At 39.0% G+C, this 72,089-nt stretch overlaps 1 pseudogene; it reads left to right on the top strand.

The window, feature by feature from the left end:
* Positions 1-47,732: 47,732 nt before the first annotated feature.
* On the top strand, positions 47,733-48,320 carry LOC103548372 (large ribosomal subunit protein uL6 pseudogene; annotated as a pseudogene).
* Positions 48,321-72,089: the final 23,769 nt, after the last annotated feature.

Raw genomic sequence — 72,089 nt, 5'->3', positions numbered from 1 at the left:
CAACAGCTGCCACTATTCTTTGCTTACTCCTGCTGCTTAAATCCTGTCTGAATTGCATTCCCAGAAGTTTCATGTTCCATAATGCTGAGCTCACTCCTTTCTTACAGCATTTATCCCATTTTGTCTCACAAATTCTGTATTTGTGCGTCTCAGTTCCTCTGCTAGAATAAAAGTGGAGCAATTCGAGTGCTAGGTTCAGTGACTAAAGACCAGGCAGTCTGTGCAGCAGCTAAGAGAATAGGCTTTTGAATCACATCTCAGTCTGAATATCCACCTCTGCCAATTACTGGGTGCCCTTGGGCAAGCGACTGTCACTAAACTTAATTTTCTTCATCAGTTTAATGAGTGTAATAGTTGTTCTGCACTCATAGAATAGTTTTGAGGATTAAATGAGATACTGCTTTTGACGTGCTCACGCAATGCCAGACACACAATAAGGAGGAAGTGAGCGTCAGCTGTGATAATTCATCGTTGCCTCGCTTATGGTAATTTGCAAGGTGCCTTGCACAAAGCATCCAATAAAGCAAGCAACCACTGAACAAATGAATCTCAGATTTAACTCTGAAGTAATCCACGGCTCCACACAGTTCTCCTAATGTTCTCTCACTCTGCCCTGCCTTGCCCTCCATCCCAGTCCTCCAAGCCAACTGAGTTCCAATCTCCCCTGCGGACTGACAGCATCACCCCTCACGTTGCCCAGCTCCCACCCGTGAACCAAAGCCGTCATTCTTACAGCAGTCTGGTGGGGCTGCAGGCTGCTTTTCAGGCTGGCTCTCCTCCGGCTTGTCAGAGATCAGGTCAAGCAACAAAGGAAGAGATTAAATGCCAAGGACTTACTGCATTTTAATGCTTGGTTCCTGGCCCATATGTATGCTAAGGGACAATTACAACAATATGACCTTGCATAACAAATGGATCTGTCAAACCAGGCCTTGCAAAATGACTTGCATGAATTCAAGCTTAACTTGTGATCTTCCAAAACACAATTGTTATGTACACACTGGCCTACCATACTCATTTGTGAAGATTGAAAGGAAAGAGAAGCATTCATCATTCATTTACTCATTGATTTATTCCTGTATCTGTTCAATAATCGTTTGCTAAGGGCTAGGCTAAGACTGTTGAATAAGACCTAGTTTGCACTTTGAAGGAGCTTATAGTGAAGGTCACAAAAAAGTTGGTTTTCTCTATAGAATAGACTAAACCCAAAAATTTCCCATTCATTCTGGAAAGCTGAGCCAGTGTTTTGGCTTGGGTTGCTATAACAAAACACTACAAACTGGGTGGCTTATAAACAAAAGAAATTTATTCCCTATAATTCTGGAAGCTGGAAGTCCAAGATCGAAGTGTACACAGATTCAGCGTCTGCGAGAACCTGCTTCCTGGTTCATAGACTGCCATCTTCTCCCTATGTCCTCACACGGCAGAAGGGGAAAGAGAGCATTCTGGAGTCTAGTTTATAAGGACATTAATTCCATTCATGAGGACTTCACCCTCATGCCCTAATCACCTCCCAAAGGCCCCACCTCCTAATATCACATTGGGGGTTAGGAATTGGTAGGGGAGGAAAATAATTCCCCTACCCTCTAGGTCCTTCTGGCTAGTATAAGAATTAAATTGTTATGAGACAGAATAACAGGAGAAAATCAAACAAAGCTTTATAACACATGTGCATGGGAGAAACTCAGGAAACTGAGTACTCGCCAGACTGGCCAAACCCAGCCACCTTAAATACCATTTTCAGCTAATGACAAAGAAGGATTTGGGGGGTAGTGGTTTTAGACTTCAAAGGGGAGGAAAGCAATTCACATGGAGATTGAAAAGCAAATGTTTGGTAGACAGAACTTTGCTGAGAATGGGCTTAGCAAGGACCCTCACAGTCTACCAATACATACCCATAGTTATCTATGGTGATGGCCTGTCCTGGAGACAGGGCTTCTATGTTAAACTCTTTTAGGCAGTTAGAGGAAAGGTCAAAGTTCCTTTAAGAATCTCTTGTCCTTAACCAAAGAGACACATTTTGGGGTGGCCAATTCCAATCCCCCACAATTTCAGCATGTGTATTTTAGAGGGACACAAACATTTAGTCTAAAGCCACTGATAATTGAGGCAAGGATACAGAAAATTGGAAGAAATAGGGCATTTTATGTTCCCCTCAATCATCTGAGTAATGTCTCCTGCTCCCTCTGCTGGGGCAGATTTGAAGACTCCTCTGTGTAGAGGAGGACAAACGTGTTCTATCATTGATCTCCTCAGTGGAAGACGTCCAGTGGGTTTTATCCACTTCTACATTGGTCAGCATATTAATTTCCTACTGCTGCTATAACAAATTACCACAAACTTAATGGCTTAAAACCACACAAATTTAGTACCTTATAGTTATGGAGGCCAGGAGTCTGAAATGGGTCTTCCTGGGCTAAAATTAAGATGTCAGCAGGGCTGCTTTCCTTCCTGGAGCCCTTAGGGGAGAATCTATTTTCTTGTCTTTTCCAGCTACCAGGGTCTGTCTACATTCCTTAGGTCATAGCCGCCTTCCATCTCCAAAGCAGACTGAGTCTTTCTCCCACCATGACACTCTGGCACTGACTCATCTGCCTCTCTCTTCCACATTTAAAGGACCCTGGTGATTACACTAGACCCACTTAGATAATCCAGGAAAAATCTCCTTATGTTTAGATCAGCCTACTAGCAACCTTAATTCCATCTGCAACTTTAATTCCCCTTTGCCATATAACATAACATATGCACAGGTTCTGGGGGAGTGGGATGTGGACACCTGTGGGGACTATTAATCTGCCTACCACATCTATGGGGGCTTTGCCTTCACACTGTCATTACCACACTCTAAATATTCAGGATGAAGGAGAGGGAATACTTATGAGCATCCCAGGCCATTGAATGCAGTAGATAGTTGTTCATATGGGGTGGGTTGGATGCAGAGCTAAGTCTCAGAACTCAAGTCTCAGAAAATAGCAAATGCTTCACTACCTGCTATCAGTTGATAGTTCTCTTCAGAAAGTCACAGGACAACAAATGTGGCTCACTCTGATTCCATGCAGCTCCTTGGAGTTGGTCCCAGATGCTGAATAATCAGCATCTGTCTTAAGATCTTTCTTTTTCAAATGGCCATTCCTCCCTGTCTCTCCCCATTTCTTCTCCATTTCTTCCCCTTTTCTACTTGTGTCTCACCATTTCTACCACTCCAACTCTCCTTCAAGCCCCACCATTTTATGCTAATTTTCTTGTAATAGCCTCCTCCACCAGCTTTTCTATGAAGGAGTTCAGAGTATGCCACCTCAAAATATTTCACTTTGGCATAAGGATTAATTTGAACTGAAGGTAATTTTAAAAAAGCAGACATGAGAAAACTCTCTACACTCCCATCTCTACCAGGAAGGGCAGGATGATTCTTAATCACCAGAAACAACTCTAGACCCTCATCAGGCCGAGAGGGCACCAGAAGAATCTACATAACAAACCTTGCTAAAACAACCATTACCTTTCATCAACTTCCCCCCATATTTGCCTTGCCACACTTTGCTACCCCAAGAAGTTCCAAGTCTCTTTCCTTTGTCTTGTCACTTCTCTACAAATTTATTGTTCTTTTGTTAAGATGCTGTATAAGCCCAAGTTGTAACCATCCCTTTGAGTTACTCCTCACTAAGTACCCCCCTGTGTATGTGCAATGTGTACAATACGCTACTATTTGTTTTTCTCTTGTTAATCTTTCCTTTGTCAGTCTAATTTCTAGGGCCCCAGCTAATGAACTGGGCTAGAAGAAAAAACTTTTTCTCTCCCCTCCATCTGCTTCCTCTCTTACCTAAAGCCAAAGTAATGTTTTTAAAACAAAAAGCAGATAGTGTCACTCTTCTCCCCAGATGACTTCTTCAGTGGTTTTCCATCACAGTTAAAATCCAAAATCCATACCGTGACTCACCAGGCCCTACAGTCTGGTCTGAACACCCTCTCATCCCCATCCCCAAGCCTCCTCTCCTCTTTGTTTCTGATTTAGGGCATTTTACACATGCTAATCCTCTGCCCATGCATCTCTGTCTCCAGGTCTCGCCATAGTCTGTTTCTTCACATTATTCAAGATGCAATTTAAATGTGATGTTGCAAGATAAAACAGAAGACATCCAGTTAAATTTGAATTTCAGTTAACAACAAATAATGTTTTAGTATAAGTATGTCTCATGAAGATACATACTGGGCATCTTGTATTTTTATTTGCTAAACTTGGCAATACTACTTAAATCACACTTATTCAATGAATTATCTAAATATCCTCACCTACTTCACTTTCTATCTTTTAAACTTGATCTTATGATTAATATTATCCTATTGTTATAGCACTTATATTGATTACTTATTAGTTTCTGTTTATTATCTATCCACCCAAGTAGAATTTAAGCTTTGTGGGGACCTGGAAATGGCCACCCCAAGGTATGTCTCTTTAGCATCAGGATTATTTGAGGCTGATTGCTTTTGATAAACTGGGACAGGGAAGGAGGCTCTGAGGAATGGAACTTGCCCTTTGTTAGGACACATTTACATTTGTAAGGTAAATCTCTATCTGTAAAATGTGCCTCCCTCTCTGTACCAGGAAGAAGAAAGGAGATGACCTTCTCTCTAGAAACTCTTAATCAATGCCAAAGGCAAGGACTTAAATCTGCATTTTATTGTGCTTGTCTGGTAACCTCCTGTAACTAACTTCCCTCCCCCTCCCAACGTTGGCATTTCTTTAAGGATTAAGCATCTTTCCTTAGGCTAGGAACTGATTGCTGCACTCACCTGTGACCACCCAGCTCAAGACAATAGACTTGCCTCCTGCTACGCCCTCTGAGATAGCAGACCACTACCTGCTGTGTCCATCAAGTGCTGTGCCGACAGGGCAATCTTGTGACTATTGTGGGAGGGACATTTCAATCACATGTGAAACACCCTGTTTGGGGGTATATAACCACTCTGTGCACCCCACTTCTTCGGTGCCCTTTCTTCCTTCGGGAAGAAAGGCCCCAGGCCATGGTTCCTCATAAAGCTTTGTTTAATTGTCTCTTGCTGTTCTGTCTCATGTGAATTTAATTCGTTCTCCAGCCAGACGAACCCCACATTGGATAGAGGAAATGTCTTCCTCCCCTACAGCTTCATAAGGTAAGGACTGTATGCCTAGAATGAGACCTCCTCGTACAACTTAGGAATTGTACTAAATATTTGTTAAAGAAATAAGTGAATTAACAGCTAAGTTTCTTTAACCTGTGTGCTCTGATTATATGGTGACATCCCTCTTCCCCTCAAAGCAGTATACAGCTGTCTGGGCTGGAATAGAGAAGGCACCAGGATTAGAAGAAAAAGCTCCAATTGGTATTTCAAAATATGTTCCCATCACTTGCGTCTATTCAGCTTAGCACTGGCCACACACTCTAGGCCCTTTGTCAGTGTCAGACCCTCTGCCCTACAATTACACAGTGAATGGCATTTCCCTTCAGTTTGAGAGGAATGAGGGGCAGCGGGCCCAGGACCCTTGGGGAAGTGCATTTGCATTTAATCTTCTGGGCACTTAAGGAAGGGAGAAGGGTCACTTTTCCAGTTCTGATTTTCCTGTTAATTTAAATGCATACATTTAAATCAGGTCTTTCTTCCTGCCTAGCAGATAATTACTATATTTGACAGTTACTAGTCCTCAGCAACGCCTGAGACTTGCGAATAATTTAGGAATGCTGGGTTATTCCCTAATCAAGACAACTGAATTAAAGTGAGATCTGGACTTGTAGCGTCAGCAGCTCCTTGCTGAAAATGACAGCATTAAAATACATGAAGTGATAGGCACATTTAGAAGAAGCACTATCCCACAGCATTCTGCAAAGTGCTCATTACATGGATATAATCTCTTTCTGATATTCATAGCACATTAGCTACAAATACCAACTTGATACATAGCTGACAAGAATGAAGAGGAAATTCACCAGTCCTATACTCTGAATTTTACAGAAGAATCTCTACTCCAGATAGGCTGAGCCCTTGTCCCCCAAAATCACATGCAGTGGTGTTGGTTCAATTATCAAAATTGTATCGAGTGCCTACTATGTGTTAAATGTTGTGCTGAGCACCAGGATAAAACGATTTTTTTTAAAGATACAGTCCCAGGGCACACGGAAGTTATTGGAAATAAATATCAAGCAGACAATGCATAAGGGTATATATAATTATCCGTTGTATAAGTGCTCTGAAGGAAAACAAAAATGAGGTGAGGGTTCAGTATAGGGAAAACTGATTTGGATTAGTGAGAGAAGTAAGGGCTGGTATCAAGGAAATTCCCTTTGAGGAAATGACATGAAAGAAGAGATTCAAAAAATGCGTAAAATTTAGTCAGGTGAGGAGTAGAAGAAAGAACTGACAAATAAAAATGGCAAGTAATAGGATATATTGGAATATATGAGGAAGCCATTTTGTATAAACCTAATTCAGCCTGACCTTGTCTTTCCAAAAGGGCCGTTGAGCATGCATTGTATATCTGCTTTAGAGATTACCTATGGCAAGACCAAAAGGCCCTTGAGATAAAGGTGCAACTTCTCTCACCCTCCCAACATTGGCATCTCCTTAAAGATTAAGCATCTTTCTTTAAGGCTGGGAACCGATTGCAGCGCTCATCTGTGACCCCCCCCAGCCCGAGGCAACACACCTGCCACCCCGCAGGGTTCACTAAGACAGCAGACCTATCTGCTGCTTCCATCAATCGCTGTGCTGACAGAGCAGCCTCGTGACTATTGTAAAAGGGACATTTCAATCATATGTGAAACATACTCTTTGAGGGTATGTAACCACCCTGTATACCCCCACTTCTTTGGAGTGCTCTGTTCCTTTGTGGAAAGACTCTCCCGGGTTATAATCCTAAGATTTAAGCTCAGAATAAACTCACCCAAATTTTCATTTATAGATTGGTTATGGATTATTTTCATTGACAGAACCTTCAAAAACTAACCACATGACAACTCAGTGACAGGCACCAGCGGGCGGCATTTGAGAAACTGAATGGAAACCAATATGACGGTAGCCTAATGAGCCAAGCCAAAGTGGCAGTGAAGTGGGTGGAGGACATAGGGCAGTTTGGAACAGGGCAGGAGGGCTTGTGCGTCTCCAGAAACAGGATTTCATTCTCAGTGCAAAGGGAAGTCACTGTAGTCTTAAACAGGGGAGTTGATAGGATTAGTTTTGCATTTCAAAAAATTCATTCTGGTTCTTGAAAGAAGACTACCTTGGAGCAGGCTCTGCAGAGTAGGATGAGGGTTCAAAGATCCATTCGAGAGTTAGGAAAGAACTAACAGAACACTGGTATTTTTCCCCTAAATTTCTTGGGGCCAGCCAGTTGGCATAGTGGTTGGGTTGATGTGCTCCCCTTTGGAGGCGGGGCTCACAGATTCTGATCCCAGGCACAGACCTAGCACCACTCATCAAGCTACGCTATGGCAGCATCCCAGATAAAAGATTGGAAGATTGGCACAGATGTTAGCTCAGCTACAATCTTCCTCAAGCCAAAAAAGGAAGATTGGCAACAGATGTTAGCTCAGGGCCAATCTTCGTCACAAAAAAACCCCCAAAATTCTATTACTATGTATGTTTTATAATGCACCAAAATACTAGTGCAGCACTACAAGTATATTATTTATAAGTAAATAAACATATATTAGAGGTGTGTGCTTAGTACAGTTTAAAAAAAATACAAATCTCGTAACCAATGGCTTAAACAAGTTGGAAGTCCATAGAGAAAATGAGGGAGAAATGGATTTGAGATAGTGCTAGTAGGAGAGAAAAAAAAAACTTTCTTCTCTCTTCTCAGGTTTTGCAGTTAGAACCTGGGAACTAGACTGACAAAAATCAGATTAACAGAAGAAAAGGCATACAAATTTTATTTGATGTTAATATTTTAATTCTTACATGCATAGAGTCCTTCATAAAAAAGAACTGAAGAGCCAAAGAATCAGTTAGACCAAGGGGTTTGTATATCATTTTTGAAAAAGGGCAATAGATGTGTGGACAAGTGACAAGACAAAGGAAAAGGGGTTTGTGGTTTTAGGGGGTCAGTAATGGTGGGAAGGTAAATATATAGGGGAACAGAATGGAAGATAAGGGTTAGTTTGGTGAGATTTGTTTATGCAGACTCACCTGAGTGCCAAATTTCTATCTCCAGTGACAAGAGTTATTCTCCTTCTGGTACAGGAGATGGCAGGGGGTACACTTTTACAAAGAGAATATTTATGTCCTGCTTTTAGGCAGATGGGGGAGGGCAGAGAATTCTTTCTGCATCTGTTGCTTAATTGCCATCAGCTTAAAATAATCCTTTTGCCAAAGGGACATATTTGGGGGGGGGGCATTTTCTTGGTATCCATGCCACCCCTCACCTTGGAAGATGTTACATAGAGTTGTCCATATGGGAAGAAACTCCATCTTAAATCAGCGGCCACAATCAGAGTGTCCTTCCAGGTCTTTGGATCTTGGGCTCATATCACAGACACCATTTGCTTGCTCTGCCCTCCATGTTTCAACATGTATGGCATGTGTCTTCAGATATGACCTGATGTGGATCAGGGCTGCCCCAGGGAAAGAAGCCCAAGGCGTCCTGGCCTACACGCCAATCTATATGACTCAATTCATATCTAGAGTTATACAATCACACAGTAACCGGACCCCATCTGCACTGATACCATTTAATGATTTTTTACATCATCTTTCCTTTGTCTGGTAAAAATAAGTCATGTACCTATGCCTTATAAATTCAGCCCTAACCCTCAACACATTGCAGCTCTTCACTGCCCATGAGTCCTATTCCCATGCTATTCTCTGAACAAAGGAGCATTACTACCAGACCTTGAGAGTCCAAGAAATATTTCTTTTGACTCTTTGGCTCACCGAGCCTGCATCATGACGCACCACCATGGGACTCTAATAGTGACTCAGTTTCAGCTTGTCCAGGGAAGGACTATTTCTCTCTTTAAGGTGCTCCCATGGCCCCCAAAGTGAATTCTGCATACTTCACATAGGCTACATTTTGAGTTCTACTATCTAAATCTACCCTGTAAATATGATAATTCATCTGGATGTTTTCTTGCGTTGTGATAATGGTCAAATGAAATCTGAGTTGCTACTGTCTGTCTCTCTCCTGACCCCAGACCCTTATAAGGAAGACCCACAAAGAATGGTGGGCTGATAAAAGTCTTCCAGCTGTCAGGACTCATTTTGCGTTCTTTACTACGAAGCCATCCCCCAAAAGCCCAAGATGACAGTGGGCTCTACCACCATTCTCTCTGAGTTGAGATCAGCATCCACTGACCAGGAAATTAAAAAGAAAAAGTGAGGCATGACTTCCTTGTGTAATTGGGAAATTTGCTGGCGTTGTGTTGTGCCTGAATATGCGTAAGAAATTGCACTGTCTGTAACCTCAATCTGCATAACAAACCCAGTGTTAGCTCCTTAGCATAATGGGAAGGTATTCAGAATATCACACACACCTGGGACCCTCAACAAACTACAGGCAGGCACAGTTCTGAATCCTAGGACTCAGGATGAAGGAGGAATTCGCCTTCCCTTGCCTCCTCCCACTGTGTGGAGGGCAGCCAGCCAGGGACACAGGTGTGCAGCTCATTAAGAATAGAATTAAGCCCAACAGGATAGGTAACAGCCGCATGAAGAATGCTCTGCAAAGTGCAGGCACTCTCTTCCTGCTCTGACCTTGGGAAGGGAGTCAGGAGGAAAATGCTGCCTCTGTTATTTACTGTTCTCCACTCTGCTATCAACCCAGCAAGAAGAGCCACGGAACTCGTTTACCTCTTGATCTGCAGCAGAAGGCCCCAAGATACAGTTGTTTTTAATAATATATTGAAGGAAATACCTACTGAGAGTATATAGTATATCAAGAACTGTCCTGAGAGCTGAGGAAGCAAATGGAAACAGCAGAAAGCCCGCATTCCAAAGGAGTCTCAAAATATGTGGACGCAACTCAAGCATTATTTCTCTCTTAACATTGTTTCCAAATAATAAAGCCACAGTGAGGTTCAGATGGCTGAATTTCTCACTTCCACCCACCCCAGTCTCCCAGAACATGACCTTTAAATCAGGCCTTAACAAAATTAGAGCTCGCTTCACGCCACAGACCTCAGGGGTTGCCGTCAAATAATAGAAACTAGAAACAAATCCTCGGTGCCTAATGTCTATTCTACAGCCTTGTTTTCAAGAAGAGGTGGGCACAGAGAATTTTAGTCTAGAGTAGCGAACAAAATATGGGCTAGCTGGAGAGTTGGGTGTTTCTGAGTACAGCCTACAGGAGGAACTAGAGTTTTGGTAACTGCATCATATTATTTTATTCTAAAACATTGAAAATGGCTAGAAAAATTTCAGGTCTGATTTATTTTCCTGAAAGCTTTTATAAAGTTTTAAAATTTCTCTGAGGTCCTTTGGTGGTTTATAGTCAATAGAAATTTATTTCTCACAGTTCTGGAGGCTGAAAGTCCAAGATTCTTGTGCCAGCAGGGGTGGGTTCTGATGAGACCCTCCTCCTGTTTGGAGACAGCCATCTTCCCCATGTATCCTTACATGGCAGAAAGCAGAGGGATAAAGCCACTCTCTCATGACTCTTATAAGGGCGCCAATCCCATTCCTGAAGACTTCAACCTCATGACCTCATCTAATCATAATTACCTCCCAAAGACGCCCACCTCCTAATGCCATCATATTGAGGGGTAGGGTTTCAACATAGGAACTTTGGGGGGACACAAACATGCAGTCCATAACAGGCTGTTAAGGTGCAGTGTTTTGCAGGCTCAGGCTGAGAAATGGGCCAAAGTTCAGTGATCTCTGGGAAGGGGAGAGTCTGAACCAAAGTTTGGTTAACAGACATTTTGTTTCAATTGGTGAGTGGGGACAAAACAGTTCAGCTAATCATTTATAAAACGAAGGATGGGAATTTGGAAGGTCTGTGTCTGGCCTTGTCTTGGATAAACAAGAGGAGGTATCCTTGATTCTTATCTAAGTCGCCCGAGGAAAAGTGGTTCTTTGCGCTAAATTGTTTCCAGGAACTTAAAGGGGTGAGACGATTTCTTAATCTTCATTCTTTTTCAAGGGCCCAGGGTTGGGTAAAATTTAACATTGTCAGTAAAGATAATTATAAGATAATTACCAGTAAGAGGTAACAGGGCTGTTTGTTTAAAATCAGATCATCTCAGAACTATTCAGTTTGAATGGAATCTCTTTTAAGGTTGGGAAATGGTATTTTGGCTTTTAAGTAATTGGGCATTTGCTGTTTTTATAGAAACCCACAACACAACAGCCCTTCCAGGGTGCTATTAGAATACTGCACTAACCAGACAAAGCCTTCGATTTAAATACATTATAGTGTAAAAAGCAGTTGGCAACGTGAGGAAACCTCTTATTTGTGACCAATTTGGTAGATATCTATTAAGTGCCTCCAACGTGCATCCCGCATTTTTATGCAGACAAATTCCACCACCACTCAATCCCCTAAACCCAGCTTTTCAGTAAAATTTAGCTTAAACAGGTAGTTCAAGTAATCCTACAATAAATTTATAATTTACATAAAAAAGGAACTCTGTTAAGGAAAACGATCCATTTTTCCCCCTGTTGCCATATCTTCATCTGGGTTGGTTCTACATGAGTTGTATCGAGATATTTCTTAGCTGCTGCATAAAAATACTCAGGTATCTTTAGAAAATTCCTGTCAGAGAATATTGCAAACAAAGGGGCATAGGGAACAACATAAGAAATTCAAGTGATAAAAAATTAATTACAACTTAATCCCTAAAATGCTTTACAACCTATACACAAATGTACTGAGCCAACATAATGAGCAGTGTACATTTAGATAATCCATTTTTAAATATTACTTCTAAACTATAATCTCCTTCAATTACGGAACAAGAATAAAGCATCACTTAGCATGTAACAATGGAAGGGTGAACTGGCTGAGTTACATGTTAAAAAAGCAAGCTCCCCAAGTAAACACTTTGGAACGGCCCTCCTACCTCTCCATCTACCCCCTAATTATGCATCTCCTCCTGCTCTCTCCACCCACTACCCAGAATTATTTCAAAGGAACTGAAGTCCTTATTTACTGAGTTGCCGGAGTGTTAATCATGTCTAATGGTTTTAACACGAAAGCAGCCAACCTTTAAATGTGCTACTTAAAGGCTCTTAATACCTTGCTTCCTTTTGTCAATTTGGGCTTCTCCTCCTTGCCCTAAACTCTCATGATTCCAGGAAAGCCTCCCTCCCTCTCTTTTCAGTGAACCTGCTTTGGAGTGAGGGGACCGATATGAGAAAGGAACAGCCACTGTGCAGAGACCATCAGCTTCAGAAAGGCAGCCTAGTCATCTCTCTATCCCCTACACCACCACCACTGCAAAGGAGGCAAATTTTTCCTTCTACCCTCTTATGGATTTTCAGCTGGGCCTGAAAATTAAACTGACATAAAACAGATCAACAGGAAAAAAACCACATAGAGTTATATAAATTTTATGTGATATGGGAGCACTCATAAGGAAAGGAAGACCCAAAGAAGAGACAAAACCTGAACGCTTTCATACTGGGTTGAACAAAGAGAGGCAATTGTCAAGAAGTAACTGAAATGTACCTGGAGCTAAAACAAGATAAGAATTATTCGACCAGATCTGTTTGTACAGAATTCTCTCAACTCTGACTCCCCATTGAAGAATGTTTCTTTTCCCCTGGTATATGGGACTTTTTATCTCTCATTTTCAGGAAGCAAAGGAGAGCTTAAAATGCTCTTATTGCATCTGCTGCTTTTCAAGCCTTTAGCTCAAAATAATCCCTGTCCCAAGTTAGCATATTTTAGGGTGACATATTCTGCCACCCTTCACCACCTAACATGGTGCCTGACACACAGTAGATACTCGGTCAATATTTATGAGGTGAGTGGGATGGGAGGGAGGAAGGCAGGCAGGTGACGTTACTTCTCATTAGGAGGATGGAGAGCTCCCACCTTCTTGGAGAAGAATTTACCGAAGTAAAGTATATGCCAAACAGTAGAAAATAAAGACATGGAGCGAGAGGGGAGCTCATGCACATTTTCTCTCTTCCTCTTGCTCCATATGTACATGTTCACCCTTTCAGGGAGAAGCCAAGGGTAGATATGTGATGGTTAGTTCTAGTACACAAAGAAAAGTAGCTCTGGAAGCTTCTGCTGCCAAGCTGGCCTAAAAATTAATTGCTCTCTCTTAAACAAGTTCAGGGTCCATTAGCGCAGTGATGCGCTAAGGGCCTCAGGGCTCCCTTCTCTGGACTCAAGCACTGTCGTCCATCATTGCTGGCTGGGGAGAATGAAGCAACATGGACCTAAATGGAGCTGGGGTGCAGCATTTCTTAGCCACAAACACTAGAAAACACCTACAGGTCACTGTTTGGTTTTATTTCCCGTTCTGCATAATTTTCTGAGAAGGTATGGGGTAATCAGTAATTACTTAGAATACAATGGCCAGAGTTAATTGTTCCTCTTCCAACTGTGTCAAAGAAACAACAAGGGAATTGAGCCTGTAAATGGACTTTGTGTCACAGGAGGCATAAAATAACACTCAGTACTCTACTTAGGAGTCATTTTTGTCAAAACGCTTGACCGTTTACTAATGCATTATTCCCACTGAATGCCCTTAGGAGATTGGTCTGGTCATTTTACTAAACCTTCCAGTCTGTTAGGAAGGAAACAAAGAGGGCGAGGGCATATGGTGTCCCAAATTTGTCACTGTGAGTCAGTGAATGAGTGAACTGTGCCTGCCAGACTAACCTAACCTCCACTTCAATAAAGAAGCTGCATCAGAGGGAGCCGAGTGTGGCAAGATGCTCTCCACAGTTAAGCCTGTAAAGGCAGGGTATCATTACTGTAATTAGTAATCCATGTGTTAGTAATCCATGAATTTTTGAGAATAAAGCATTCAGCCCCCTCAATCATCCCCACAGCTTCAAAATGAACATATGCCATTGTTAGTACAGATTTGCCTATACACACTACAGTCGTGTACCACACAACAACATTTTGGTCAACAACAGATCGTATATATGATGTTGGTCCCATAAGATTAGTACCATATAGCCTAGGTGTGTAGTAGGCTATACCATCTAGGTTTGGGTAAGTACACTCTGTGATGTTTGCACAAGGGCGAAATTGCCTAACAACACATTTCTCAGAATGTATCCTTGTCATTAAGCAATGCATGACTGTATATGATGCTGTGTTTATATATATGTGAATACACATACACACACACACACACATACATCCCTTCTAAGTCATGACATGCTGGTCTAGCAACCTAGGCTACAAAGGCAAAGATGTGAATGGAAGCCATATCTTTTCAATATACCACTCGGTGTAAAAATCTTTCCAGTTCTAATTGTATCAGGGCCCCAATAAAGCATTAACTTCTCTTTATAACTATATGTGGCTCCAACTTATAAATAATTTATTTAAGAAATGTGTTCCTGTAGGAAGAATTAATTTCTTATAACCATCTTGTACTTTTCTAATTGAAGATATTTCTCTACTTAATCAGATGGCATCCAGTCCCTGAAACTTCAAGAACTCATCGCCTGCAAATTGAAAGAGTGATGGTTGGGATGCTTATAAGGGGAGTGTGATATGAGGAATGGGGATGCTGTAAAAAAGACAAAAATCTCTCTCTCTTCCTTTTAGCAAAATTTCAGCCATCTGTGCCTGGAATGGCTCTTACAGAGAGCCATGCTGAAGCTTAAAATTTTTGTTCTATGAAGTCTGAAGAAGAGCGGAAGGTAGAAATATCTACATACACCAAGAAAAGCAGATTTTAAATATCTCCATGAAAATATAGGAGTAATCCTATGATGAGAGAGGTATGTTAAAAATTTTTTAATCTGACAATATAATAATAAATTGTTCCAATACTAAAACAAAGATAAAAGGTTCTGAAGAAATATATATTGTTAATAAAAAGGTCCAGAATTCCAGAATTGTGCTGACCAATATGGTAGCTGTTAGCTACACATGACTATTTCAAGTTAGGTTAAATTAATCAAAATTTAAAATTCAGTCTCTTAGCCAAATTTCAAGTGCTCAATAGCCATATGTGACTAGTGACTACTGTTTTGGACAGTGCAGATATAGAACATTTCCAACATCACAGAAAGTTCTAATGGATTGCACTGTCTAGAACATGGGGATTTTTCTAGAACTACTTTGAAATCTCTATGGATCATAAAGGGTTAAATAAGTCAATTTCCAACTGACAAATAAGTCAAATCATTGTATTAAAAGAACCTTGAGTTGTGATCGTGAAGTCAGTGTCTTTGAGACATAATAAAATAAAATAAAATAAAAAGGCAAAATTACCAAATGAAAGTAAAAATTTGAAATGAAAAAGACTCTAGAAATTGCAGGCTAATAAAATTCATGTATTTCACTGGCATACCCATACCAATGGCTAAAGAGAATGTTGGTGTACACATAAAGAAGAATGTGGTGATTCTTAGGAACTAGCATCAGCTCAAGACAGATATACTCCCTTCTCTTTTTGACCAGGAGATTTGGTAAGATCATACCGTCTTACCAAAGATCAGCAAAGCTGTCACAAAGCTTTGAGGACACTCTTGTGGGCAGAATGAAGAAATGTTTCATGACTAATAATACTGCTATGAGTTTTCTTCACAAAAGGTAGGACATTGGAACCTAAATGATATTGATTAAAGTATCCATATGTGTCTCGAGGGAGGTCTCAAATGGCAGACCTGAGAGACTAGTTCTTGGTTCTATTCTATTCAATAACTTTATCTAAAGCTTAGATTAAGACATAAATATCATACTTATCAAATGAAAGATGACAGAAATTTTCACTGGAGGATGCAGTCAAGCCGTAAGAGATTTTTAAGACAATGAAAAAAAAAAGAGAGAGAGAGAGAGCAAGAGAGACGAAAAGTAACATGATAAAATTTAGCAGGAATGAAAGTCAGATACTCCATTTAGTATTTTGGGATAGTTCATCACTTTGTACCACTACTTAAAGTAAGGTTTAGAAGGTCAAGTCCAGAAGGCTCTAGTTGACCTTGTGGTTTCCAAAAGCCGTCAATATCTGCTTTGTTTTATTCATCAAATCGTAATTTGAGACTACCTTGATAGAACTACACTGACATGAACAAGAGAAGTCATAGTCAACCCAAATACTCTAGAGTTCAGGCAGAGGGAGAGCCAGAGTCTTACAGCCCAGCCAGGAGGGAGAGGCACAGCATTGGTGGGAGGATGCCTGGGCAAGCCCTCCTCAAAGGCTCCGTCCAGCCTTTTGTTTCATGCTCAGTCACGTATGGTCTCATCTCCACATTACTTCCTCTAAAATAATGTCATCATAGTCTTATATCAACATATTTCCCTTTAAAACCACTGGAAAGACATTCCTTTAAGAGAATGCATTGCTCCTCCTGTTCCTTTTCTCTTCGGAGAGTTATATTGAAAGGAAATACTGAAGACCTAGGGTGGATCTTAAGAAAGGTGACTAGAAGAATAAAAGATTCAGAAAAAGATGTCCTCAATTCAATTCAGCATAGGACAAACAGAAGGGAAGAGAGTAGAAATACACAAATTATTATGCTAATTGGCATGATATAAATTCCAAATGCAAGAAGCAAATAAAGTGCTTTGGAATTGTCATTTATGTAAGGAAAGGAGATTTTTATTTAGCCTCTAGAAAAGACTGATAGAGGACCTGATAGCGAGCTTCAGCTATTTGGAGGGCAATTATAAGAAAGATAAATTAAATCCATTATGTGTTACTCAAGAGGATAGAATGAGGGCCACTGGGTAAAAGTTATGGGAAGCATATTTCAACTCAATAGAAAGAAGGGTTTCCTAATAATTAGCTCTGTCCTAAAATGAAATGAGATCCCTCAATAGAGCAATCATCATTCTCAGTAGGATGTTCAACAGAAGCCATATGTCGGTGGCACGTGGGAAGGATTCTTACTACTGGCAGGAGATTGAATCAAACGACCTCTAAGAACCTTTCTACTTCTGAAAGTCTAGGCCTCTGTTTCCTACTTCCTCTCACCGGCACTGATCCTACTAGGTGGATAACTAGTGAGTGGCCAGTCTACTCAATAGGGGAGCATAAATCAGGCTTTCCACTGTTCTCTACCCCCTCACTGTCTCCAGGCAAGATAACGTAGCGACCCTCTCAAAGCCTGCAATGTGTGGGAGTGCTTGATGTATTAGACTATTTCTGTGCCTTAGATTTATTTGGCTTTTATATAAACAACTTAATTCGTCCCACTTTCCTTCCTCCCCTGGATACAACACACAGCATTCTTTAACCCTTTTCTGAACATGAAATGTATGTTCGAAAGCACAAAGAGAGCTTATAGTACAAAATGTAATGCAAACTAAGATAGATATAGCAATTAGGGACTTTAACTACCTGATTCAAACAAACATTTGTAGAGTCATTTCTTGGGTATGTATGCTCAGTTACTTATAAAATATCTTTATTTTCTTAAAAATGGCACCTAATTAGGGATTTAGCTGAAGCACCATGGTTCTTAACATGGTGCTTTGAGATTCTATTCCATTAAAAATAATCTTTAGCACCTACTATTTATAAGGCTTATGGCTAATCACTATAGAAAACATGAATATGAATAAGACAAAGGCTCTGCTGCAAAGAAGCATACAGTCTAATGGTATACAAACAATTGAAGCAAGACAGAATAAGAGTGCCTCCATGGAGTTACATGCTCTTTGGAGAGAAAGTCCATAACCGACCAGGGAAAACCAAAACAGACTTCATCCAAGAGAAGGGCAAAAAGCCATACCATGAAGGGCCATTAATTCTGAAATAATCTGTTTGTTCTTTACTCAGTGGATATAAAGAAGTCAGTGAAGGATTTGTACAGGAGAGCCTCACAATAGGGATTATAGTTAGGGAAGATTAATGTAGCAGCAACGTATATACTATTTAGAGAATAGGAGGGATAAGCTTGTTGGTCCTGGTCAAAGAGAAGCAACCAGACCTAGAAACTACATGACGGAAGTAAGAGTGGAAGGGAGGGGCTAAACTGAAGACATTATGTGGGCATTTGGAAATTGATAGAACATGGTGGAGAAGTCTATGAACTCAAAATGGCAAGGAAAGATTGAGAGAATTTCCAGGCATCATGGGTCTGAATGAACAGAAAGAAATTTGTTGAGTGAAGTAAACAAAGGGAGTTACAGGAAGACAAGGGGTGTGCAGATGGTAAGGAAAATTTCAGAGAACAAGATCCAGAGTGAATGTGAAGCATGGTTAATCTTAGTAGCTTAAGGAAAGGTGGCAATCGTTGGCACTGACTGAGTGTTGGTGGAAAGTCAAATTCCCAAGTATGAAAATAGAACATCAAGTAAACTGGGTGGAAAATGGGAAGGAGATAGTTAAGTGAGAAAGAAGACAGAAATCCAATCATTAATAGTTCTGCAGAGAATCTAGGAGACTCGATATATTAATCTTTCCTGTTTATTTTCCGTATTTTCTGATGCTTTGACATCTGGGGTCTTGCTGATCCTTGGGATATTGTGCCTCCCAGAGCTAGCCAATTCCTAGACATAGTAAAGGACTCTCCTGCAAGTGCTCCTTTCATATGCAACCCAACCAATCCAAAGCCCATATCCCCTACTAACTTCCCTTATCAGGCTGTTTACACTCAGGTCACTGTCCACCTGCTGTAATCATGCCAGGGCCAGGCACCAGACAACTCAGGACAGCCTCTACACTCCAGAGCATGCTGAAATTATTCAGACTAGCCAATCCTAAACTGTTTACTTTGTCTCATCCATCCCTTCCCATGGAAACCACAGTAAAGGCTCTTGTCCATATTTTCCCCTCTATCCGTCTGCCTCCTGACTGACCCCAGTGTTTCCCTGTGTGACCCTCTGTGGTGTGGCATGCCCCCTTCTCTTGGGAACTGTAACTTTATCTTTTCAATGGCAACTGTCTCCTGATCTGATGGCCTCGCCATACCTGAATGATAATAAAACCTACATTTTAAACCAGTAGAGATGACTAAAATGAGAAAAGAGAGATATAAGTGGATAGTAAGAATGTCAAAAAGGGGCATAATTTTGAATGAAGACATTAAACTAAAGACAGAGACCACAGCTTGTCAGGAGGATTGGGAAAGGCTTTAGAACATGAGCTGTCACTTGAGAAGTACAAAGAAGGTTGAAATGAATGTTGCAAGAAAACATCCCAAATCCTGACTTGGTCCCCAAAGTTCTGGAGAACACCAAGGTTTGTAAGAGAAAGAAGTTACCAGATATTTATCTGGCATTTATTTGCCATGTGGGAGTGATCTACAGTTTAAATTAAACCTCAGTAGAAGCTTCAATACTGTGCGTATAGATTAAGAGTTAATCCTAGAGAGAGTTACTAGCAACATTAATGTGAGAGGAAAATTCAGTTTCAGAGGTGATGACCATAGGGAAAGGGTGTTAAAAGTAGCTTTGTAAATGACACAGTAGCAGGGTGAAATAGGGTGGCAGATGCTGCTGCATTAGTAGGATGAGAGGATGGGAAGAGATAGGTATATGGAAGGAGATGGTGAGGAAGGGTCGGTACCTGTGGTTTAACTATTAGTAAGAGGGATGATAGAAGAAAGGAGTTCGCAGTGCTGCAGGGAGAACCAGTAAGCAGAGCTTCAACCCTAGAGAAATTTGGAGGACTATTCAGTAAGAAATGTGCCACTTAGAATCTCTGTGGTCCCAAACAGGCCTCCCCAAATGACAGACCAAGGGGAGTACTTGCTGACATCTTTAATCCAAATAGATCCCTGAGACTATTCATTTATGAGTATAAATATAACGTGGGTATAATCTGTGCTCAGTGGTGACCAGAGTTAGGATCAGAGGAGTTGAACTTGAAAACATAAAAGACATTACAAAGTCACCAGATATTTATCTGGTGTTTATTTGCCATGTGGGGGCGATTTGAAGTTTAAATTAAAGCTCAGTGGAAGCTTCAGCTCTGACGCCCTAGAGATGTATTTAGCTTAGAGGGTTTTTGTTTTTAATCTTTGAAAAAGAAAAACAAAATTTTCATGAAGGGTAGCCCTCTTCCCATCTCAGCTTCTAATCTACCTCCAAAACATAAACTATCTTAAAAAAATAAATGTAATGTATCAGAATATTTAGACAAAGGCTATAGAATGAAGAAAAACAAGGGCAAGGTAAACAGATCAGAAGTGCTGTTTGGATGGTGGCGGGAGCAGGTGGAGGCATGAAGTAGGATGCTCAGGGAAGCCTCACTGAGAAGTTGAGATCTGGACAAATGCTTAAAGCAGGTGAAGGTGTGAGCCAAATGGCACTAAGGAAGAAGCACTTTCTAGATGCCAGGCACTGTACAAAATGCTTTATAGGCATGATCTCATTTTCACCCCTATGAAACATTTACTACCATCATCAACACTTGACAGATGAGGAAATGGAGCAGAGAGAGGGTAACTAGCTTTGCCAAGCTCACACAGCTGGTAAGGGACAGCGTCTGTGTGCAGACCCAGGCAGTCTGACCATTAAAGCCCAGGCCTTTAAAATTTCCTTCTCTCCCATTAAGCTCAAACCTGAATTTTACCACACTCTGCCCTGCTATGTGGAAGGAAGAAACCCCAGAAAAGAGAGGACTGGAGAATAGATTACAGGAATGATGTTTCTGTGTCAGTTTACAACTTCTACCACAGGGAAGGAAAAGAAAGTCCTGAGCACCAGAAAGGGAGCCCCATGGCCATGGCTGTGACCTTCAGTGCACAGTGACATCACTCTTGTAAATGTGGCCCACAGGTGGTCCTGGGACCCAATGATCGAATTAGGGGCTCCTCCTTCCTGGGAAGAGGCAGAGAAGAGGTGAGCCTAAGTGAGAACTTCTCCTTAGTCTCTCAAAATATCCCATTTCCTTGATTCCAAGGTACTACCCATTCACTCTTTCATTCATTCATTCTGCAATGTCTGACTGCCCCCTGTGTTCACTGTATGGGCTCTAGGTGCACACAACAGACATGGCCCCTGCGCCCATCGTCCTTCCAGTCCAGGAAAGAAGAGGAGTGTGAGGAAATCATCATCGTTTGGAGGAACAGGGAATCAGGAGAGAAATTGTAAGCAACTTATTTACAGCTTTGGGGGGGGGGGGGGAATATTACCACCTAAATATATGCAAGGATTAGAGAATAAGTTTAAAAACTTTAAACTGAAAAACTATTCATCTTGGAAGAGGAAAATTATGGATATATCACTTTCAGAATATCCAGAGATAGAATCTGAATGGTCTGTAAATTAGTTGCCCTGAGTGACTGCCCTGCAGTCATCCTACCCCTCAACAAAGATGCTGTGTTGTGGAAGAAAGGATTAGGAAGGAGACCTGACTCTCCCAATCCCATATCCCCTGGATTATCCACGGATTATCCAGTGAGCCAATATAATCACAAGAGCCCTTAAAATCAGAGCTTACTCCCAGCTGAGAGTAAAAGGGGAAGACAAAGAGATTCAAAGCAGGAGAAAGAACTGATGTGCTGTTGCTGCTTTTAGGATGAAGGGGGCAATATGATGAGGAATGCAGACGGCCTTGAGTTGAGAGAGACTCCTAGCCTATGACCGGCAGGAAATGGGGACTTCAGTCCTATGACCACAAGGAGCTGAATTTGGCAAACAACCTGAACGATCTTAGAAGCAGACCATCCCCCAGGGGTTCTGGAAAGGAATGCAGCCTTGCCTATATCTTGATTTTGGCCTTATGAGACTCTAAGAACCCAGCTAAGCCACACCGTACTCAGAGTACTGATATACAGAACAGTGATGTAAGTGGGTGTTTTTGTAAGTCACTAAAGTTATGATAATTCATTACAGCAGCAATAGAAAATTGACATATGTTATTGTAGGATTATGGCAAATCTATTCTATGTTGTCATAGAATTCATAGAAGCCTTAGGTTAAAATTCCTGCTCAGTCACTCACGAGACGTGTGACTTTGGGCAAGTCATTTTACCTCTCTAAGCATAGATTTAGGATATTAACCCCCTAGCCACATATTCCATCTCTTAAAGGAAGCATGGTTTCACTGTGAGAATTAAATCAGTTGAGATATGAGAAAATGGCTCGTGTATCATAAACTTTCTTTTATGTTAACTTAAGTCCACAGTTTATTCAAATTTCTTTGGTTTTTACCTAATAACCTTTTTCTGTTCCGGGATTCCATCCAGAATTCCACATTACATTTAGTTGTCACGTCTTTTTAAGCTCCTCTTGTCTGGGACGGTTTCTCAGACCTCCCTTGTTTTTGAAGCCCCTGACAGTTTTGAGGAGTACTGGTCAGGTGTTTTGTAGGATGCCTCTCTATGGGAATTTGTCTTATATTTTTTTCAGGATTAGACTGGAGTAATGGGGTTTGGGAAGGAAGATCACAGAGATAAACTGTCACTGTCATCATATCATATCAAGTGTACATGCTATCAACATGATTTATGACTGTTGATGTTGACCTTGATCTCCCAGCTAAAGTAGTGTTTGTCAGGTTTCTCTACTGCAAGGGTGCTCTTCTTTTCCCCCTCTCCTCACAGTACTTTTTGGAAGGAAGTGACTATGTGCAGCTCACACTTTAGGAATAGAGAGTTATACTCTACCTCCTTGGGGGCAAAGTATCTACGTAGATTATTTAATATAAATAAATCTCCCTCATGTGAGATTTCATCACAAACTTTTAATACACTCAGTTCACTTTAGGTTCTCAAAGGCCTCCAAAATTCTGATTTTACGATCTTATCTTCCTCCCTCTGAATACAGATCAAAACCTGAATTGAAAAAACAGGATTATCAGCCAAGGAGGGAATTTATAATCTGTCTCAGGGATGGGGCAGAGTCTTGGGTACACAGTCATTTTCAGATGACATCAGTTCCAGTCATTATCTTTCTTCCAACAAAAGTACATTTGGTTCAGTTCAAGGCCTTGAAAGAAGATTGCACAACTGTCTCTCACCTCTTGCTAAACCTGTTTCCATGCCCAGTTGTTAGAGACATCAGATCACAGTCTTCAGTTTTGAGAATCGGCATTCTCAAGAGCGCTTCGACACCATGCACTTTTGACATGAGAAGCAGGACAAATATCCACAGCATTTAATTCTCTCTCTCTATTAGTCTAGACTCCAATGGCAATCCTTGGCACAGCTGTAAGAACCAAGAGGAAAGAGTAAAATTAAAGTTAGAACAGGTTGGACAGAAGAATGAACTTCCCAATTACTGTGCAGGATGGAGAACTGATTGACCTTCGTGCTGGCTTCTAAATAGCAAGCTGTGACTCCAAGCCACCAGCCAGAGCACAAAGTGTGGAAATTCCACCAGAAAGGCTGCCTCTGCAGTGTTGCCAGCTCTGTCTGGAGGCAGGAGGGCCAGAAATGCTGGGAGATTCTGTCTGCCTACAAAATTGTTTTAGCCTCAATTGCACATTAGAGAGTCTGCCCAGCTTCAGCAAGCTCTTAGAGGAACATCTGTGCATCAAAGGCTCAACTGAGCAGACCCCAAACCTCCCATCACCGCTGTCATTACCCCCTGAGATTCAGAGCAAAATCAAGCATTGACAGCCTCTCAGACTTTCCCGCCATAAAAGAAAGATGAAATTAAGCTATGGGCAGAGGACAGAAAAGGGAAGAGAGGTGCCAAATAATTTTTGACACATGTAACGTAAATAATCCAAAACTCAGGTATGGAAAATCTACATCAAGAGCTTCCTCTGAGGATGAAAATCCATTCGTGGAAAAAGAAAGAGGAGAAACAAGAAGGCTTCAAAACTCCATGGAAGTGACGTCACCAGGTTTTCCCCAGAATTATATAGTCAACTATCTTCTTAGTTGTTAGCTGTTTCCAAGATACACAAGAAATATACCTTCAAAGGTTAACTATAGTTGTTATCATCAAAGATTAAGGTTTGAGTGAAAAAAAAATGTTAAGGTTTGAGCCTTGACTTAGCCTGTGAACATGTTATTATCAGTATTAGGGCTCCCTTAACAATATTCATATGCCTTTACATCTTGGGATATTTTATTTATCTATTTTTATTGAGGTCATATTGGCTTATAACATTATGTAAATTTGAGGTGTATGTTATTATATTTCAGTTTCTCTATAGACTGCATTGTGTTTACCACCAAAAATCTAGTTTTTATCCATCACCATACATGCATTTCCCCTTATCCCTTTCACCTACCCCCATCCCTTCCTCTTCTGGTAACCACTAATCTGTTCTCCTTATCTATGGTTTGTTTATCTTCCACATATGAGTGAAATTATATGGTATTTGTCTTTCTTTATCTGATTTATTTTGCTTAACATAATACCCTCAAGTTTCATCCATGTTGTCGCAAATGACATGATTTTGTCTTTTTTATGGCTGAGTAGTATTCCACTGTATATTATACCACATCTTCATTATCCATTCATCCATTGATGGGCACTTGGGTTGCTTCCATGTCTTGATTGTTGTGAATAATGCTGCCATGAACATAGGGATGCATAAATCTCCTTGAATTGTTTATTTCATGTTCTTTGGATAAATACCCAGTAGCAGAAGAGCTGGATCATATGGTATTTCTATTTTTAATTTTTTGAGAAATCTCCATACTGTTTTTCATAGTGGCTGCACCAGTTTGCATTCCTACCAGCAAGGTATGAGGGTTACCTTTTCTCCACATCCTCTCCAACACTTGTTATTTCTTGTCTTGTTAATTACAGTCATTCTGACTGGTGTAAGGTGATATCTCATTGTAGTTTTGATTTGCATTTCCCTAATGATTAGTGATGTTGAACATTTTTTCATGTGCCTGTTGGTCCTGGGATAGTTTAAAAAACCAACATGGATCTGGCTTACTGGTTCATATTTATTATCCTTGGTTGGGGTGAGTGAGGGACAAGGCATATTAAAACAGACATTGGGGCACTTTGTGCCTATATTATAGGTCTACAGCATTTTTCTCATGATATGTATACTGCAAGAAACCTCTTCTCCCAATATAGCATCTATTAATTGTCTTCCAGTTCCAGCCTCCTCCCCGGAAATTAATGAGATCATCCACATTTTATGACATTTTGTGCAGTGAGTGGAGAGTGTTATGAAAAAAGAAGGGATCAACTGGTGGTTTGCCACTATGAACTTTGCCCTTTGTCCTAGAAAGTTACTTTCAAGCCCCTCAGGAGCTCTAGATACCTTGTGAAACTCAATCATCATAATAATAACAAAATAGCTTGAAATTACCATGTCACAATGCTGTTCTAAGCATTGTGCATGTGTTAATTCACTTAACCTTCAAGCAACACTATTATGAAATATCTATATTGTTATCCTTGCTCTACAAATTAAGAAAGTGAGGCACAAAGAGTTAAGTAACTTGACTGAGTTTACATAACTAGTAAGTGAAGGGTTGGGTTTTGACTTTGGCAATCTGACATGAGAGTACATGTTCTCAGCCATGATACTATTCTTTCCAGGAGCCAGGCTTATTGGTGATCTGATGTGAGGGTCCCTCCCCACGTGGATTCTACTGGTGGAATAGGAGAAAAGAGAAAAGGCAATATATGATAACATTAGTGAATACTTGGAGAGGCTATGACCTGACACCACTTATGCTTAAGTGAGGAACCCAGATTTTCAACTGGAGATACCCTAAGACACGAAAGAAAGAGAAATGATTGTTAAACAGCCATGTGACTTGAGCAGAGCCACTTGTCAACGTGGATAATTCTAAATTTTATCCTTCAAATTTTATTTTTCATGCGCATCCCATTTTTGTGGTCCCAAAATGGAGCTGGACTTTACGTATAAGTTTCCAACAGACAGGAAACATCTTCCCAGACTGTGTGTTGTTTAGACAGAGACAGTCATCTCTGTTGGGCAGAGTAAAGCTGTTAACAGGGAGTATAGTCCAGGATCAAAACACTAGAGAGGTCTGAACTGACTGGGCTTCTGGATAAACCAAGAGTCTGCCTAAAAGGTAGCCTGCCAAGAGTTGTTGAAACCTGTGCCCTGGTTCATGGAATCGAGATAGAGATTCTACTCATCGCCTGGACAACAGAAAAATCGTGGGAAGAGTGGTGACGGAGAAAACAAATGGCTGTCCTGTCTGCTCATTTTTCTCTGTGTAGCAAGTCAAGGTTTGCTTTTGCTTTCAATTTTCTCTAGTTCACGAGATGAAAACTTTCTACCACCTGAACTTGTTTTCATGTCTCAAAGTCCTACCATTGCCCTTGACTCTGACAAAATGGATCTTTTCAGTCCTTTCTCCAGGCTTCTGTCCTTGCCCTTCCCTTTCTCTGATATGCCCTTCCGTACATTGAGTCTAAGCTCAAATATCACCCTCGCCTCTTGGCAGATTCAATCACTCTTCCTCCCAGTTTTAGCAGAGCAATGACAGCTGAAGTTGACTATAAACTATTCAGGGATGAACAGGAGATAATGAAACAGAACTTGCAAGTTTAGACTATTGGTTCAAAGTTTGGGTGATGAGTGAAAAATGAGACTAGGGACATTGATACAGTTGAGAGCAATGGATTTTCTGACAAGGAAAACCCTGAGCACATTTGTAGTCAGAGGGAAACTGGGCTCCATTAGTTGGACGAGAGAGGGAGATCAAAGAAGCAATCAGAGAAGGGACTGACTGCAATTCAAAGGATCAGAGAAAGAAGGAAGAGTTGGAAAAGAGAAGATGGGATTATCATAATTTGGAGTGAAGGCTCACAAGGAATTAGACAAATTGGGGAAACTTGGACACCCTCTGACCGCCCACAGCAATTTCCAAGAAAATGGTATTTTCTCACCTGAGTTGAGGGAATAGAAATGTCAGGCTGAGATGAAGGCCCTCCTTCCTGTCTCGGGCATATAAAAGGTAAAGCTTATGCTGAGTTAAGTGAGGTTGTTGAAAATGCTTACGTGAAAGTGCTTCATATGCTTGGCTTGAAATGCCAAATGTAGTCCCCAAAAGTAAAAACACAAATTACACTTTAAAAACATAAATATGTTGTAGATGCTGTTAGATGGGAGCCAAGGGTGGAAATGATACAATGAAAAAGAATAGACTTTTAAGTACCCTATTCATTCTTTTTTGGGATGAGTCAGAAAACTCTGTGAATTACCCCTGTAGACCTGTGAATGTTTTCAATTGTCATAATAAGGGAGGCAAGTTACTTGGATTTTTTTAAAGCTTGAACCCTAAACACATGATACATCTTAAGGAGTAAAACTGTACAATTTCACAGAAGGGAAAATTCTGACCTTAGCAATATGTGCTGTCCTGGTGGATATGAGGATTGAGTGTCTGAACAGGCTGCTGTAATGCAGCAGGGAATTTACAACAGCCACTGAGGCATGAAATGTGAGAGAAATAACAAAGCATGTATGGGTTATAAAAGGCAGCATTAAATGTTTGCTGATGTGATTGTAAGAGCTGAAGGTTTACCCATGATAGGCTGTATACACATAAAAAAAAGTAAAGATGAGACTGTGTGCTGAGTATAACACTGCTAAAATATGAGCCAAACAGAACAAGGGGAAGGAGGCGTAATATGCTGAATACAAAAAAGCAGCAATGGTGAGATCCACTTGATAGCAATAGGAGAGAACCCAGATGGCAGTTTGAGGCTTTGTAAGGCTCTCAAGGAACCAAATGAAACTGTCAAAGGGGAACATTTTCATCTGCCAAGGCAAAACGGGAACAATGGGAGAAATGGCAGAAATGGCAGGGGTGATGTGGTTTTCTAAAGCAGATGTTGTTGCTGGTTCCTGGCCCGTGTTCCTGATTGGATCCGGTTCTAGGATGCATTCATGCAATGTACCAATGCTGGAGTCTGACTTGGAGAAACACCAGAGCAGTCTATGGGCAGCGCAGGTCAACGCATGAAAGAGAAAGGGAGAGAGATCAACATCACACAGTTGGGTTGTTAACGCCAAGGAAGGAGAAAACTTTAAGTTCAGTTCCTGGATTCTCTTCCATGCTACTGAGCCTCCGTCTAGTCACTTAGTTTCTTGTGGTCTTTTCTTCTTAATCGGGGATGGAGAGGCTCGGTAATGAGTTCTTACTGTACAGAAACTCTAGCACGGTGGTGGAAAAAGGGCTGCATAATCAGTCATTTTACTCCTTGTTAAAGCAGGCAATAATAGGAGATTGAATAACCCCAGGAATCCCACTTGAAAAGTGAGTATTATAAGAAGATTTTAAGATTAAGCAAAAATAATGGCTTTAGTCTCCATCTCAGGATGTGGGGACCATATGAGTCAAAGGAAACCAAACTTGACAATGTAAAATGAAAGCACTTCAAAAAATAGCTACAGAATTCTCGGTGGTAGTCCAGGCTTCAGATATATACTTAATCTTTTGGGAAATCCATTCCACTGGCAAATCTAAAATAGTTGATGTTCATCCCCGCTGAGACTAGACACAAAAGGATGGGAATCGTAGAATGCTTTTGTATCCGATAGAGTACCTTCATTGTAAGCAACAAAAACAAATGTGGCTAACTTAAGCCAGAAGAAAATTTATTAAAAGGATATTGGTGGCAGAAAAAAGAAACAGGCTGAAAAACTGGCAGTTTCAGGCATGTACACAGCAGGAAGTACTCGAAGAGACGCTGCCACTGAAATAGTTGCACCCAAACATTTTCCCCTCCTTGTGTCCCTCTACTCAAGATTCACAATGGAGGGAGAGTCTATTGAGATTAGCCTGGGTCACATGTCTGCCCTTCAGGTAGAGAAAAGTGGGGCACTTTGATGTATAGTCCCCCCTAGAAGAGGCAACTAAAGAGAGGTAATTCCCCAAAATTATATCAGGAACAGGTGCGAAAGGAAAATGGATGCTGGGCAGTGTAAATCAAACAAAAGAAGACGTCTGCCTCAATTTAAATAAAAACATGACATAAGGGTTTTAATGCAGCAACTATGAGTGATTGTTACTAATGCATATCAAGATAGAGAAGGCAGGGGCTGGCCCAGTGGCAAAGTGGTTAAGTTTGTGCACTCCTCTTCAGCAGCCTGGGGTTCATGGGTTTGGATCCCGGGCACAGACAAACACAATGTTCATCAAACCATGCTGTGGCAGCATCCCAGATACAAAATAGAGGAAGACTGGCACAGATGTTAGCTCAGCAACAATCTTCCTCAACCAAAAAGAGGAAGATTGGCAACAGATATTAGCTCAGAGCCAATCATCCTCACAAAAAAAAAAAGAGAGAGAGAGAGAGAAAAGGCAAACCCCCTGTGATGGTTAATTCTATATGCCAACTTGGCTTGACCACAGAGTGCCCAGACATTTGGTCAAGTATTATTCTGGGTGTGTCTGTGAGAGTGTTTCTGATTGAAATTAACTCTTGGATGGGCAGACTGAGTGAGTCAGATTGCCTTCCCTAATGTAGGTGGGTCTCATCCAGTCAGTGAGGGTCTGAATAGAACAAAAAGCCTGACTCTCCTGTGAGTAAGAGGAAGCTCCTTCTGCCTTGAGCTGAGACATGATTCTTTCTTGCTTCAGACTTGAACTGAAACATCAGCTCTTTCTGGGTCTTGAGCCTGCTGGCACTCAGACAGGAACTCATACCATCGGCTCTTCTAAGTCACCAGCTTGCGGAGTATAGATCTCAGGACTTGTCAGCCTCCATGACTCCGTGAGCCAATTCCTCATAAATAATTAAATAATTAAATGTCCTATTGGTTCTGTTTCTCTGGAGAACCCTAAATCACTCAGCTCCTTAAAGTGGAGAGATGGAGTACACGTTTCTCCTCCCCTGCTGTGTTTAGAGTAGCTTGCCTTGTTCTATAGTCGTTTCATTAATGCTGTGGTAGCATTTATTTTTCTGCAGTGGACATTACACTTAAAATCAGAATAATTTAAGTACTAGCTTTGACATAAATTTAATCTTTGAAAAATTGCGAGAACCTTTAACTTTCAGTTTTCCCATCTGCCAGATTTGAACAATAACGCCTATAAAGCATGATGGTTTTGAGGAATAAATGACAAAATTAAAGGGAAAGTGTCCAGCTGATGCCTGGTAAACAGTAGGTGTTTAACTAATGTTTATAACATCTAATATGGCATATAAATCAGGGCAGGACCCATGTTATCTGCTTTCTTGTCTACATTCCCCAAAGTGCTGGGCATAGGAGACATTTGATAAATGTCTGTGAGCAAAAATGAAGTGCACTGATAAAAATTCTTTCCTTTGGTTTCTAAAATTATACACACTGCTATGTGCACGGAATGGAGTGTGAAAGAATAGAGTTGACCAAATAATATCAACCACCAAGATACAGCATTTGATCTCAGCACAAAAAGGAGCAACTGGGCAAGACAACTACAGTCCTGTAGGAAGAGGAATTCAACATCCTGCTGAGAAAAGTGTAATCTTCAAGATAAATGGCAAGGCCGCTGCTGTGTGGGGGATGTGTGTTGGGAGAGATTTTCTATCGTCTTCAAAAAAACCAAAATCGAAGTCAAAGCTGGTGATTTCTTAAATGTTATTGACATAAACTCCAGCGAGCTTGCCATATTTCACTATCAACACTAAGGATCACTTCTCAATGGAAAATAATATGCTGACAATTGGGAAAAGTAATATCTGATCTCATATCTCAGGATCTTAAGGGTCAACTCTTCTAGTTTAATCTCTTCTTTATTCATTTGAATTGTGTCTACATAACCTAAAAATAAAATTTTTGTGATATCAAATAACAGATTTGATGGAATCAATTATTTTGGCTTTGTGATGACATAGCCACAGAGAAAGGTGCAGAATACTCTTGATTCCAATATTATGATGGTTTCTTTTATGGCTGACAAAATTTGAAGTCAAAGAAAAGAAAAATCTCCAGAAAGTCATAAAATGTGAGTGGATAAATTCTTTAAAATTCTCCAGTCTCTTTATTTTAAGAAAACTGAGACCAACAAGAATATGAAAATTTCCAATTTTTACGGGACTGGTTTTGAATATGGTCTGGATTATCTGACTCATTCTTTAGTTTGTTCTTTCAGAAAATACTAGTTAAGCATCACCTTGTGCCAGGCTTTGTCTAGAAGCTGAAGAAGCAGACAAAGGACAGTGTTCTCATGAAACTTACATTTTAGAAGGGAGAATCAAAAAATAAAAGATAAACAAATAAATAAGAAAGTCCTAAGTAACGAAAAGTTCTATAAAGATAATAACTCAGGATAATCTGTCAGAGAGTGATGTAGATGCCTCTTCAGGGGGAGTTGTCAGGGAAGAATTCCCCAAGAAGAAAACATTTGAGCTGAATCAATGATCACAAAAAATCGGTCTTTCGAAGACTTGGGCAAAGGCTATCCTAGGCAGGGAACAGCAAGTGCAAGGTCCTTGGCGTGGCGTACACTTGACAGATTTGGGGGACAAAGAGAAAGCCAGTGTGGCTGGAGCATATGAATGAGGAAGAAAGTGGTGTGAGACTGAGGTATTTATAACCATGATGAGAAATTGGGATTTTATTTGAAATGCAAAAGATACTCCCAGTCCAGTGTTCCCCATTATCATGAAGCTGAACTTTTTCTGGCAACAAATGGCTCTACTTCTGGAAAATAACTAAAAAGCAGGTTTGGCTCCTTTGCTGAAGGATTTCATTTATCTGTAACATGAGGCTGTTCAGTGAGCCAAATGATTTCATATAACAGATTCCCTTGGATGGCCCAATCCATTTAATCTACCGAAGGGGTGCCATTTGTTTCCCCTGGGCAGACACAGAGTTGTATGTCCAACTTGAACATTATGTAGTCGTCTGGAAAGTGAAAGCCTAGCAAGTGAGTAATGATGGATGGCTTGCCTCTGAGGAGTACACTTCCTCAATGAATCTGCATCAGCAGCACTGACCTTCCAGCTTCTTCTCCGGAACAGGGGCCAACTCCACAGGCTCCTTAGAGACAAGAGTAATTTTTGCTCACATTTTTTTCCTGCCTGAGAAACAGAGAGAGACAGCTCTGTTTTAAATCAAGCCTCCAATCCAGGGCTTGCCACCATCCCATAATGGAAACTAAATGAAACAAGTAAAAGTTGTTTTGATTTACACTCAATGGAGTTAGCAACTCCTTCAGGCATTCAGTGAGTCACTGAGGCAAGTGGTGATCGTGGGAGTGGCCAGTGTAAGGTGCCGTCTTGGGTCATCCCATTTTCCTCCCCTGGTAATTCTTTGTTCCAGCAAATAGGATCCATTTATATGTCAGATTTTCTACCAGACTCCCATCCTATTTAATTCCTCCACAACATCAATTCCATCTCTAGATGAGGACCTATTTCATAAATCTTTACTCTGTCTATCTCTGCTCAGCAAAAGAAGGGGAGACTAGGAAATTAGAAAGCACAGATCTTGGTCTTGGGTCAACTTGATGTGAGCAAAACAGATCTTCCCTTGTGCGATCACATTTATTCTTCAAAACTTTATTTTCAATCTCGTAATGTCTCAGGAGTAAATCAGACACTGAATGAAAACAGGGAAAATGCCAGGGAAGTAATTATAAAACAATATTCCATGAAAAATAACAACAGGGACGGGCCAGCCCCATGGTGTAGTGGTTAAGTTTGTGCACTCTGTTTCCACAGCCCGGGATTTGCAGGTTCGGATCCAGGGCAAGGAACTAGCACCACTCGTCGTCATGCTGTGGCAGCGTCCCACGTAAAATAGAGGAAGACTGGCACAGATGTTAGCTCAGGGCCAATCTTCCTCACACACACACACAAATCTGAAAACAAAAAAGAACAATGATAACAAAATATCGTTTATTAAGCACTTGCTAAGTGCCAGCCACAACATGTTAAGTGCATTAGATATGTTTTGTTATTTATTGCTCAACATGACCTTGTGAAATGGGTAGCCTGGAAATGACAAAAGTGGAATTTTGGTCTTAAAACTGCAAAGCCTATACTCTTAACCAAAACTGGAAAAAATATTAATTATAAGCTTTATATCTGAAACAACAAATTGATGCTGTTTTAAGAGGGTAGATGAATCAGGAACACTGATTATTCCTCTCTGTTTTATCCCCTACTATATCAGGAGTCAGCAAATTATAGCCCACAGGCCAAATCTGGTACCCCACCTGATTTTGTAAATAAAGTTTTATTGGGACACAGCTTTGCCCATTTGTTTATATATTGTCTGTGGCTGTTTTAATATGACAATGGCAGAGTAGTTGTAACAAAGAGCACAAAGTCTAAAATATTTATTAATTTCCCCTTTACAGCAAAGGTTTGTTGACCCCTGCCCTATATCTTCAATAATTCTCTTCACACAAAGATTTAGCTTATCTACAATAGGTCCTGGGGTATCCTTGTCGTAAATAAATTACTAGACAGGGTGGATATTTTGCATCATCTAGCAGAGGCTGTTGGTGCCCTGGCAAGAGTTCCTTCATCCCCCAGCTGCTCTGAGTTTGGCTCCTAGCAGTTCACAGCTGAATCCTTCTTATGAGAGGTGCCCTCAGGACTGAGTGGAGCCACCTCCCTGGAAATGCTTGCAAGGTCATGCCTGCCTTCCAGGGCAGCCCACAGCCAATGACTGACTGGTATGAAATATAAAATAAGTAGCTCCCTTGCTTCAAGGTGGGACAAGCATGTGGTGCCGTGGTCCATTGCTCCCTGTGGGATCAGGCTAAGACTAGACTTCAGCAGAATCCACATCTTTGCAGAGCTTGTTCCCCTGCCCTATCCTGCTTCCCTTATTCCTTTTCAGGTTTCACCTGTAGCACTCCCTCGCCAAATTCCATGCAGAAGAACCCTTTTCTCAGGCTCTGCTTCTTAATTACCTACCTAAGACACATGGTGATAATATATGAAGAGTGTTTATTATGTTCATACACTAAGAGAAATGTGAGGAAATATGGTGTGTATTATGTGATGATGTGAAGTTGGTAATTCGGTGTAAGGGAGGAAAAACTTTTCCTCTACTCTCTTAGACTCAGTGATAGGCATGTGCAAATTAAACTGAAAAAAGACAAATTAACTGGAGAAAAGGGTTTATTTATATGCAAATGGGAGCCAACAAAAGAAGTAGCTGGCTTCTTAAAGTATTGAAGTTAAAGGCTTACATACCTAATTTAGTAAAAGAAAGGCAGGGAGAAGAAAAGGATTTTATGAAAAGTTTTCCTTAGGAAAGAAAAATGAGTTTTAGAAGAACAATCAAGGGATAAGAAAATGTGATCTTTGTTTATACAATATAAGTGGACATTCTGTCTCCTTCAGGGCCACAAAACTTCCCCAGAGAAGGGATTTCTGGTAGGTTTTATTCTCATTCTTCCTTCTGGGGGAAGGTCTTCTCTGAAGAAAGAATTTATGGTAGCCTTATTTCCCAGAAATTTCTGCTTAAGGGAATCTCCAAGAAGGTTTCTTTCTGTACCTGTTGATTCTCATTGCCTTCATCTCCAAATAATCCTCATGCCAAAGTGAGGTGTTCTGATCCCCTTCCATATCAACTCTTGGGTTCCAAGTGGCTCCCCACCTGGGAAGGAAAAAATGGAAGGAAGAAGGAGCTGCTCTCTAGAGCTATTCTACTCTAGGTTGGTGTAGTTCTCTGTGCAGATGAGAAATCTAAAGAGCCTCCATTTTCTTCTTTTCCCCACCAGTAACACTGACTATCACTCCCAGGACAGCACATCTTCTGGCTCCAGCCTAAGTGACCATAGACATCAAAAAAAGCTTGAGGATTTTCCACCATGTTGACTTCCCTGACTGCTGCTGCAAGCTTCCTCAGTCTGCTCCCCAGTCAGCAGAAGACTCAGAAAGAGCAGCAAAGGACAAAAGATAAAAGAAATGGTCCATTTAAAAATGTATTGTATATCTGCTTTCTAGCCTGACGTGTTCCTTGCCATGTGAACCTCAGAAGCTTACTGGAGTGAGGAAAATAAGAACAGCTTTCTTTAAAACGGTGCACAATTTGTCACATACTTTTCAGCTAAACTGTGTTCTTTGTTGTTTTGCTTGTATTTTTGAGGCTTAAAAAAATACCCTTGTTGGGGTCCCTCTCTCCTGCAACAATCACCCCTGCACTGCACCCTGTGGATAGCGCACCCTCCTCCCATGACACTCACACACCCCAGGATGGAGAGCCCATTGGAATGTCTGTTAATAAACACCCTGAGGCATTCTCTTTAGCTGAACAATTAAGAAAATTTCTAAGAGATTGAACCATATGTGACCTAAATTGGCTTTAAAAATGCTTTTCAGAGCAGAGGGAGCAGCATTTGCAGCATAATCACTTTCCACCTTGACATTAATTATGCACCGCGGTGTTCAGAGAGCAACTCTGAGCCAGGAATATAAGTGTTTGCAAAGTAAACATGTCAAGCAAGGCAGAACATTGTAAAATGAAGAAAATATTAAATCCAATGCTGTTATGATCCATTTCTCTACTCTCTTTTCTTTGTAAATCTTCTACATTCAACCTGCAAAGACATGGCATTTCGCTCTTCAAAGAGAGATAAGGTGACTCAACAATACTTATAGTTTGGATTTCTTGAGAGAGAAATAGTGAAAAGGAGATGCTTTTTTCCACTTTGTGACTGAAAATAAAAGGGGCTTGCTGATTTAAAGAGCTGCACAGCCTTAGGGAACCTTTAGAAAGCTTTCTCCATAGGAACAATTCTGTTTCTATACAGCCATATGAACTGTAATTTCATTCCCCCTTTCTTCATTATCAAGGACATTTGCATGACAGCAGGGTCCTCGCAGTTCCTGAGTTTACCTATTCCTAATCCTTACTTCTTCATTTAGTGTCATTATCCCTTGTAGGTGGCATCTTTATTAATTGTTATAAATAAAATTCCAATGCCACAAAAGATTCCAGCTTTAACGAGAAGCTTAATGAGAATATTCTACTATTCATAAGAGAAAATCCTAAGATAGTATCAAAAATATTCAGGAGGTTCCAGTGATTTTCAAAATAATTTTTAGTCACTTTTCAACTAAATCTCTTGACAAAGCCCAATTTAAACACACACGCACAAAAATCAAAAAAAGTTGAGCAACCGTAGTTGAGCTGGGCATCACCACTTGTACACACATCCCCCTGTGGTAGCTGTGTATGTAACTCCAAGAAACTCTCAAGACACCTGCCAAGCACAGTTTTGAAACCAATGATTTACCCAGAAGTGGAATAGCTAGATCATATGGCAGTTCTATTCTTAATTTTTTGAAAAATCTCCATGCTGTTTTCCATAGTGGCTGCACCAATCCACATTCCCACCAGCAGTGTATGAGAGTTCCCTTTTTCCACATCCTCTCCAACACCTGCTATCTCTTATCTCTTTAATAATGGCCATTCTGATGAACAAGAGGTGATATCTCATTGTAGTTTTGATTTGAATTTCCCTAATAATTAGTGATGTTGAATATCTTTTCATGTGCCTGTTGGCCATCTGCCTTTTGAGTTTATATCCTTTTTGGAAAAATGGCTGGATCCTCTGGCCATTTTTTAATTAGGTTGTTCGTCTTTTTTTTGTTGAGTTATATGTGTTATCTATGTGTTTTAGATATTAACTTCTTATCAGATATAAGATTTGCAAATATCTTCTTTCAATTGTTAGGTTGTCTTTTCATTTTGTTGATGGTTTCCTTTGCTGTGCAGAAGCTTTTTAGTTTGATGTAGTCCCATTTGTTTATTTTTTCTTTTGTTTCCCTTGCTTGAGGAGACATAATATTCAAAAGGATTCTGCTAAGACCAATATCGAAGAGCATACTGCTTATGTTTTCATCTAGGAGTTTTATGATTTCAGGTCTTACATTCAAGTCTTCTAATAGATTTTGAGTTAATGTTTGTGTATTTATCCAGAGAGCACAAAAACACTAATTTGAAAAGATATAGGCACCCCTATGCTTATTGCAGGATTATTCACAATACCCAAGACTTAGAAACAACCTAAGTGCCCATCAACAGATGAATGGATACAGATATGAGATGTAGATAGATAGATAGATAGACAGATAGATAGATATACAATGGAATACTACCCTGCCATAAAAAAAGATGAAATTTTGCCATTTATGACCACATGGATGCACCTTGAGAACATTATGCTAATAGAAATGTCAGACAGAGAAAGACAAACACCATATGATTTCATTCATATGTGGAAGATAAAGCAACAACAACAAACACATAGACACAGAGAATAGATTGGCGGTTACTAGAGGAGAAAGAGAAAAGGAGAGGCCGAAAGGGTTAATAGGGCACATGTGTATGTTGATAGATGACAGTTAGACTTTGGGTGGTGAGCATGATGTAGTGTACATAGAAATTGAAATATAATGGTGTAAACCTGAAATTTATATAATGTTATAAACCAAAGTAACCTCAATTAAAAATTAAATTTAAAAAATTTTTTAAAAAGAAGCCAATGATTTAATCCACTCACAATATATTGTTGTCTTCTGGATGAAGTATTTATGCTCACTGACAATAGATCTATTAAAACCCTCTTCTTTTAAAACCATTCTGCAGAAAACTCTCTCTGTCTGACAAGATTTCACTCACTGGAAGACAGGTGAAATACGTTTTTCTGAGAAACACTGACTTTACGTCTTTAGACATACCCGTTGACAAAATATCTCTGCCAGGAATCTCGAGTTGGTAGAATCTGTGACCACATTAGAAGATCAGAACATGAAAGAAAAGAAAAAAATCAAGAAAGAACTTATTTCTAGTGAAGCTCACAAAATTCCTAACGCAGCCCAGGCTCTCTTTGGGTCAAAAATATTTAAACTTTCCTTGAGAAGGAAATTAACAAGTACTTGAGAGCTGTGAATGATAATTTGAGGATATGGACTGACTAAAAAGGGTAATTCCATGAGGGCAAGTGTAGAGTATCCATGATATAGGAGATGAGCTACTCAGCGATAGACTAGTTCATGAAAAAGAGACGAAGGGGATGAGATTATGTTTAGCTAGGAAAGGAATAATGTAGAAATTGGGGTGCATTTATATATTTGAAATTCCACTAAGTAGAAAAAGAAGTAGACTTGTTCTGTGTTGCTCCAAGAGTAAAATAAGTGGAGTTTACAAGAAACCCTATTTTACACTGGTATAAACTGAGAGCTGATGGGGAAGCTTGAATAGGATCTGGTGCTTGGTATACCAGACCTTAAAAGTCCTTACCAATGCTCAATATACGTATTCTAATTCGATTGCATTAAGTGTGCTCAAAGATAAACTGAGGCATACTAAAATGTTAAGAGTTTAGGGGCCAGCCTGGTGGTACAGAGGTTAAGTTTGCACGTTCTGCTTCTCGGTGGCCTGGGTTTGCCGGTTCGGATCCTGGGTGCGGACACGGCACCGCTTGGCACGCCATGCTGTGGTAGGCGTCCCACATATAAAGTAGAGGAAGATGGGCACAGATGTTAGCTCAGGGCCAGGCTTCCTCAGCAAAGAAAGAAAAAATTTAAGAGTTTATTTGAGCAAAAATTGATTTGATTTTGGCAGTGCCAAACCAGAAATAGTAGAAGTGCTCCTCCAATGGGAGCAGGGGAAAAACTTTTATAAAGAAAAGGCGGAAGTGAGGTAAGGAAATTATTGATTGGCTACAGCTCAAAGTGGTTTGTGATTGGTTATCCTCAGGTTTCCGTTTTGTAAACTTAAGGTAGTTACAAGCGTAGATTTTGGTTTGCTTAGATAGGTACCACTGCATTGGAGCCACCTCAGTCTGATGGCCTTCTTATTGAATTAATCTAACAAATGCTAGCAGAAGTCAAAACACAGTCTATCAAATGTCATTATTAAAATGTCCATGATTCACCAAGAGCACTGGAAGCCTTCATCAATTTGATGAAGGTGGCAAAATCCACATAAAACATAAAAAGGAAAAATTAGGAGCATCTTTGGGAGCTGCGATGTGTCCTCCCAAATGGTTGTAAATTAGATTTTTCCTCACCATTTAAACCCGTCACATCTGATCACACAGTACATCTCGGAAACAAGAATAGTAACCATATACATCACTTTTGTTTTTAACATAAACATATAGCTGAACTTGATTTTCAAACTAAGAATGATACCTTGAGTAATAGGAGACACACACACACGCACACACACACACACGCACACGCTGAAAAATAACTAAATCATAGAACTTCCAAATTACTACTTTTTTTTCATACTCTTTGTCTAAACGCTCTGTGTGCTCAGCATATTGTTTAACTTCAATTTGGGCTCCCTTTCCCCACCCTTTGTATTAAAAAAAAAAAAACCTCTCCTTCTCTGAACGCGCCTCTATTCTATTCAAACTTTGGTTCCCACGTCAAATGTGTCTTCCTCATCCAATTTAGAGAGGCACTCCTTTACACTCAGTATTTGTTCTTGTTCTTTGCCTAAATTGTTTACTTATTTTCTTAATCTCTAAATCTACACTAGATTAAAAATTCTGTATTTGTTTTGTTCACCATTGTAAATTCAAGACCAAAAACACAGAAATCTCAATAAATATTTGGAGAGAAAATGAATAAGTTCAGCAATACAAGGAGAACCTTGTTCCTGAAGTTAATTACGGAAAACCTCTTTCTAAGCTTTTCAAAATTTAGAACCATCTATTTCCAAGTGCTTTTAAAATAAATTTTAGTCATCCCTCTTTTCATTTTAAAAATGTAATTGCAAACTAATAATTAATTGAATAACTATTACGTGCTGAGGTTGTGCTGGGTATTGTGTAGTATATTAGTAAATGTTCCAGATAGTATGTACACAAAAACTTACACTCTATTTGGATGTATAATACATACTCAAGTCACTCTCTGTAAAATTAGGCAAAAATGATACTCTAGAGATAAGAAACCTGGCACTGTGCTTCCAATAGGAGGGAGATGAGAGACAGCCAACGTGTTTCTAACTCTTCCTCTTTTTTTTACATCTCTGTGGGATATCTATGTAGATATAAATGTATATGTATGATTAATATGTGAAAGACTAATGCAAAGTAGTATACAAGGGCTATATGAGTATTATAAAATAATTGGATATTAAATGTAACTTTCAATGGATCTGTAGTCTTCAACATTAAACTTGTTTAAAACAAATTTTCAAAAATATTTATAAATCCCAAGATACATATTTTTGTTTCTTTACTAATTGTTGCCTACCATGTTTATTGTGTTCACTGTTTCAGCCAGTATTTGATATTAAAAAGAGAAAAATACTCCATTGGAGGAAGAACCCTTAGGAAGGCACCTGACCTAATTAGATGTCAGATGAAACTTTCCAGAAGACACATAGACTAAGATCTGGGTGGGAATCACTCAGGAGAGGAGGCAGAGGGGAAGGTATCCCAGGCAGAGAGAACGGCCTTTCTAGATAGGGAGGAAGTAAGAAATAGTACGGCTTCTTCCACAAACTGAAAGAAATTCCGCAGGGCTTGGGTATAGTATATTTGGGGTTGGTAAGGAGCAGAAGTGGCAGATAGTGAAACTAGACAGGTAAGCTGGGGCCAAATCCTGAAAGCTCATTTAACCCCAAGTTCAAAGTTTGGAGGACTTTGGCAACAAAGAAGTCGCTTTTGAATATGGCATGAGCAATAGCAGAGCCTGTTTTTTGCCAAGAAAATTTTTTCTTCATAATTAGTTTGCAAAGTTTAATAAGCTTTAAAAAACTTGAAGAAAATAGGGCAAAAGGTATGATTTACTCAAACTGAATAGTGTTTTTTAATAGTATTCTTTATACTTTTATGTTACGTTTAAAATCTGCATAATAAAAACTTAAGGAAGGCACAGACATGCATAAATCAAATTAATCCAATAAATAAGGGCCTCCACTTTCTGCTTTTACATCTCCCGTATTGCTACTATGAGGAAAGTCATATGACGCCCAGACAACGACCTTTACTTTATCTCTTAGAAAGCAGAACCTTTATAAGTTAAGGATTGCCTTTCAAAGCACAGCTGAAATAATGATAGGATTTCTTGCTTACAACAATTTATATGTTTGCCAATGTATATTAGGAGGAAAGAATTATACAAAAATCACAGGAAGGTAATTAGTTACCCCCACAATATACTTAGAAGTGCATTTCTGCCTATTGAATATCTTTCTTGCATAAGCATTGACCTACTGATATTGTTGAATCATTTCCACCTACTGACTGGAGTCCTGGCCTTCTGTGGCCAACAGAAGATGTCTAAAGACTACCACGTACTAGCTTTTCACTCCAATTGCAGTCTCAGCTTTCTGAACATGTATGGTAAGGTATAGCCACGGTTTTTCCATTATACTTTGCCTCTGAACTTCTAAGCGTTAGCCAAAGGTACAAGGTAAGGCTCACGCCTGGAGTGGGGCAGCTTGTCCGTTAAAGCCTGAACCAGCCTCATCACTTAAGGTAGCTGCCTCCCTTCCCCTCCAACAAATTTAGGTCTGTGCTCTAGAACATGAAGATTAAATGTCCTTCTTCAAAAATGGTATCAAGGACTTCTCAGTATTTAGCTGTAAAATTATCCAAATGCTTAACAGGCCTCAAATCATCCATAGCATTCCAAAGTCACCTCTACCAGCCAGAAATGATGTGAAAATAAAGAATTCCTGTGGGCAAACAGTTGGGAATGGCTCTGTCAGATCCCTCCCTGTGCCTTCACAGCCTCAGAAATGGCCCTTCACAGTGCCACGTTTCCCATGCCTGGAATATCATTTATCGCCTAGTTTCCTAGAGAGCAACCTGTGTTCCTACTCTCTTGCTAGACTATGAACTCCTTGAAAGGACACACTAAGGATTATTCACCTTCTGAAATTCAGCAATTGGCACACTGCCACTAACAAAGTAGAAGCTCAGAAAATGTCAACCAGCCTCCACATGCTTGGAACCATCTCTTATTTGTTTATTTTTTTTAAGAAACAGAATTTTTTTTTTTTTGGCTGGGAAAGATTTGCTCTGAGCTAACGTCTGTTGCCAATCTCCTTCTCTCTCTCTCTTTTTTCCCTCCCCAAAGCCTGAGTACATAGCTGTATATTCTAGTTGTAAGTCCTTCTAGTTCTCCTACGGGAGCTGCTGCCACAGCATGCCTACGGACAGATGAGTGGCGTGGAACCATCCCTTTTTCCAGAAGAACTGGGCTTTGTGGGAACCCACTGCTGAGTCAGACATTGGCAAGAGCCATTTTATACTCTATTGGCATGTGGTTTTCTCCCCTTTTCAAAGGTCTTTCTTTCCAAATAAATCTGCTGAGAACAGAGGTCAGGTGTCGACAGCCAGCTGGAGGTATCCATTTTCATCAATTGCAGCACTTCCAACGTGGTTAGGGGCGTGAGTTGAAATTAGTACAAACATTTTTTCCCAGTGTCCCTAGCACTGAGAGAAAAGAAATCTTAAAATTAAAGTTTCAATATTTGGTGAAAACAAAATGAATTATAACGTTCCAAAAGAAATAAAGTTTGTCTAAGTAGTTTTGCCAATGGTCATAAGAAATATATGTTATATCAACTTACTTAAACAAAAACAGAAATTTAAGAGCTCCTTTAAAAGTGCAAGGATTGAGGCCCTGTACTTTGTTATTCTTCTCATCATCCACCTACAAAACCTCAATGAGCTTTCCTCATTAGTTTTGCCCTTATGGAGAAACATAGCTGGCTGAGGTGAAAGAAGTAGTTACACTTTCAGAAGTAGTATGCTAAGTTTACATGCATCCACTTTAATTTAGTTTTTTTTCCTTTTTTCTTTTCATGTGTGTTAATCGCCACTGTGTCCTCCACCCCTTACTATAAAAATAATAATCAAAAATACCTTAAAATGGAATAGATTGAAGCTTCACGACATCCAGTGCCAAGGGAATGTAAATAATCTTGCTTACAAAATAAGATGCAAGGTGTTCGAGAAAATAGAGGTCCCGATTGCCACATGGGACAAATGTAGTACTGCTAACGGGAAAATAAGAGGGTCTGGTTGGTGATATTTGTCATGATTTTAAGGAGAGTTGGAAATGAAGGAGTAAGGGGGAAACAAAGTTGCGTAAAAACCCTCAGAGGTTTTGAAGAGCCAAGGGAATGAAAATGAATCTAGAACATGAAAGAACTATTCCAGAAAGACAATCTCTAAGAAATGGAAGGAAGAGGAGGAAAATTCCCAAGAGCCTTCTGAATATACGCGGCTGCATTTCCCTACAGAATCTAGAGCATAATTCATGATGCAGAAATGATTTTGGTTTATTTATTCCTAAGTATAAAAGTAATAATTAACCTATGTGAAAAATGTGAGAACTAGTTAAGGAGTAACTGTATTTATCATACCAATCTCCAGAGATAACTTCTGTGAACATTGTGCTGTATTTCCTTCCAGATATAGATACATATGCATGTTTCATATCATTGAAAATATACTGAATACATAATCTTTGTGTCCTATATGTACTTACTTTTCCAACGCCATTAAAAACTCTTCTAACATGTTATACTGAGGTACTATTGTGTACTCAAATATTTGCTCAATGTTGAATATTTTTGTTGTTGTCAATGATTCGACTGTTTTTTAAAAAATCATTGGGAATTCATAATCACCAAAAACTGGAAGCAAGAGAATGTCCTTCAATAAGGGAATGGATAAACTGTGGTATATTCATACAATGTGATACTATTCAGCTATGAAAGGAATGAGCTATCAAGTCATTGCAAAGATGTGGGTGAATCTTAAAAGCATAATGCTAAGTAAAAAAAACAATCTGAAAAGGTAACGTACTGCATGATTCCAATTATATGACATTCTGCAAAAAGCAAAACTATAAAGATGGTAAACAGATAAGTTGTTGTCAGTTGTTTTGGGAGTGGGGAAAGAATTTGCTAGGTGAAGCATGTGGGAATTTGTAGAGCAGTGAAACCATTCTGTATGGTACTGTAATTGTGGGTACACGACACTAAGCACTTTCCAAAACCCATAGGACTTTATAGCACAAAGAGTAAGCCTTAAGGTATGGAATAATAAACATCATTTTCAAAAATAATAATCTAGGAGGTCAGGGATCCCACGATGGAATGCAGACTGTAGCAAAACGATCTAATTGTATTACAAATGTGTGAAACAACTTCACCGATAGGGATGGGGAAAGCATTCTGACCTAAATAACTTTAGAAATGAGTGCAGTCTCTAAGACTGAAGGCAAAAGAAACTATACATAAGAACTGCACACTTATTGATAAAATTGTTCCCATGGGGGTATGGATTGACAATTCTGAAACCACTATACATGTATAACTGGATTTGAAAAATTAAGTAAATGGATGGTGGATGGTGGGAACTGAGTTTCTCACTGTTGTAGTGGGAGATTACAGATAAGTAAGGGTGGAGGCTAAAATGATCCATGTGGTGATGGATTAGAGTTGGAGACATCAGTAGGAATTCATGTTTAGCTCAATATAAATACAGATAGTTACATTTATAAATATTTATAAACACATGTGTATAGACACATGTATTTCTTTGCTCTGTCAGCTAGAAGGACCTAGAAGCACCATGACCGTAGTAGAAATAAGCTCAGATCTTGTTTTCTAAAACTGTTCTTCAATAAAAGGAACAAAGACTCCTTGGAGGAATGGCTGACTTTAGGACCGGGGCAGGAAATAGACAAGGTGAGCCTGGAGCATCCAGTAGCACCAGAAATTGAGGAAGTCCCCCAAAAACACCATGATGGGGTGTATCAAAGAGACATAGGAACCAACTGAAAACTCTCCCAAAGCTGGAACAATTTGAGCAACAAAATAAAATAGTATTGGATTATAATCAAAAGTATAAACAAGAATCTATGGATCCATATTGTTATAAACAAATGATTAAATGAATAAACTAATGGAGGGAAATAGGCAATATTCCATGGAGAAAAATTCTAAATAATTTACATAAATACTCTGATTTTAAGGTAGGTTGATAATTTCCTCCTCTTTAAATTTGAACTGCTCCTAGTGACTTTCTTCCAAAGAGAACAGTATGGAAAGGGGAGGGAAAGAATCTTACAGTGGAGAAGCCTGACAAGCACTACCTCAGACAGATAATCAAGGTTAACATCAAAAGTAATGTCATGTTGGAATAGTATGTACCCTTGATAGGATGAGAATCAACTTTACCTCCGTGGTTTTCCTCCAAAAAACCCACAACCCAGTCTAATCATGAGAAAACATCAGACAAATTCTAATAGAAGAGCATCCTACAAAACATGTGACCAGTACTCAAAACTGTCAAAGTCATCAAAAACAAAGTCCAAAAACCTCACAGCTCAGAAGAACCTAAAAAGACAATTAAATGTAACATGATATCTTAGATGAGATCCTGGAACAGAAAAAGGTCATTAGGTAAAGGTAAAAAATAAGGAAATCTGAGTAAAGTAAACACTTTAATAATAACGTATCAATATTAGTTCATTCATTGTGACAAATATACCATATTGATGTAAGATGTTCATAATAGGCGAAACTGGGTGTGGTATATATGAAAACTCTGTATTATTTTTGCAATTTTTCTATATAGCTAAAACTATTTTAAACTATTCTAAAGCGAAAAGGTTCTTTTTAAAATGTTAGGAATAATATTTGGGCCACAAATTGTTATCCATATATCTGATTATTTTCTAAGAAATGGAATTACTGATTAAAAGCAAATGAATAGTTTAAGGGTCAGTAATCTCAATTACTGACCCTTAACTTTGCACTAATTTACCATGTCAGTGACAGTGTTTAAGAGTCTGGCCCTCTGTAGAAGCCTTGAATAAAAGTGGCTTTGATCTTGAATCTCGTTCGCAGCGGTCAACTATATAAAAATGCTAGTTTTATTCCACTTTAAATGAAAATTAGTCAGCATAACATAGTGGACAAGTGTTTGCAGTAGAGTCATGCTATGTGACACTTACTGACTATGACTTTGAGCAGGTACTTAGCTGCTCTAAGCCTCAATCTTTCTCATCTGTAAAATGGTGATAATCAAATGTTCTACTATAGAGTTTTGAGGACAATTAATTGAGGTAATGCATAGAAATCAATTTGTAGAGTGTCTCGCACAAAGTAGGTATTTCATGTTAATTATTGGTATTGGTTTTTAGTCATTCACTCATTTATTCCACAAATATTTATTGAAGAACCACTATGTGTCAAGCACTCCGGAAGCTTCTGGAAAGATGATGGTAAAAAAGACACAATCCCTGCCTCTCAGGAGCTTACTGTCCAGCAATAGAAAAATCACAGAAGGGCACAGAAAATTGCAATAATATGTAGCAAGTGTGAGAACAGACTACAAACAGGCTGCAGTGGAAGCATATGGCATAATCAAGAAAGGATTCTCAGAAAAAAGGGACAGCTAAGCCAGAATCTGAAGGATTTGTAAGATTTAGCCCAGTGGTGTGCTGGAGCAGGCAAGCACCCACTTGCTAGGACCAATTGTGTTCATCTCTTTCCAATTCTCTGTTCAGCAACATCCCATTGGCAGCTTGAAATCAGCCATGGTAAGAGGATTTACACCATGGAAATCATCAAATGCTACTAATCAGGGCTCTCCCTCTTCCTCACCGCAGAAAGGCAATTGTTAAACATTTACCAGCACAGCACTGCTTTAGCCAATCAAATGTGGTGGGGGAAATACAGAGGGAAGCAAGGAGCATGATGAATTTGCAAAACTGAAAGGAGTTTGGACTAACTCCAGTGTGAAGGGGTCATGAAGATAGAGAGATAAGTGGGGACCAGATCATGGTTATAAGCCAAATGAAAGTGTTTAGAATTTACCCTGAAGGCAATGGGGAGCCACTGAAGGGTATGGAGCAGGGGATGGGACTTAGTTTACATGTAAGAAAGATTCCTCTGGTGTCGAAAGACAGAGTAAAATCAGAACTAGATATGGAGTGCTTAAAATTTTATTTGAGACATAGATTACTTGGATTTGATCATTGTCTTTTTCTCCACAGGGTGGTATTATTGAAATGTCGTTATCAACTGACATATCAAAATGCTTGCTTTTTTTTTTTTTTTTTGGCATTTTTACCTGGATTTTTCTTAAGCTGCTTTTTTACAAACTATCACAAAATAGTAGAATGTGACTTAGCACTTTTGACAATTTTATTACCTTTTTAACAGTTCCTAGAAAGTTTTCTTCTTCCCGACTCTATATTTATGAGGGGAGCAAGACCCGAAACTATGAAATAAATGCAGAGGTTGTTGAAGAAAACAAGGTGAGGGGTAATAGTGGTCTGGACTTGGATGGTAATTGTGGTTATGGTGACTGGCTTGGAAAATATTTAGGAGGTAGTTCATGGTGATGAAATAAATGAAGAAAGTGAGAGAAAAGGAAAAGTGGAGAAAGATGCTCAGATATCTGCTGTTCAGAGGTTATCTACACCACAAAATAGGAGCCCCTAGAGAAATAGTAATTTAGGGCCAGGGTGACATAGTCCTGAGAACCAGGGGGCATGGCAGTGGAAGGCAGGAGGTAGGGGCAAGAATGGGGTCAATTAGTTGAGCTTGAAATGTCTTTGCAGGTTCTAAGAAGAATTGTGCAGAAGTCAGTTATGTATGTGAGTCTGCAAAGAAGAAAAAGAAAAATCAACTTAAAAACAAATCGGCAAGAAGAGTCTTTGTCCAGAAGGGCTGGAGACAAAGCAAGAGAGAGAAGCTTATGGAGGCAAAGGACAAAGCAAATAATCAAGAAGGAAGGGACAGTCGGCAGTGTCACATGCCTTAGGTCAAGAAAGACTGAGATGTTCTCTTTTCGCTGCACCTACTGTGAGAATGAAGACCATTCTCAGCAATCAAACTGCTGACATCCCAGAAAGTGTTGACATCGCTGAAGGGATGCACAGTCACTGTGAAGGGTCCTAGAGGAACCCTGTGAGGACTTGAAAGACATCAATGTAGAATTCAGTCTCCTTGGAAAGAAAAAGAGCCTCTGGGTTGACAAATAGTAAAGAAACAGGAACTGGCTACAGTTGGCACTCTGTAGTCACGTACGGAACACGATCAAAGGCATTACATTAGACACCCATTACTGGACGAGGTCTGCGTATGCTCACCGCCCCATCAACATTGTCATTCAGGAGAATGGGTCTCTTGTTGAAATCCAAAATTTCTTGAGTAAAAAAGGCATCCATAAAATTCAGATGAGGCCAGGTGCTGCTTGTTCACTATCTCAAGCCCAGAAAGATGAGTTAATTCTTGAAGTAAACGACATTGAACTCGCACCAAATTTGTTGCGTTGATTCAGCAAGCCACAGCAGTTAAAACAAGGATATCAGAAAATTTTTAGATAGTATCTATGTCTCTAAAAAAGGAACAGTTCAGCAGGTTGATGAAAAAGATCTAAGAGTTATCCAGTCATGAAAACAAGAAGATGTGGGATGATTCCTAAGACTCTATTTGTGATATTTTAATGCACAGCAGAGTGATTATAGTCAACAATACTGTATTGTATACTTCAAAGTTGCTAAGAGACTAGCTCTTACCACTAGTTCTCACCACAAAATGGAAATGACAACTATGTGATGTGACAGAGGTTAGTCATGCTGCAGTATACAAATGTATCAAATCAACACATTATACACCTCAAACTTATGCAGTTACATGTCAATTATATCTCAACAAAAAGTAAATTTAAAAATATGTAAATTGTCATGCAATTCTACACTTTAAATGAGAGACTTGTATGGCACGTGAATTATATCTCAATAAAGCTCTTACTAAAATTTTTTAATTTTTAAAATGCAATAAAACCCTTCTATTGATAGAAATGAGGGAACGAAGGAAGAAAAGGAGGGAGGGAGGGAGAAAAGGAAAAGAAAAGAAAATTATCCACTCGATTTAGCAAGAAGGCTCTCTTTGGCAGCCATATACAGAGCCATTTCCGTAGAATGGTTGAGGCAAACATCAGATTGTAGAAGAGGTAAAAATAGCAAGAGTATATTATTTTTAACTTTAGCTTACTCTTTCTGCCCAGTAAGGTAAACCACAGATGCCCAGTACTTCTCAGATTCTTCCAACAAAATTTTCTTAGTTCAAGAGGAGTGCAACCTCTGCATGTTCAGGGGGATAGGATTCTGCAACTCCAAAATTGCTCTAAATGTATCTCAGTAATTCTTCTAAATTTGTGTTTGTTATAATATGAAAATAATAGTTTCCCCTCCCCCAAATTTTTTTGGAGGAATATTTGTACTCCCAGGAAAATGTAAGATGTTTAGGCTGTGGCCTCAGGCACCCCTGGAGGGTGCATATAAATCCTAGTTTGAGAAGCAGATGTAAGAGAATTCACATTTGTTTCAGTCAGTTCCCAGAGGTTATGCCATAGCTTAATGATGCAAAGAATGGAAATCAACCAAAGAAGGCAGTGTTGCCCTGGAGAACGCACACCTGATGAGGCCAGAAATCAGGTTCTAGTCCTAGCTCAGCAGGAAGTGGCAGCGGAAGTCTGAACAAGTTACCAAAAACCTCTGAGCCTCAGTTTCCGCTTCTGTGAAATGAAGAGGTTGACTTACACGCTTATTAAGTTTCTTTCCAGTCTGAACTTTCTTCTCTCTTTGCCAGTGAGAATATTAAATGACTGAAAGGAAAAGAACAGAATAGTCGACACGCTTTCAGTCATTGCTAAACGCAACTATGTTCAAGAGTTTGAGCCATGTTCAAAGAGTAGCAATTTTCCTGTTACGATGCAGCTCCATGTATGCTATAAATTTTCATGAAAATGGGTCATTATCCATCCATATGCCATAGGCTGGCAGAAAACAAGGGTCAAAACAAAGAAAATGGCATCATTTCTATTTTGACGTTTTTACATGTAGCGCATTCTTCAAACTCACAACAGCTAACATTCTTTTATTCAGTTAACAAATGTTTATTAAATACCATATGGGGAATACAGAAATGAATGTGATGTAACTCATGTACTCAAAGATTTCACTATTTTCAAAAAGAGACAATAAAATAAGTGTCATGATGGAGATACATGCCACGTGCTCAAGGAGCGATTGGTTTTGACTAGGGTCTTTTGATGACAGAGATGGGATTTTTTGCTTAGTCCAATGGAATAGCTAGTTTTCTGCTGGCAAAGAAAGGATAATGCTCACTTCTGGCTGATGGAACAACTGGGGCAAGAAAAAGAGACGTGAAGGTGCATAGTATTTACAAGAAACCGTGAGTAACGTAGGGAGGCTTGGGTAGAGAGGGGTGAAAGGAAAATTCTAAAAGTTAAGCCCAAAAAGTTGAGTTGAAGCCAAATCATAGATGCCCTTGAACTTGAATTCAGTGATGTCCAAAGTGCAGTGAAACTCCCTGAGAAAGTTAAAAATGCTCCACAGAGGCATACAAAAATATATTGTGGCTTCTACTAATATTTTATTCTCTTTCCTTTTAAATTCATATTTCTGTATATATGTATTATAATATATACTAGCATACTTAAACGCAAGTATTCTATAAATAAATACATAAGTCTACATACACTGGATGTGTAGTCAAAATTTTTTTATTGATGAGAGTACATAATCAAAACATTTAGACTCCCTGCTATAGACAGTATGGAAGCTTTTGAACAGAGAGTACTGTGACTCGATCTGTGTCAGAGGAAGTAGCCATGGCAGCAGGATGACAAATGGATTCTAGGTGAGAAATTTGAGTCAGCTGGAACAGGAGTTAGAAGACTGAGGTTGAAATCCTGGCTTTGCCACTCAGCAATTACGTGATCCTACTTAAGTCACACAATTCAATTTCTATTTCTATTTTCAATTTCTCCAGTTGCAGATGGGAATAACAATAGCAGAATTTTATGAGAATGAAGTGAGATAAATATGTGGAAACACCCAATCCAGTGATGAATTATAGTAGATGCTTCAGAAATGTTCATTGAATTTGAATCTGATGTTCTAATAGACTTTAGGAAGTTGAAGCAAATAGACTTTAGGAAGTTACCAGATGATAATGGTCTAAGATTAGTGCACTGTTGGAAGGATTAGAAAGTTGGAATCAACATAGAGTTAGTTTAGATGAAGAATCAACAGAATTTGCTCACTCATTAGGAGTGGGAATGGGGGAGAAAGAAAAGCTGATTAGGCTCTGGAGTTTTTTGCATGGCTACATGGAAAGATAGACTTTCTATTTGTGACAGAATACAGGTAAAGAAGCAGGTGAAAGTAACATGTTTGGTTCATATTGAGTGGGTGGTACCAGCAGGACGTCTATATGGAGTTTATTAGACTTGTAAATTTAGGCCAGGAATTCAGAGGCGAGATCTAGGCTGTGTCTGTAATGAAGCCTTTCTGTGGGTCACAAGGTATCTAGCTGAACCTCCTGGTCCCACAGCAAGTCATCCAGAAATTGTGGTCCATACTATTCCCAGGTGGTTAACTTGCTTCCCGTGGTCAACAGTTGTGTGTGAAGAGTCTGACTAAGTTCTAGGAAATTTCAACCCCACTTCTAATGTTTTGCAGATACAACCTTCTGTACACAGACGTCTTTCATTTACCCATGTGGAATTTATCAGAGCCTGATAGTGAGTCATATTATTTTATCCAATCTCCAGTCAGGGTCTTAATCTTTAATTTGCATAAACATCACCCCTGGTAGCTTTTTATAAATACAGATTCCTGGATCCCTGACTGTAAGATTCTGATTCAGCAGGAATTTGCGTTGTTAATAAGCACTCGGATTATTTAATGTAGGCTTGCCAGAACAGAAGTAACTATCAGAATTGCCACCATGTACATGGACTTCTGTTTTAGCCAGGACAGCAGTAATTGGCAGGTCAAATGGGTGAACAGGGAAATGGAATTTCTGTTGCCCATTTAGAAATCGTAGTATAGGGAGTGAAACTGGCAAACAGCCATTGATGATTAAGTATCTAGGTACTAAAGTTTTTTCCCTTTTGCAATTACTGGTTGCAGCTTTTAGCTGTTTAACCCACACATTGTTAACTGTGCTGCTGAGGCAATATGCTATCTGACTCCCACTAGGCTCCTACAGAAAACATCTCCCTGGAGCCTGGGTCACCATGGTAATGGGCGTGTGAGCTGTTTTTCAGAAATTAGAACTCCTTGTCCACTTCAGGCCAGTTGAGACCACCAACTCATCAACTGAGCCCACACCAATGTCCAATAGGCGACCTTTTGATGTCAAGAGGCTAAAAACTCCACCCTCAGATCATGCTAATGCTGCCATTTTGTAAACATGGGTCCTATGAAGAGGCATGGAGTCTGACTACGCTTGTGCAGACCATCAATTACCTCACATCCCCTCACCTCCAATCACCTCTCTCCACATTCCAGACCACCTTGCCCCCTATCCCATAAATATCCCTGAGTCCCTATTTGTGGGGAAATGAATTTGAGGCTCATTCTCTCACTTCCTCACATGGCTGCCTTGTGAGTAAACTCTCTCTCTGCTGCAATCTCATTGTCTCGGTGTTTGGCTTTCTGGGCGACGGGCAAAAACGAACCTGGTTGGGTAAGAGGAGTTGGGTAGAACCAGAAGAGCTTTGTGTGAAAGTCGTTAGGAATCACTGCAACAGATTTGAGTCCTCTTCAAGTATGACCGTAACTGCAATGATTTTTGGAGGCGTGGACAGATTTTACCACAATAGTTTTGTGGTAATAAAACAATTCTGTTGTAGCTGTGTTCATCCTTTGCCTGTTTTATAGCATCCCAATACTAGGAAAATTGTAAAATAAACATTTATTTACAGCCCAATGAATCTTGTCCTTGTGTTTATTATAATGATGTTGTTGAGGACATTGGTCATAGTGTCCTCTCTTTGAGGACCCTAGGGACAAATTTATGTCTAGTCTTAGTCTTAGGGATAGCTATGCTTTTTCTAGGAATGTCATCTATCTTAATCTTATACAAAATCCAAATTTTCCAGTTGACCAGACTCCCTTTGGGGACTACCTGCTAGACCTCTCAGAATCAAATTATCTTGGATCAAATGGAAGTTTCTTTATGGTATAAATACACTTTCTATAACAAGATGAGGTACAAATTAATAAACATTTGTATACTACTTTTAGAATTTCCAAAGGATATCACATATATCTTATTAAATCTTTACAATCATTCTCATTATGATAATAGATGAAAGATTGAGACTCAGAGCAACTAAATGATTTGCCTGATATCACACACTAGTAATTAGAAAACTGGAATTTATTTTTTTTATAATTTTTTTTTTCTGATGAGGAAGATCAGCCCTAAGCTAACATCTATTGCCAATCTTCCTCTTTTTCCTTGAGGAAGATTGTTGCTGAGTTAACATCTATGCCAACTTTCCTCTGTTTGTATGTGGGATGCCACCTTAGCACGGCTTGATGAGCGGTGTGTATGTCCACACCCAGGATCCCAACAAGCTAACCCTGGACCACTAAAGTGGAGCAAGTGAACTTAACCACTACACCACCAAGCCAGCCCCAGAAAACAGGAATTTTTTTTCCCAAGTAATTTTATTTAGATTACAATGGTTTATAACGTTGTATAATTTCGGGTGTACATTCCTGTTTATCAACTCCTGAATACACTTCATCGTGCTCACCCCAAGTAGTCCAATTTTTATCCATCACCATACATATGTGCCCCTTTATCCCTTTCATCCACCCCCCCCAAACCCCCTTCCCCTCTGGTAACCACTAATCTGTTCTTTTTATCCAAGTATTTTTTATCTTCCACATATGAGTGAAATCATGCAGTATTCGTCTTTCTCTGTCTGGCTTATCTCACTTACCATCATACCCTCAAGATCCATCCATGTCATTGCAAATGGGATTATTTAGTCTTTTTTATGGCTGAGTAGTATTCCATTGTGTATGTATATACCACATCTTCTTTATCCATTCATCTATAGATGGGTACTTGGATTGCTTCCATGTCTTGGCTATCGTGAATAATGCTGCAATGAACATAAGGGTGCATAAATCTCTTTGGAACATTCATTTCAAGTTCTTTGGATAAATACCCAGGAGTGGGATAGCTAGGTCATATGGCATTTCTATTTTTAATTTTTTGAGAAATCTCCATACTGTAGAAAATTGGAATTTTAACACACAAATTCTGACTCCAAATCCAGTTCTCTTTCTGCTTCTTCTAAAAAAAGAAAAATCTTTTTTATTATACTCTTTAATTTATGAAATTATATATATATATATGTCTGTATGCACAGATGTATATAAAATTCTATTTAATCTTCATACCAATCCTGAGAAACAGTTGCTTCTATTTATCTAAATATTTCAGAGATCTGAGACTCTTAGAAGATTCAGGACTTGCCCAAGGTCAATCAGCACGAATCATAGAGCTCAGACCCGAACTTGAAATTCATCACACCCAATTCTGAGCTTTCCCCTAAACTATTGCTAACGTGCAATCTGCTATGCTTGAGCGTAACCTGACAGTCCCTCTCTCTGACCAGCATCGCTACCAAGGAGAAACTAAGAATTGAAGTGCCAAAATTCTTCGAATTCAATAATTGTATATTTATTTTAATTTAAAAAATAGTCAGGGGATGAGAAGCCACATCCATCCCTTACAACATACTGGTGTAAATGAATGCGCACTGAGCAGAGTTTAGGAGAAGGTAGATAATGCAGAGATTCTGAGAACACTAGGAGCAGAGGCAGCACAGCAGTGAGAACAGAGAGCTAGGAGGCAGAAACTTTCATAACCAGTCTTGCCACCCAGCCCTGCCCAAGGAGGGACTCAGAAATGAAGAAGACATTCCATCCCCACCCCGTCTCTTCTCTTCTTTTCTGTAAATGAGAAAAGAAAAGATAAACGGACATGTCTTCAATGGTGTTAATTTGTCAAGAGCCTGAATTCCCTTCTAATGTTAGTCTTAGTAAAACAATCATCTGAAAAAGAATAAACTCACTGAATAATTTTTCAGCATTTTACCAGAGCACCCCCAAAATGTGTGCATATGTACAGGCTTTCATTCCACCCATTCTAGCTTTTGGAGCTACAAGTCTTGTTTCCAACCAGATTGACCTGATGGGTCATTATAGATGGTGCTGGGGTATGAAAGTGGACAAAGCGGAAATGCAAGGCTAATCTGTCAGGCCCAACAAGACAAATATCCCAGCAGCACTGCCATATTTCACAGTGCATACTGTTGACTATGGGTCTCCTGACATGATAAATTTTATGGCCAAATGTGGTGGCATTTTGCAAACCCAGGTTTACTAAGGATGGTTGGTCCTTCTTTGATAGGGTCAATTGTGATAAATTGCCCTGTTGAACTCCCCATGAAGTATGACATTTCAGGTTAGCCAAATTCTCTTTGATGTGCGTGTCCCAGTTAGCGGCAAGACATTTACCAGAGAAGTTTTTCTAGTTAGAAGGGTGAAATGGTACCAGATATGCCCTTCTCGTCTTTCTTATTAGTTTGTCTGCAGTGAAGAGGAAGGTTGTAAAATCTTTTTCCTGGGAATATTGTGGACAGATTTCCTTCTAGAGTGGCAGAAGGTGGAGGGAGCTGCCCCAGGGGAGAGAGAGAAGTCAGACCACCTGTTCGATTTCCTTCATCTTTTGTTAATTTCCCCTGGCATGGAGCCACCACTTAGGAAAGAAAGCTTGAAAACTTCTGTGGGCCACCCCATTTTTCCAGCTTTTCAAGACTAGTTTATAAATGGCAGCAATAATAGAAGTGTATGAGGGGCCAGCCCCATGGCTGAGTGGTTAATTTCGCATGCTCCACTTCATGACCTAGAGTTTCACTGGTTCGGATTCTGGGCTCGGACTCAGCACAGCTCATCAAGTCATGCTGAGGCAGTGTCCCACACAGCACATCTAGAAGGACCTGCAACTACAATATACAACTGTGTACTGGGGGGCTTTAGGGAGAAGAAAAGGAAAAAAAAAGGAGGAAGATTAGCAACAGATGTTAGCTCAGGGCCAATCTTTAAAAAGTAAAAAATTAAAAAAAAAGTACATAGTAATTGCAGGCTAATGTCACATAATCTGTCTCCAAGTAATTCAGCCTTTCACAGAAAAGCACGAACTGTCATGGTTTAGGCTCTGTCACAAAGTGTTTGTGACGCTGGGCAAGTCACTGACTTTTCTGGTCCTCGATTTCTCACCTGTAAAGTAAGGCTTGTTGTACATGATCCCCAAATCTTTCCACAGCAAAGTTTCTAGTAGGTAGTATAACAAAGTGCCTAAGAGATAGACTCTAGACCAAACCTGGATCCTCCACATAATAGCTGAGTGTCTTTGAGCAGTTTAACAAATCTCTTTAAGCTCCATCTTCCTCATCTGTAAAATGGGGGTGATATTATCACCCGCCCCATAGGGCTGCCATGAGAATTAAAGAATTTAATATAAATAAAGCACTTATAATCATGGATGGAAGATAGTGAGTTTTCAATAAGTGTTAGCTATTATCGTACTAGGATTTTATGTTGTTGGTGTTCAAAACATAGTGATCAGTTCAGTGCATAGACTTTTATATAGAAAAATAATTAACATTTTTGATTACCTCACTTTTACCTGTAACCGGACTCCTACATATGGGCAACTTATTTTCTGTACACAATGGGGATGGAACTGCGTAGAACTGATCACTCTAATTCTATTTCCTCATCAGTTTATGTCACTCCCATATCTATGAAAGGTAACATCTTACATTCCTCCCTCCCCTTAATTAGCCCCACCCCTATCTCCTTCCGCAGTGAACACAAACACACACACTCAAATCTCAATCATTCCACAAATCAATTCCAATTGCTCAATATTTCTATACCACATCCTCTCTTTTTCATTCCTATTACAATTGTATATGGAATGCATTCAGTAAAATTTCATTAACAATGACGATGTGAGTGGGTATGAGGACAAGGGTCTTAGATTAGCAAATTGAGTTTATTACTTCCAAATTATACACATAAGCCAAACATGCTTCATTCATTCATACAGCAAATATTTCTGAGAGCCTACCATATATCAGGCTCAGTGAAGCTCCTGTTGGGCCTAAAACAATGATGTAACATATCAAAATTTTGTCTGAATTTAAACTCAGGCAAAATTTCAGTTATTCTCCTATGACCAAACCATAGAATGTTCATTTTGTAAGCAAAAAGTCACTTGTAGAAGATAATTCCTTAATTTACTAATTGTTTTCTCTTCTGAGGACTTTGCCTTAGTCTATAGATACATCTTTCTAGCTGTCACTTCCTCATCTCAGTACTAAGGGGGGTTGACTAGACATCCTCATAAGACAGTTTCTGCTCTAATATTCTATAGAATAAATGCAAAAACAGCTCCCTATGATTAGGGCCTAAGGAAAGAAGAACCCAGCCTGGAAATATAATGCATTCTAAAACAATGACTACAAAGATATGCACAAAATTGATTATTTCTGGGTGGTCAGCTTGTGGTTGAATTTTACTATTACCTTAAAGTAATGGTCCCTGTTTCTCCTCTCTATTTCTTTCCTGTCTGTTGCATTATTATTATACGGGCTGCCAAAAAGCGTAAAATGTGATCGGTTTTCCTGGAACACCAAGTCTGGAGAAGTTCTGAGAGGATACTCCTGGCTCCCAATTGGTGGGTGAGTCAACTGAGCAACAAACTGACGTATAATGGAAAAACCATAGAATTCAGAGTCCAAAGATAGTATTTGAAGTCCCATTGCTTCCTTTGGCCGCATATTCAACCCTGGGCAATTCACGTATTCACATATCCTCTTTAAGGTTCATTCAGACCTTCACAATTCGCAGGCACGACCCTAGACTGGCTGTCTGTCTCTGTCTATCCATGTAAGATAGATAGTACTATGCCTTAGTTTCCAGATGAGAAAGCAGAGGCTGAGTCAGGCTACGAAAGATCGTATAGGCGCAAGTATGCTATAAATCTACAAGTTCTATATGCATTTGGTTCTATGTATTATTACCATGAAATCTCCCCATTTAAGTATTACAGTTTTCTGCCTATTGATTACAGCAATATAGTCAAAATAAACTTTGATTGTGAGTAAATGTTTTTGTTCTCCTTGATTTGGGATATAGAGAAAAAAAGAATCAAGACACAAGTCGCACTTGCTCTTTCCGCTGAACTTTAAGCAGTAAAGGGAGTGATCTATGTCTCTTCTATTCACCAGTGGGCATCTCTAGAGTATAGGGCAGTGTCTGGCATAGAGGAGTTCAGTAAGTAGAGTAAAATCCTTCTGAAGAGTGATGTGAATCCAACTATTCACTTACTATTACTATTTTATTTATATTACTATTTATTTATATATTTTACATAAATATATTTGTATATACTATATATTGTATGTGTTTTTATTAAATATATTTCATATATTATATATTAAATAAATATGTAAATATTTATTTATATTACTATTCACTTAAAATGCCTGATCACATTATTGCAAGATTAACAAAAAGGCCATGCAGTTTGCCAGCTGGAAGTTGTGGGGTGTGTAATGCAAATCCGTATAGTCCCATGACCGGGGCTTCGTCCTACCTCAAAGTATCTGCTCTGCCTTAAATTTTGATTCTGGCTCCTTTGGCTGGCTGAGATTGCCAGGATAGCAACAACAATTACAGGCATACCTTTCTACCTTTTTGGTACCAATCCAGGTAGATATGAGAGAACATTGGAAATATGAGGACCTAGCCTCCACACTTTCCCAGAAAAAAATGCCCCTGCTATTACTTCACCTGAACTCACCCTCCCCTTCCAACATATTCCCCTCTCCTCACCTCTCTTAAACTATAAGAGCTTTAATCAAGAGCTGGGCAGAGAACCAACATCAATTCCCAATCGCTAATCACGGTGTCTTACTGTTTTACTCTTGGTAAATTGAATGAATATACAGCCAGAAGGATGACCTAGATTAATGAAGGTATAGTTATATCACATTTAATGGGATAAATGAAACTATTATGTATTGGGGCAAAGGGTATTCCAAACAAGATTTGATTTTTTTTCAAAGTGAGAGAGGTGAGAAAGAGATCAAAGGAGAGACTTAAAGGAGGAGAAACAGAAAGACATCTGTAGCTGCGATTGATCCAGTTATATCCTTAAAGATAGACCACATTTTGTGAAGTAAACACACCCACAGACAAAAATCTCCCAAACAATAATTTTTTAAGTCCTCAGCTTCCACCAGGAAAGCAATTTCTTTTCCATGAGTACTACCCCTCCCTGCTACTCTTACAGCATATCTAAGAGTCTATTCGGGGGTCAGTTAATTGGATCCACTTGCTCTTCATAAGTATGAGAAATAAGGAAGGTTTTATACTCCAAACATTAAGGAACCTTCCCATACCTGCCCCCACCAAATTGTAGTGGGTTATCATCTCAGCTTATCAAATTTATGAGCTGTGAGTGTCCATGACCACTAACATCTGTCTTGATTTTCCCTGGATCCACAACAGCGATGGTTGAGAAGAAATTCATAAACATTTGGCTTTGAAAAACTGTGGTGGCCTCCTGAGACTAGAGCAAGAAAAGAGAGAAGGTTTCTGTTTCCTTCAGATTTGATTTTAACAAGACTTCAGACTGACATAAGTTTCCAACCAAATGGGATCACTTTAAAGGCCAGGATATAGTGATTTTTTTTCTTAGTATTTGATTTTAATATTTAATTTTTTATCCAGAAACCGTAAGGCATCATTTAATAAATATTTACTAGGCTGCTATAATACAGAAGGTACTGTGCTAAGTCCTGCTGAAGACACAAAGGAAAATAAGATGACTTTCTTCCACTATATATAAACATTCCAAATATATGAACGTCATATATTTATACATGATATCTATCATATACCATATCACAAATATATATTATGTATCATATAATATAAATATAATGTGATAGTGTATTAAATATACACATATGTGTATATATTTTATATATATATATAAAAAACTCACAATATATGGCAACACGTAGATTCAAATAGGGCGATGGCAATATGTAAAAAGGGAGACCATAAAGAAAGAGTGAAGTGGGCAGCCCCCTGGCATACTGGTTAAGTTTAGTGTGCTCTGCTTCAGCAACCTGGGTTCGCAGGTTCAGATCCTGGGCACAGACCTACACTACTCATCATCCATGCTGTGGTGGAAACCCACAGAGAAAATAGAGGAGGATTGGCACAGATGTTAGCTCGGGGCAATTCTTCCTCAAACAGAAAAAGAAAGGAAGATTGGCAACAGATATTAGCTCAAGGTGAAACTTCCTCAGCAAAAAAAAAGAGCGGAAATATGAGAGAAGAATTAAAAGACAGGAGTTCTGAGTTGGGATTTCTCCCCCCAAAAAATTAGGATGATTTCAATCGATGGAGACAAAGGGATTGGCGGATATGCCATAAACCAGTCAACTTGGTAAATATCAAGAGATCATGTTTAAATGGTACTTAAGTGTCAAATTGTAAAAGTCCTTAGAAATGAAGCTAAGGAATTTGGCCTTCACACCATAGGTAAGAAAAAGTCACTCAAGGATTCTGAATAATAAAGTAAAATCAAGCTAGTGATATTTCAGAGCATCCATCTAGCAGCACTAAGTAGATTAGTTCAAAGGAGAGTAGCTTGGAGGCAGGGAGACTAATGGAACGAAAATTTATTGGAAGGCAGAACAAATGAGAACGCCCTTTATATCCAATTGATCTGGACTCAAATCCCATTCACTAACTATACAGCCTCAAGCAATTTACTGAACTTCTCTTTGGTTTCAAAGCCCCCTTCTGGAAAACAGGAAAAAGACACTTTAACAAGTTTTTAGTCAAGATTAAATTAGATAGTATATGTAAAGTTCCTTGAAAGGAATTCTCTCAGTTTCTGTTTAGTGTAGAATGTCTTTATTTCGCCTTCACTTTTGAAGGATAATTTTGCTGATTATACAAGTTATGGTTGACAGGTTTTTTTCTTTCAGCACTTTGAATTGGTTATTCCTCTGCTTTCTGGCTCCATTGTTTCTGATGAGCCATAAGTTCTTACTCATATTGTTATTCTCCCGTACATGTTGAGTCATGTTTCTCTTGCTGCTTTCAAGTTTTTCTTTTTAACTTTGGCTTTTCAATAGTTTGATTGTGATGTATATCTGGATGTAGATCTTTCTGTTTAGCCTTCTTGGAGATCTTTGAGCTCCTCATTATGCCTTTTTGGAAATGATCAGATGGGACCCTGCCTTTTAAGTAATATTCAAGTCAATCCAAATTGATAAAGTTTCTTCAATTTTGAATTTTAGCTTAGAACCACATTTTCCACTTTGGTGGTTGTATTTTTCTTTGATATTTTGCCTCACCAGCCACCTTACAAGTTACTTCACCACTACCATACTTTACTTCCTCTCAAAACTCAGAGAAAATGGATACAGTACTAATGTCTTTGCTGTAAAAAAGTAATTTTTAAATTCTTTAATTGCATTTAATAAGAGCTAGTATTTGTTGATCATTCTCTACTAATCTGTAAGCACCTTGCTAAGCACTTTTTAAATATTATCTCATGTATAACCTTCCTCACAAACTTATGAGCTATATGCTAACATTATCCCATTTTACAGGCAAGAGCACTAAGGCTCAGTGAGATTAAATAACTTGTCCTAGGTTGCACAGCTAGCAATAAGTGGATGAGCCCAGATTTAACCAGCAGTCTGGCTTTTAAGCACTGTGTGTTATCATCTCAAGAAAAACATGCTTATTTAATTTTGTATTTCTTTTCCCAAAGGCAGGAATTTGTTTGAAGTCTCCAGCCTTCCTTATAATTTGAATTTTATATTGGAGCTTCTATTTGTACTCCCATGCAAGAGGTAACATAGCACAGCATCATGTACCCTGACTTTGATAACAACAGATTATCTGGATTCAAGTATAGGTTCATCTCTTTGCTACCTCTGTGACTCTGACAAGTTATATAAAGTTATATAAAATCTCTATGTCTTGGTTTTCTCGTGTAATAAGAGTAAGTACCTCATAGGATTTTATAAGAATAAAATGAGATGGATATAAAATGCTGGCATGATGTCTAGCACAAATTAAGCTGGCAATAAATGTTGGAAATTATCATTACCTTATATCTCTTACATTGTACTTATCTGACTGCATCATAATTTCCTGTTTATCTGTTTCTTCTATTAAATTATTAACCCCAAAAGGCAGGGACAATATTATTTTCATCTTTGTAGCTCTAAAACCTACCAGTGTCTGAAACATAATAAGAGCACATTAAATGTTTAAGGGATGGATGAACAAGCAAGTCCTCTTCAATGGGGAAGCTAACATTTTACATCAGATGAGGCTTTCAGCCTAGGAAAGAAGAGCCAGGTGTTCTCTGTTAGTTTTTAGAATGTGTAAGTTCACCATATTCATATCAGTAAACCATAGATGGCAAAGGCATCGAGAACTCCCTGCAAACAGAGAGAGAGAAGTGTCTGTGTCCCTAGCTCGTTACACATCTTCAACAAATCTAGTTTATGTAATTCCACAGAAGCTAATGAGAAGCAATGAGGACTAATGACCCAGAAGTTCTCTTGAATTCAGAATAATCCACGCAATGTGGATTATGTGGATCAAAACATAAGTGCGTTTGAGTAGTTGTCTTCACTTGTACTTGTTGTTTCAGTACATCTTCCCTGTAATTAATCATTTGGCCCCAGTGCCCATCCTACCTTCCTCCTGTCTCTCATTCTCACATGGTCCACATATACAATGAAAGAAATATCTGCATTCACATGCTATGCTAGCCTCTTGAGAGGGCCTTGCACTCAAAAATTTTAGTCCCAAGCGAAAAAAGTGAATCAGAAAATATAACAGCACTGTACTATATTAAAAAAAAAGAGTTGGCCTGTTGGTATCCTTAGGAATTCAGTACAGCAAACATGGAGTGACATCAGTTGGGCTTGAAGTTCGGCTCTAGTATTTGCTATGTGCCTCCTTTTCATAAGTGACTTCTTTAAGCATCTATTTCCTTATCTCTAGTGAGGAGATAATAGTACCTTTCTCACTGGCTTGATGTCAGGATTAAATGAGATAATTAGGTAAAGCATTTTCACAATGTCTGGCATGAAATGTGCAGTTATTAATTCTATTATTCTACTATATGTCAGGCCCGGGGAATATTTACAGAGATGAATCAAGATATTTTAATGGAAACACATAAATGGTACAAGAGGAATATATGAAATAACAAGGAAGGAAGAAGGCACTGTTATTGTCATTCTCATTTTACAGATGGGAAACGAGGCTTAGAGAAGTTAGCAACTGGCAGTAGGTTAATGTCTTTAAAAATAATTCAACTTCCTAACTGCCTAATTTGTTCTATTTACTGGTTTAATGACAATGGTTTTTATCGCTTGAATAGATAAGGAAACTGAAATTCAAACAGGAATATTTCAAGAGTTTAAAAGGAAGGTCAAATTTTGATTTTTGCTAATAAAACTTCTTTTTAGCAAAACAGAAATGTCAGCATTTATTGTAGGAATTTCTCAGTTTCTGCTGATTTCTAAGCTCATTTTAACATTATTTCTGTTTCATCAGATTTTAGCAACTTTAGGATTTTTTAGTCTATTTTTAAAATACTTCCTTCACATTTTCTGATTTATGGTCAAAGACTATTAGAGGTACCAATCATACAATCTACCTTAGCAAAATATTCTGAACAGTCCCACTTTCTTTACACACTTTGAGTTTTTTAGTCCCTTTTTGTCCGGTATTTCAGAAAATCTTATAATACATTGGCCTATCCCAATCGCTCTTATCAACAAACAAAGTTTCTGCGTTTCCTATGTGATGAGATCTTTTTTCAGGTTATTTTTATTTCTTTAAGATGCTTTTGGATTTAAGTTGAAATTTTTAATTTAATTTAAATAATTAATGTAATTAAATCTTACTCTAAAATAACTGAAAATTGGAATTAATTTAAAATAAAGATTTAGTTCCATTTAAAGTTATAATTTAATTTAAAATTAAAATTTAATTTAATTTAAAATTGTGATTATTTCACATACTTTTGAATTTAAATTTAAATTTAAATTTTAAATGGCTACAGATACTGAAAGCTGATATGCCATTTGAGATGTTGGGAACCAAATAGTAAAAGTTCTTAAAGTTTGAAAAAATACAAAATGACAGTCAAAAGCATCCAAATTCAAACCCAAAAGAAGGAGCAGAAACAATCCTCATATATGAAAAGTCAAAATGTTAGTTAGAAAATAGCATTTCTTACAGGAACTTTTTATCATTTTTTAAATTCTTTAAACATTTTCTCAGCTAGCCTATCAACTTTAGTGTAATTCATCTTCTTGTTAAACTCACTAACATTTTTGTTAAAACTATGACAAGTAACTATGACAATAACTGGTTACTTGATTAACAGATCATCGGGAGAATTGACCCGCTTCCTAGGTAACTTTCCCAAGTTCTCATGCTGACAGCCAGTATTGGAGCCAAAATCTGCCTGAGACACCGATGATGCTCCTTTCTGTGCACCAGGTCAGAGACTATGGGGCCAAAGAAAGTCACATGTAAAGTCTACTGTAGCAAGTTCTGCTTGATCAAACGTTACCAGAGGCCAGGCAAACTGAAGTTTATGTTTTGACTACATAATCAGAAAAATTAAGAAATGTGTTATGAGCTGTTCCCAAACATTTCATGTTAAAAGATAAGCCTCTTTTTTGTGTCATACACATTCTCAGCTAGATATTATCTCCCATACATCCCTTTATTCCAACAAGAAGGGAGTTCCATTTTCTGGTTCCTCCGTATTTTATTAGAAGCTATATTATCTACCTATTCAAAGAGCCAGACTTTGAAACATGCCATAATATTTTTTATTGTTGCTTTTACTCCTTAAAGGAGTTGATAAAATTCTCTCTTTTAGGAGAAAAGAAAGATGATGCATTAAGGAGAAAAAACATATTTTGACAGGTAGCCAAAGAAATAGAAAAACAAACAACAGTTGCCTCTTTCTTCCAAAATTTAACAGTTCTGTCTCATTATTTTGAATATATGGTTCCTGTTTAGGAAACTCCTGTCACCAATGTTTGTGAAGAAATATTACTAAACTACGTATTTGTACTATCTCTTTTCAAGAGTTAAGTAAACCCCTACTTATTTATTGAAAAGAAATGTCATACTTTTCAATGATTTATTTTCTTTCTGTTACAAAAGGCATTTTAGAAAAAACCAAGAAAATTAGGAGAGAGCACGGAATGGTGCACCACACACTGTGAGTAGGTGTTCAGTAAATGGTATTTTATGCTGATAAGGAAGAAGAAGAGAAAAAAGTGGGGGAAGTGTAATTCTAAGTACACTAGTTTTCTTAATTTATGCTGCAAGACAGAATTATTTAGTCACACCTCTGTATTAATGTAAAATCAGTGATGAGACAATCACTAAAATGTAAATGAGGCAGAAGAGAATAAAAACTAAGATCTACTTTTTAACTATTTTTTTAATGAGTAGAGAAGAAAATACTATTGAACATTCCATGATGGATGTGTTTTAGGAATTTAGAGCACTGGGTTTTTGGCGGGTGTTTTTGCAACCCGGGGCATGTCAACTGCCTACTATATGCCAGCAATGTATTTACTTATTTAATCTTCAAGGTAATATTACCACCATTTTATAGGTGAGGAGACAAAATCAAAGAGGTTAAGAACCTTGTCCATGACGAATGGCTTATAAGCAAAAGAGTCAAAAATTGGTAGCTGTAATTCCAGAGCTCGAGTGGAAGTAGATTTTTTTTGTTCTGAAGAGCAGTGTTTTCTAGTGACTTAGAGAGCATGAACTCTAGTGCCAGACTGCCTACATTTGAACCCTGGCTCTGACACTAGCTGTGTGACCTCGGGTGAGTTACTTAACTTCTCTGACCTTCAATTTCCTCATCTGTAAAGTAAGTTATTTCGATGATTAAATAACAATATATATCTAAAGCAATCCGATTAGTCAGTGCCTGGCACCGAGTAAACACTATGTAATTGTCAGCTGTTATTATTAATTCTTGCCCAGGATCTCTTCCCTCTTCTAGAGAAACTAATCCACATTTTCTCTTAGGGAATGGCTCGTCCGCCACTCTTAGTCCACGTGGTTTGAATGGTATAACTCCACCCTAGCTCCTGACATAAATATATGCACCAAGCCTGCTCAATCAGCGCATGAGTCCCCATGGTCACTCGTTCAAGACTGTGTTTAGGACACAAACTGGTCCAATGAAACTTTTGGAGAACTGTTTGGGAAAAAAAAAAACAGGCTCTTTGAACTGGATTGATAATTTAAGTATGGAGCTTCCAGGAGTCCCCTTGGAGAAAGAGAATGCTTAAGAGTGGATCCCATGTGGGACAAAGCAGAAATAACTGGTATAGAAGGAGACAACCAAATCTAAAGGCGTCATTTGAGCCCCTCAATCCAGCTTGGATGGTCTACCCATAACTTTAAAGGTAAGTGAACGGTAAGTGAACAAATTTTACTCTTTGTTTAAGTCAGTTTGAGTTAGGTTTCTATAACTTGCAAGCAAAAGTATTCTTATTAACACCTCTACTATTCTCTTTTAAAAAGTTAAGCATCTACCATTTTGAGAAACTACTCTTACCCACCCTCCTTGTATGTAAATTTGGTTACATACAATATATCATTTGGTCCCCCACTTATCTCCACCAGATGAAGGAGGAAGCTGCGGGCTTGAGAAATTAAGTAAATTTTTTGAGTTCATATGCCCATTTATTTATTTATATATCGCTTCAATCTTTTTACGTACCTAAGGTGGATTGTCCAGATACAAGTAGAATTCAGAAAACTCTCAGAGACCCTGTTTGAATTCTGTTCCCGTGCTGAATGATAGGTCCCCAGTTTTTCTCTTACAAAATAAAAAAGGAAGAAAAGAAAAAGAGGAATATGCTGACAGATGATTTTTTTCTTCCTTTCCTATAAGCTGCCATGACGTTGCATCCCTGTCTTCTACACGGTACCCGTTAAATCAAGAAAGACGGTGGGGCAGGGAGAGACTGCAGCCCAGAGGCAAGTACGCACTGAGCATTTGACCTTCACATAGAGACTCTCTGGTTCGACAGAGATGAGGCATTCGGAAGCATAATTTCAGACGCCAATTTAAAATTCCAAATGCTGCTGAAGCAAGAATTTATTTTCACTATAACTCCTTAGCATTACTAGATGTGAGAAAGATAAATTAAGTGTAAACTCTCTGGTTCTTAGCCAGACTGCAAGACCGCAAGTCTCTGACACGACATGAAATTTTTGGTGATTACACTATTTCCTACGCCAGTGAAATGATTCCTCACACAATGCAGTCATAACATTCAGACCCACACTCTATGAAAATGATCTTTTTTCTCCGTTTGAAAATGACTTACGTAATTTATGGTACAAAGCACATACCAGATACCACCATGAAAATAATTCCCTATTACTTTAGACTAGTGCAACTAATATTGCTTAATTTCCTAACATGTTCTTCGTGTAACTATCTCACAAGCCCTTTCAGTATCACTGATCAAAATGCTGGAAAAGAAGCAGGGAAAAGAAGGATGATAAACTGAGAGAGCTAAGAAGGTTATTAATAGCTGCAGCATTAGACAGCTTTGCTGAATAAAAAGGATGGAGTTGGCAGTTTCATAATTGCTTCTGACTGATTGATATGACAAATTATCAAGCAGATGATGTACAGCAGAGCTCCAAACAGCAATAAGTCACATACATCAAAACACAAGAGCAGACATTCTTTTTTGTTCTTTTTTGATTTTAGCCTAATCTTTGAAAGTTTACCTGATTCACTGACCTCAGTGAATGATTTTTCTTCTCTGGAGGCAGGGTTTAGCTTGAGCTACAGGAGTCATGTAGGGCTGGAAAGAGGGTCTCTTGCCCAGAGCAGTGGGTGCTGTCATTGCCCAAAATCCCGTGGAATCAAGAGCCAAAATACAAGGTGGAGAGAGTCAAGGATAATGAGCTGGGAAAAAGAGACCAAATGAGTCAGTCACTCAGTAGAAAATCTGAAACAGAAGGTGGGGCTTGAAGCACAGAATGAAGAGTAGAAGGGACATGCAGAAGGGAACCTTGAGTGGTGGCACCAGGAGTCTGTGTAAGTGAATTCTGAAACAGGAGCCATCAGCATCTGCTGTCCCAAGGGCCTAAGGCCATCGTGCAGGGCAGTAACTTTCAATAGGCCAGAGAGTCAAAGATCACAAATTTGAACCAATGATATCCTGTAATCCCCAAGCTGAAGCGCCCACGGAAGACCTTTCATAGAAGAGAAATTTAAAAATTACCAAAATTAATTTCTCAGTTATTCATCCCTGGAATATAAAACAGTAGATGGAGAACATCTCTGGAATTCTAGAAGACTTGGGTTAAGGTCCAGGCTCGCTCTTTCTCTGACTTTGTGTGCTTTGGTTAGTAACTTTGCTTGTCTAAAACCCAGCCTCCTGAGAATAATAACAGTGCTTACCCCACAAGGTTTTAGAAAGACAAAACAATACAATTCATGTAAAGAACATGTTACCTATCACAACGAAAATGCTATGTACTTTTTTTTTTTTTTTCGCTGGGGAAGATTTGCCCTGAGCTAACATCTGCTGCCAATCTTCCTTTTTGTATGTGGGCCGCTGCCATAGCATGGCAGACAACAGGTATAAGTCCATGTCTGGGAACCAAACCCAGGCCGCCGCAGCAGAGCATGCCGAAATTAACCACTAGGCCACCAGCGCTGGCCCAGTAATTTGTTTTTAAAGAACAGCTTCATTGAGGTGTAAATGACCTACAATAAACTATGCATGTTTAAGCTATACGATTTGATAAGTTTTAACGTATGTATACATTCATTAAAGCATCCCCACAATTAGGAAAATGAAGATCACCATCATCCCCAAAAGTGCTCCTTTCTCTACTTCTTTCCTTCTGCTCTTCCCACCATCACCCCCCTAGCATCCCAAGAAACAACTGATTTCCTTCTGTCCCTATAGATTCATTTTTATTCTTTGGAAATACATATGTATTTATACATATGTATAATACTATATATATAATATATAATATGTACTCTTTTTTGTGGGGGGGAAGGAGTCTAGCTTCTTTCACTCAGCATAATATTTTTGAGATTTATGGTGTCAGGAGTCCAAGACCAGCTTAAGGCTGGTTCGATGGTTTGCTAGGAGAACTCACAGGACTCAATGTATAGCCATGCTCATGGCTATGATTTATTGCAGGAAAAAGGTTACAAAGTAGAACCAGCAAAGGAAAAGGTGCATGAGGTGGAGCCCAGAGGAAACCAGACACAAGCTTCCAAGAATCCTCTGCCAGTGAAGTCACACAGGACACACTTAATTCCCCCAGCACCAAGCTATGACAACACATGTGAAATGTCATCTACCAGGGAAGCTTATTAGAGACTCAGCACCTAAGGTTTTTACTGGGGCCTGGTCATGTAGGCAGCCTCTGCCTGACATGGATCAAAATTCCAGACTCTCTAAAGGAAAGCAGGTGTATAGCATAAATTATACTCTTTGCACAAACAGTTCAGGTACACTGAGTCATTCTTAACAGTTCTGGGAATGGTGGGAACCCTCTCGAAATCCTACTTCCCAGACACCAGCCAAGGGCGCACCATTTAAGCAAGGCTTTTTAAGGATAGCAGTCTCAGACCTGCTGATGTCGACGCTTCTGCACAGTTACTCATGTTGCTGCATGTATGAATAGTCCATTCATTTTTATGGTTGATAGCATTCCACTATACGTCCATACAACATTTTGTTTATCCATTCACCTGTTGATAAACAGGTAGGTTGTTTCTGGTTTGGGGCTATTATAAATAAGGTGCTATGAACATTCATGATCTAGCCTTCATATGGACATATTTTTTCATTGCTCTTGGGTAAGTACCTAAGTGTGGAATGGCAGGGTCATTTGGTAGGTGTGTATTGAACTATGTACAAAACTGTCAAATTGTTTTCCAACCTGGCTGTACGATTTTACGTTGCCACCAGTAGTGTATAATCCATTTGATCCACATCTTACCAACACTTGACATCTTTATTCTTCTTCATTTTGGGTATTCTACTAGGTTTGTAGTGATATCTCATTGTGGTTTTAATTGGCATTTCCCTAATAACTCATAGTGCTGAGCATCTTTTTATGTGCTTATTTGCTGTCCATTTGTCATCTTGTCTGTGTGTGTGTGTGAAATGTCTATGCAAGTATTTTGCCTATTTTTTTAAATGATTGGTTTTTTTCCTTCCTATTGAATTTTGAGAATTTTTATATATTATGGATAAAAGTTCTTTGCCTTATATGTGACTTGCTGATATTTTCTCCCAGTTTATGGCTTGTCTTTTTTGCAGATTGTCTTAATTTTGAAGAAGAACAACTTCTCAATTTTTTCTGTAAGCATCGTGCTTTTATATCCTCTCTAAGAGAGCTTTGAAAGCTCCCTCTCTCCCATATTTTCTTGCAGAAGTTTTACGATCTTGGTCTTAGATTTAAGTCTACACTCTATTTTGAGTTAATTTCTGATTATTATGCAAGGTGTGGCTGAAAGTTCTTTTTCTTTTTTTTTCTTTTTATTTTTTTTTTGTATATAGCTATCCCATTGTTCCAGCCTCATTTGTTGAAAAGACAGTCTCGTCTTTATTGAATTACCTTTACACTTTTGTCAAAAAACAATGGCGCATATAGGTGTAGGCCTATGCATGGACCTTGTATTCTGTTCTACCAATCTGAAATTTTTTTCAAAGACTTCATTTCTTGTAGTCTAGGTCTATTGGCCATGAGTTATTTCTCCTTTTTTAATCTTAAAATGTCTGTACTTTGTGTTCATTTTTGAAAGATATTTGTTGGGTATAGCATTCTTTGCATGTTTGCTTGCTTGCGTTCTCTTGGCTCTTTACAGATATTGCCCTACTGTCTTCTGGCTTACATCATGCCCAGCAGGAAGTCTGCTGTCTTTGCTTCTCTGCAATGTAATGCAACTTTTTTCCTGACTGTTTTAAATTTTCTCTCTTTATCTCTTATTTTAAACATTTTAATTATAATGTGCTTAGAGTCTCTTAGGCTTTGAACTTCCTGTATCAGTGGGTTTAAAGTCTTCCTCACATTTTGAAAATTATCAGACAAATTATCAAACAAAATTATTAGACAAAAACAATTCTCTCCCAATTCTTTCTCCCTTCTCTTTTGAGGACTTCAAATCCACATATATTAGGCCATTTAAAGTTGTCCCATGGCGCATTCATTTTCTGTTCCTTTTTGTTTGTTTGTTTGTTTTCTTTGTGTGTCTCCTTTTGGGTAGTCTCTATTGCTATGCCTTCAAATTCATTTATTGTTTCTTCTGCAACGTCTAATCAGCTATTAAACACATTTAGAGTGGTTTTTTCATCTCAGACATTATAGTTTGCATGTCTAGAAGTTTAATTTGGGTCTTTTTATATCTTCTATGTCCTTACTTAATATGTTCAATCTTTCCTCTAGGTTCTTTAGAAAACAGAATACAGCTAAAAGTAAACGTTTTGATGTACTTATCTACAAATTTAGCTTACTGTCACATTTTGGGGTTGATTTTGATAGATTAATTTTTCTCTTCATTGTATGTTTTATTTTCCTGATTCTTGGCATGCTTAATAATTTTTGATTGAATTCCAGATATTGTGAATTTTATTTTGTTGTGTCCTGGATACTTTGGTTTTCCTGCAGACATTCTTAAGCTTTGTTCTAGAACAAAATTAAGTTATTTTGAATCCATTTGATATTTTCAGATCTTATTTTTAAGCTTTGTTATGCAGTAATAAGATGTCACCATTTGGGCTAGGTCTAATTTTACCCCACCGCTGAAGCAAAACCCATCTGCATATTCTATCCAATGTATCATGAATTATGAAGTTTTCTACTGTGGCAAATGGAGCAGGAACTATTTCTGGCCTGCAGTTCTGAGCACTCTTCCCTCTAATCATTTTGGATGATTATTTCCCCGGCCTCAGTGGTTCCTCACACATGCGCTGATTAATTCTCAGGGGAAGATTTGATGGTGTTCTTCTTCAGGGCTCTGAAGCCTTTATCTCAGCAGCTCTCCCCTTTCTCTGGCTAGCTTCCTTGGTGTTCCCAGACTCCCAGCACCACCTGTTTGATTCAGGGAGGGCAGTGTGCTCACTTGCACCCCTCTTCCCTGACCTGTCGGTAATCA

Source organism: Equus przewalskii, chromosome 25 (genome assembly GCF_037783145.1).
Source record: "Equus przewalskii isolate Varuska chromosome 25, EquPr2, whole genome shotgun sequence".
In the NCBI taxonomy this organism is placed as follows: Eukaryota; Metazoa; Chordata; class Mammalia; order Perissodactyla; family Equidae; genus Equus; species Equus przewalskii.
This window is presented reverse-complemented; position numbering and strand designations above follow the sequence as displayed.